Raw genomic sequence first — 72,089 nt, 5'->3', positions numbered from 1 at the left:
GAATCATGTTGTATGTCATTATATTAAAACGTGTTTTTACTCTCATAGGTATATGACATATTTGAACAAAAATAGTAAATGTTGTACGTGCATACATTTTTTTTAAATTTGCCTAATTCCATGGCAACCGTTGTGTCAGTACATGTAAATCAAACGTCTAATCTCGATGGTTTGTACTGCAAAACGTGTTCGCCACAGACTCAAACTATTGTAATTACGTCACTGATATTAGGCAACGTATAGGTTAATAACAGGTGTTATATGCCTTGCTAAAATGTATTCATAGCGCGTACTAATCTATCACTTCGCACAACTATTCTGACTGACATATTTGTGCAACCTTTGAAAAACAATTAGATAATTGTTACTTACCGCATTATATGTAACAGATCCAGATATTACGCCCAAATCATAATTTCAAACAGTGATCAATTCAGACCATGTAGTGAACAGTCTTCTGAAAGTAAGAAAACCAGATTTATATGATGTTTACAATACATTTCTATGAGGGTGTTGGGAAATCGTGTGGTACCATGCTTTTCCTAAATATATTTACAAATACGTTTTCCAAGGATTGTAACTATGGATGTTAAATATCTCTGTTGATATCTACGACGATTTTAGCAATTCTATTGAATAACAAAATAACACTGAATTTAAAATACGAAATCGTGTCTCGTATTTCAGGCGCTGGCAAAAGAAAGACGTATAGAATGAATGGTAATTGCATAGATAGACAACATTTATGTATTGTAATACAAAACACGGGATTGTAACTCGCGTTTTGTGTGCACCCCACTACATTTCAAGTGGGAGCCCTATTCAGCACGCGCTACCTACTGTTTTAAAGAACAGTTCCTATATATTGTTATTAATCATTCACAGGAAAATAAAATCAAAGCACAAAAAAATGTATGACAGACACACAATGTAACACGCAGTACATTACTTAATCATATCATGAATACTTTGTCCAAAATTTAGAACAATAAAACTTAGTGCCATATGTTTAATCGAGTTATATTTTTTAAATATTTAAATATTTAAAAATAGTGTCTATATCAGGAAATTTACATTGATAGATTCACCAGACGGGCTAAATATGTCCATTGACTGAATCGACGACTGAGATTTCGAGTACACTCAGTAATTATCAAATGAATCCATTAGACATGAAGATGTGTATTGCAAAGGACGTTCATAACATGTCCATAAAATATAATGAGAATGATATTCCACTGTAATAGAATTAATGCTTTGCTCTTTTAAAACTATAATCATTGTACATGTTCCATTATCATCTTGTTATATGTAATGTTCTTTCAAGCAGGGTTACCAACACAGCCTTTCGCTATACATTTGAATAATTTAAATGTGAAATGTGCAGAGAGGTCATGTTATAAAAGCCAACACTGCCTATTTTGATTCAGAAAATTTATTATCACACAGACTGATGTCTGAATATTGCAACATGCACCATAGCTAAATGTACCTGGTACTGAAATTATCTATTTAATAACTAAATAGAGAAAGAGACAGTGATGTTGAATATATATATATCTATATATCTGTAATTTCTGTTGTGAGCTTAATAATTCACGATTGTCGATGCGACGAGTTTATATTTGAATACTAACTGGTTATTTGATCACACAAACAAATAGTTGAGATTTGTCTACATCAAATCTAAGAGCTTAAAGTTTTAGTTTTTTCATAATAATAATGATAATAATAATAAATAATACAATCATACATGATAACGTACAAGTGCGCGGAAACATTACATCTCTTTTGTAAGTCGTGACCACTATCGGCGAAACGCTTCGTGGCGTAATAAATGACGTAGATGGTGAAAGGCCATATGCAACGGTGTTTCTCACATTACATAATTTCGAGAACGTCTGCAATTTATACCGTTTCAAGAAACGTGTACAGCTGAAATTGGATTGTCATATATACATCATTTAATTATTTCGATGTTTTGATGGGAATAATCTCGTTCATACATGTTATACTTATTCATGTCTTGTTTAAGACATGGATTTAAACATTTTTGTTAGACTAGTAAGTATACTACGTATGTGTCAATATGCGTCAATCATTAAGGAATTGTGTATTTCGAATATAACTTGCATGATGTGGAACATTACCGGTTTATAATCACCATCAGCTATGCATAATTACACAGTCATCATACGAAACATACAGCATTATCATCATTGATGATGTGTTACTATGGTTACACACATATATATTTATCTCATTTAAATCACATGTGGAATGATCAAACACATAGTGTTTATATATTTACATTTATTCCAATATTTCCTATGGGTTGGGTAATGGTAACAAATGATAATTAAATAGAAAAGGCACAATTAAAAATACATTGTAATTTAATCACTGATACCGCACTCAAAATTTGACATTGAAGTATTATATGGTTACGATGGATATTATTTACACGTGTGACTTTTAGTGTGACATATAACGCATGACATGTAAAATAAGATGTGTAGATTGTATACTAATTGTAAAGGTAAAAAAAAATATATTCGAACTCGCGTTCTTTGCACGCGCCTCTCGATTGTAATACAAGGAACAGTTCCTGTTATAGTGTTATTAACCCTTTACAAGATACAACAATCGAAACACAAAAATGATAGCACACTACTTATTCCGGTGGTTTCAAGTGTTCGACCTATCTCAAATGTGGTGTTCATAGTGTATCAATCAGAAATTTATTTCATATCTAGTATTATTACAAATAGTGGTCTGCATCAGACCATTGATAAATAGACCATATGTATATTCAATATGTCCATTTAACTGAACCAACTACTGTGACTACGAGAACACACAAGTGATTATTCCAGGGAATCCATCAGATAGCATCATGTCTATTCATTTTGTTTTTTTTCATAACATGTCCATTACAAATAATGCGAATGACATTTCACTATAACGAAATGACTTTTTTGCTCGTTCAAAACTATAAACAATATACATGTAATTATGAATATAATTTATGAGACGGATGTAATTCAATTACATTAAATGCAATATTTTGCTATCCGCATGAACACAAAAACAGCAAGAGCGTTTTGTGATCCTACTTAGTGTAATTGCTAATGTTCTTTCCAGTAGGATTCCTAACATGAACTATGTGTATTCCACCGTACAGTTGAATAATTTTGATTTGAAATGGATGGGTGAATGTGCAGACATTACCTGTTTGAAAACCGAACGCTTTATGTTTTGCATGATTCATAAAGGATATCCCTCAATTGAATCTGCTGCATTGATAACAATAATCAATCTTTGTAATTTATCGATTTATAAGGAGCTTATTAATACCTTTTGTTGTAAAAGTGAAAATCACATTACAATTTCACGATAAAATTTGTCTTATAAATTACCATATTGGTTCATTTGACAAAGTAAAATGAACGGACAAGATACATATATAACTTATAGTTGTAAAATAGATCATTATTAAAGCCCCACTGGGCACAATAAAATTGTACACAATAATCAACTATATTGAGCACTGATCATAAACGTTAGGTATCATATGGATTTCATCTTCTTAAAAATAATTCCCTGAAGAGTAAATTATACTAAATAGATATAATTCTGACATACTAATGAGTTGCGCAGATGTAATATGAATGATTCGATAAATTACAAGAATCCTTAATGTCTGCGACTGCCTGCAGGGTCGATAAATATTGTTTTGCCTCAATATTGAAATATATCGTAAGATATTGTTCGGATAATTCCGACTGGAATAAAAAAAAAATTCTTAGCGCTATTTAATATTACACACATTTTCCCTGTGTAAAGAGATTGACACCTAGTCAAACCAACTTTTTCAACAAGGTTTTGATCAGCTCACGGACTGTATAGAATAGTTCTATAAAACCGAATTGCAGTCATCGGTAATAGGTAATAATTGAAACACGTAAATTATTACGTCATGTATTAGCTAAAATTATACTACGTTTTATATGACAGAAACACGAATTTAAATGCGATGGGTTGGAAGTTGTGTCGAGGTAATACAATATTGAGACACTATATATATATCGAAGATAATTAGACATTAATAATACTACTTGTATTATCAGATTATATTTTTCGAATCTCACAATCTCTTGTGTGTAAGCGTGAACATATCGTTTTACCGACTTAGTATGTATTTCTAAATCATTTTATGCGCAGAATTTTATTACATAAATGCATGAAAATCTGTAGTGGATTGATACAACGTGCATGACTAACGTGGACAGAGATATTAAGACACGACTACATGAGTAAAGTTCACTCTACAGTACTGTTTCGTAAGGTACATGAAGTACCTCACTCATCAGGAGTTAAGACTTTATTAAATAAACCACCGAAACAGACTACGTTATAAGCGCTACAGATTTGCATAACAATGGAGTGTGTTTACGATATTAAAATTAGTTGTTTCATAGCAACGATTTGGCTCTGTGTCTACAGGAAGAAAAAAGCTACAGTAATGTGGTTGGAAAATTATAATATATTTCTCTCTAATACATAAGTTGCAACGTTTACTTGAAGTATTGTATGGTACAGCGCGCGATAACACTCTCCATTTGATGTCGTAATCGATGTTATTGTCTTTTAATGACCAAGCGTATTTATTGAGCTCTGTTGCGTTTCTCAATGATTGGTTGCGTAGCGATGCAGTGTGGTGTCTGTACCGGGGTTTAAATTCATTTCCTGTTAGTCCCACATATGTTTCACACTTGTTGTTGTCTTGCCGTCTAATATTAGCTTGGTAAACCAAGGCCGATTGTAAACAATTTCCGTCTAAGGGGCATTTAGATTTCTTACGGCAGTTACATAATCTGTTGATCTCGGTACTGGGTGTATTGGTGTTGGCCGCTGTAAGTTGTTGTTTGTTTTGATTGCAGATTATTTGCTTCACGTTATTCGTACAACTGTAGCTCAATTTGTTGCTGTTACGGCTGAAAATTTTCCTGAGTTTGTTTCCCTGTTGGAAACACTTATCAACCAGGGTGAAGAATCTTCTCCTGATGTAATGAAGTTGTTCAACTCTGCTCTTATGCAGTAATTTCATTACAATACAATCACATATTGAAAGCGTCATGCAAAGAATATACTAACAATATTGTGGGTGGCACTCCAAATTAACATTTTTATTTTAGATTTAGCGAAGGATATTATACTTCTCAAAACAATCTCTGTAAAGCGTCATATAAAGGTTTCTATTTCAAATCTTGAACCAATGTTTACATTTTAATGTTAGAGACGGTATATTGTAGAAGATGAAACGAACAATAGTAGTAATAATTTTACCGCTATGTTGTCCAAAATACATTATGCAAAGAGCAAATCATGATCACGCAAAACCGATATAAATAATTTGTTAATATGAGATTAACAGCTCAAGGATATAGCCAGTGAGCTGAGAGAGCAGCGCATTTCTAACATCTACATGCTCGCAAATATACCTTTTGTTGTTATATAACCCACGGTACTCCTATAATCGATAATGCGCATGCATCTGAGTTTTATATACGATAAAACCCTATTCAGAATTAAATGTCGAAAACGTATGCGATACATTTCGTACGATACGATATTTATCACACAAATAAATGTGTGAGAGCATTATAGAATTTAATATATACCTCCCATGGCCGAACATTAAATTTCAATTTTTAGGCAGGCAGTCAGTCTGTCAACTCTTATCGTTAGCTGTCATATGTTGGTAACATTGTGCCTATTGTGTTTGAATTTTGTCAATCAGAGGTAATCATGCCTATTATAAACTATATTGACAACATACAATATGTTACTAAATACTTAGCATTCCCTGTACATAATAACAATATACAGTACCATGTATGTACATTGGCAATATCCATGGTAACATCTTCAGATAACAGCCCGAGTAACACATGTTTTATTGAATTAATTAATTCATCGTGTATTTGTTTTATACATGTGATCAGCCTGTTTCTGTCTCCTTGGAAAAAGATTTTATCCAGAAAAGCTGATTTAATATCTCTAAAAAAAAGTGGTTCCACCAATGCGTGACAGTCGTCTGTAATTTTGAGATTTATTCTAACGAATTTATACCATGTCAAAATTCAGAAAATGCGTCGTGTGCATGTAAAAACGTCATTTTTACTCATTTTTTATTCTCGTTGTAGTTCTTTGTTTTTACCATAGATTCATGTGGCAATAAAGTGACGTACCTTGCAACTTTTAACCGAAATTTTTCGGCATTTATTTTTCACCGAACACTTTTCAAGTAAAATACGTTTAATTAATATCGACAGAGTCGTGTTATTACTAACAGGAAAGCAATCATAAAGAATGTCTTCAATTATGTTTGCGATATATTACCTACTTGCTTGACATCGTGCAATGATTTGAATACAGCATAGACTATTGATTATGCACGGTATAGATTAGTGACTCCTGAATCCTGTCCCATTATCCTTAACACTGGATTGTTTACATGTACAAAGTGAAAAGGGGTTCATTTTTTTACTTAACCCCGTCATGGCTGATGCAAATGGGTTCCTGTCATGCAAAGCTTTTAAATTCGAAATCCTGTGTAAAGGTTAATTTGTCTGGATTTCCGGGTTGTATATATATGGCTGGAATACAGTAGTGATTAAGGCGAATGTCGATATGAAAGTTTAGCTAATTAATGATATGCCGTTACTATATCACTGGCATTTTCAAACGCCGAATAACAAAATGTTCATATTTATTAGTGTTCTTCAAATATCTCGCATCACGAACTTTTTTAAGGTTAACGTTTGGCGCTGGACACGTTCTTCGCGATTCATCGCGGTATATTTTGAAGATGATAATTGAGGAGACACTATATAACAAAATGTCAAGTGAAAATTATCTACTAAATTCCATTAGATAGGCGTACAATTCTAAGAATGTTGAATGATATTGTTTTTAAGTTTAACTATCGTGACATGTTTCTCATTAAATGTACTTAACATTTGATGCACTGCGATTTTAACAGAGAAAATGAAAACTCGTTCGTTCATCACATATGCAGTTAACTTACAGCCCTGTGGTTAAACAGTATCATTAAGGCAGATATATAAATGCTCTATCACATTACATAGCATTCAATCTAAAAGTAGTACATAGGCGACAAATGTCGGCAAAGAAATTACAATAACAACTTAAAATGTCAAATTAATTCAAGTAGTATAATGATATTAACGGCACTACTCAACAATCATACTGACACTTAGAAGAATGACTCAATCGTTTAAACAACATACTTTGGCACAAAGAAAATGTAAGTAAGTACTTTATGTAACTACCTAGTATGAAACCCAACTCACACGATGAAGTCATTCAATACATCATCACTGGTGCAGTTGTAAATTTCCATGTCACATCATTTTGAACTTTAATATTTTTTCAGTTATAAGTTGCAACTAGTGAATTCCGCATACCGAAACAGTATGTCAAGAAATGGAACGAACACAAAAGTGTTTATTCTGTTGAAATAAGGTTGGTAGTCCTTTTGATAAAATTAATCAACAATTTAATGGCAGACGCGATTTGTCAATATAGACATGTGAATTAACATTCGTATTGTCTACATTTGATATGCAAATGAGTAGTTCGGCATTCGTTGTGTACCTTCTACTCTCAAGGAAAAAATCTGGCTTATTTTAATTATTGTTGAAAGTTATGGTTTTGTGATTTACAAAAATAAAGTAAAAAAGAACTATGCAAACTAGTAATTCTGAAAATGAGGCGTTCGCATAATCAGCACCAAGTAAAAAAACACAGTTAACGCCAGGATTATGTGCCTCTGTTATGCTATTTTTTTGTTTTTCGACTCAAGAAGTTGGGCAAAGAATCGAAATGTCGTTTCTATGTGGGTAAACACATTGAAAACAAATCGTATCAAGAAGTATCAAGAGCCCACATCTACGATGACTGAAAATCGCCGCGGAACTGAAGCTATCTGGATGCCGAATCACGGGGAGAGGGGGATCAGTGTCATTAAAAGTCACTTTTTTATACTCTACATATTATAATTCATTCTGCATGAATGGCAATGTAAATTGTATTTCTATATTTTGTGCAAATTTGAGAGCAATAGAGTACTTGGAATTTAGATGTCTGGGGGATTATAACACTCTGTAACTAGATAAACCGACGCATATCTATTTTGAGTGCAATCGATTAGATAAAAAGCCTCTATAATGAAATAAGAAGAGGAATTCCCTTTAGTTGGAATACTACTTACGTAATGACTTTTGTTTTTGACACATTCGTTCAAAACCCTTTGATAAGGCTGCGTAAACATCATGACATTTAATTTTGCGTGCGTTCAAATATTTGCCGCTAATACCTAATATGCAAAATTTTACTTCGTATGACATGATTATATTCATCCACGCGAGAAATTCCGGTGCATAATCACGCCATGGCATATGGACATTTCTGTGCATACACGTTTTACTTTACTATTGCCATATATAGGTAAGCAGTGCAGGTCAAATTAATTTAAAAATTTAAATAATTTGAAAGATTTGACTTTCTTCAAGTGCATTGATTAGTAGGTGATATTACTCGTCACATCGTCATGACGTCGAAGTCCAATATTAATTAATTTCAAAATATAGCGCTTCATTAACTGTTTAGAAAAATTGTTGCAATATTGAAATCTGTTGTAAGAAAACATTTTCATTTCATGATTTCAAAAATAGAGACTGTTATCAAATCACAAAAGTTTCAACAAATGATTGCATTGTTCAATTTTAATACAAATACACCACCGCATGTTACTTCCGCTATAGAATGACATCCGGTGCCGCTGGCGTGCTACATGAGTAATTACTGATTATTTAACCAACAAGCAATGCCTGAAGGCAATCGCTTAGGAATGTATATCACACCTGTCAATCTTACAAATAATAAAAATGACATATGTTTAATTTAATTCTCCAGGTTATTTTTCCACAGTGATACGAAACCATGATAGAGCTTGTAACATAACGTAAATTAGCGATTAACGAATATTTACAAATCACGCTGTTTCAAGTTTCATATATGAATACCGTACATTTACGGAGCTTGCTGGTGTACCATATTATAGTATTATGGTTAAAAATATCAGCTTTGGATTATACATATAAATGGAATATTGCAGGATAGATATATAGATAAAATGCACCATGGAGTTCAAAAACATTATATATGCACATACTATAATTTTTCACAAGGGTGTCACGCCTGTGAATGCACGATTTTGATTGGATGCACGGACGTTTTTGATTCATGCAAGTGGGTCTAAAATAAATGATATACCACGGGTGAAGTGAATAAAACCCAGCAGTTAAATCGTTATGTTAACTGAAGTCGACACAATCTCAGAAATAGGTTAAAGTGAGGCTCATATAATATAATAGTGCTATCGGTCGTGTGCATATGTCGTAAAACAGGACCAGATTTCGTGGTAAAAACGCATCTTCGGGTGATTATTCGATAATTATATTACCATTACAGGCAAGACAATAACATAGATTTATGTAATTTTAGTGATACTACATCATTCAATAATGAATAGTGATTACACCCATGATACACGTAATTGCTATTTATAGGATTTTGAAATAATGCTAACAACTACAAACATCTCACGCAACAACACACCACACGACTTATGCCTATGTTAAATCAATATATATAATTGTACGGTATATTAGCAGTACATCATCCTGTTCATGTGATGCAGTTTAAGTCGGCAGAATTACTTGCCAAGAGATTGGCATAGTGTGAGAAATCACGTATTGTAATTATATGAATGTTATAAATGTGAGATTGCTTGTAATCGGTATGTGTATCACTACACTTGAAATGGTTATAAAATATTCACCAAATGCACACATACTACTTACAGCATAGCCCATTCATTCTAAGAAGCCGGAAACGAACATATATTTCGAAAATTAAAACATACTCACACGTTGTCGACATTCAGCTGTGTATTCAAACAGTTCAGCAACGCCACTCTCTTTTCCTATTGAGGGCGCTGTGAAAAATTTAAAAGTAAAAACTGGTGTATTCTTTTCAACATTTTGTTCACAAATGACACAATTTGAGTGTCTCGCTACACATATAATTAAGCTATATTAAAACCCATGTTTGAGTTAAAACCCATGTTTTCGTGTGCCAATATTCGTCAAATAAATGTTGGTCTATATTGTCACATTTGTCCTATATCAAACAGAAAACATGACGAAATTGGTCTAAAATTGGTCTGCAATGACACTGGTTTGATCACGCAATGACATCATTCATATGTACACATAATTTGTTTAAATCCCTATATTAGTTTATACGTATTACTTTATTACAGAACATTGATTTTCTGATTACATTATCATATGAATACGCAACATTCGCAATTTTTTCACCACAATCGTTCTAACGTCTAAATAGAGGTTAGGAAGTGGTTGCACAGTGCGATTACACAAATCGTAGAGAGATTCGCATCTATTAGTCATCTACGTCACCGCGTACGTGGATGAACTACAAGTTGTAATTGTAGTTGTATATTGGTGAGCTAAATTGAAAAATTATTAACGTGTTATAAAATCAGTGTTGCGCAATATCTTTCACTGAACGTGGACAAGGACCATATTTTGTTTTCACAATTATAGAGGTACCGAGCTTGGGAAAATACGCCTGGCTAACAAAGGCGACTCCATCGTTATATGGGGCGTAGAAAATGCAGTAAAATAACCTGATGTTTAAATTGCCTGAAGGTCGAGGAATCATTGACTAAGAGGTTGGATCGTCAAGCTCATCTGTTAAGTAGAATTTAATAATTTAATTTAATGCGTGGCATATGGCATTGATTATGGTGGTTGCTGATTTATTTCTACCATAAAGCCAGTTATAATGTGAATAATGTTGAGATGTAAACATATATGTTTTCTTTGTACAGAAAACAAGCACAGTTGCTATAATAATTATGAATTGTTTTTGTATTTAAATTAATATACTGTTTCCAACTTGTTAAGTCATAATCCTAGGCTATGTAACAATTTTCACAGTTGTTTTGAACGGCATCAGACCTTGGGGAAGATGACACATGAGTGAGTTGTTTTAGCGAGATCAGCGGCCTGGGGAATAACATATTGAGCTCAGAAGATTAGACGCATCGTAGACTGAACCCAATTGTTTGATTACATGACAGATGCGATACATCGATGCTTTTCACTAATATTCGTTCAGTTTATTAATGCAGGATCATATTACTCTGTCAATTTCAATTATCCTATCGCCCAAAACACTGACAGAACCGACAATAAATTAATAAACTAGTAGATAATGACGAATATGCAATTCCTATTTTTAGTCAATTGAAATGTTAGGAGGTTCTTAACGTAATAACCATGCTTTAGTGAATATGGCATACGTGGAAGCTTATGCAATATTTAAACATACGTCACAAATTAAAAAGTAATTACCACTCAGTACAAAGTTATTAATAAAGTCATCAGACATTTTTTAGCAATATTAGCGAGAATGCACTCATTAGCGCTATACAAAGTTATACTTGCTACGACAAAACCATGTCTTTCTTGTTTGAAATAGCTTGCAAAATTAATTTTCGTTAATTTTGTCACTACTTTGACTGTGTGCATATTAATTTTGTGTCCACATTAGATATTGTTTTCTTGCTGGAAAACCCCCATAAAAGGATGAAATAACAAAAGTTTACATTTCTCCGGTTGTCGTTGTAACTTTAGGCCTGCCCTAAGATTGTGGTATTCTGCTCCTCGCTTTATTAGAAATTAAGTAAATACGGGCATTTGTGTCGAAAGAAGGGCCATAGCGAGAACTATCCTTTATTTATCGCAGCGAAATATTATGCGCGACTGAACAGAGAAGTATATTTATAAGGGTACTTTGAAGTTGCCTCTAATATGGTAAATAGACAACATACTCCTGTTCCCGCAGTATTATATCATGATATGCAACTTATCGTTGCTGTGCAACACTACGAGCATATACTAAGCTCTGATGTGGAGGTCAACATTACATTATAACGTATATAATACTTGCTTGATCATTCACTGTACTCTGTCTAACAACGTATGCGTAAACATGGACTACTCGATGAAGCTGACTGCCAACTAACGACCATTGACGTGTAAATAGTTCAAATTCGATCTTATGGTTGCAAGGTGTTTGCTAGGGAAAATTCATTTACGTATATATTATGTAGCTATTACGATGATATCGACCTACGCAACCGCATGCTTTCAAAAGTAATATCAGTAAATACTATTATCGCTAGACATCTTTCCGATCAAATTGAGTTGTGTATAAGGTCATACAGAGTATTGAGGTGAGACAAGACGTCTGTAAAACAGTGGAGAAGGTTATGAAACGTCCGCCATCTTGGTAATATCACTGCGTCTTTGAAATATGCATTCATTTCTTAGTTAAAGCATGGGTGTCCTCACTTGCGCATCCGTCAAATGGCCATGGCGTGTCATTGTTTACAAACAAGCGTCTACCCATGAGATTTTTTTAAAAGAATAACAAATAGCAATTCAATATTTCTTAATAGTATAATCAAATCACTATCCAAATTCAAATTGCTGTGAATGAAACATCTTCATTGGAAAATCAAGGACACAGTATTTTTAGATGGACCAATATTCAGAACATGCTTTTTTCAATAAAGACGGTAATGTATGGTAAGAACACGAATAGCTATAGATGACATCTTGTGAATGTTTAGATACGAGAAACGAGTTGAGATAAAAAAAGAACTGATGAAAACACTTTCGTTCAACTTTATCGATTTCATCACTATAAGTAATTTATATAAATATAATATCTGACAATTTTCATTTGAAATTCTAAATTATACACTTATTTAACTTTGTATTTACTCATTTGTTTATTCATCAATTTTATTTGTATATCATTATCTGTATGTATGTTTTTTAGTGAAAAATAAATTTCAAAAAACTTCAAATCCAATACCTTTCCAATAACACACCAACAAAGCGCCATATTAAATGCGACAATGTACACATTGTATTTTGTGGTTATATCTCTTAGAATAACAATGAGTGCAGCGCTAAATATGGCGTTCTTTTTCAACAGTTAATGACTTAATGTTCACGTAATGAAAAGTAGTGTTAATTACAAATGTACAAATTCAATTTAAGCACTTTGAAAAATAATAGTCAGCCCATGCTTACAATGGTTATTAAAACAGCTGTGACGATAGTTTTGTATTGAATGAATAATTTTAACAAAAATGATCGCAATCGTATTATTACTGTATTTTTGGATAAAAGACTAAATGTGTGTTTAGCAGGTTACACAATTCGCGTTATATTGAAATTGACACATATATGAATCAATCGCGCATTCGTGTACATTATTTAATAATATATCATTATATAATATATATCAAGTATGGATCAATTGTCAATATAAATGAATTTCTTTGGGTCTATAGGCAAACACATTTCGATGTAAACACTTAATTGACATTGTGTTTTAATATTAACAAACTGACATATTCAAAAGTAACGATGGATCAACACTGTCGAGAAATATGAACATAAACGTTGCATATGTGTATGTGATGAGATTAAATTAAAATGCCGATCGCGTCTGATTTTCCCAGGCAACGCTAGCATAATTTTCTTACATAAATTGACATATGAGACCAGGAATCAAGATTTCAAGTATATAGACGACAAGTACCTAGAGACGAAGTTTATAATGTTATCTTATTTTTTCATCAGTATTACACAGGTAAACTAATCTGATTTTTCCTTCACGCCTGTATACAAGACATGGGTAATCGTTACTGGCGTTACTTTATACTCCGCTGCGCAGTTGCATTTTGGGTAAATACTCCAGTTTGCAAACAGAGTATACCTTCCTGCTCTTAGTAATTTCAAGAGTGAAATTCGCTCTCATGTTTCGAGACATGGCTCTTTTTGCAAAGACCAGACGCAAACAAAACTCTTTCCGCTGATTGTATTAAGGTGCATTTTACGTTATATGCGTATAACATATTTGTCTAGTTGTCGTCGAACTAATATGTTTTACTTACTTGAATTCCCTTGGTACAACATTCCCAGAAAACAATCACGCCGACCAGCTGTACGTTAAGCATTCATATTGCCAAACATATTATTATCAGTAATTATCTAACTAGCGACGTTTGACATTCGAATTATTGTTGATTTGCAAAATAATAATCGATTAGTGATAAATCGATCAGTAAATTCATTTCGAAATGTTTTGATTTGGCAATATTAAGCGAGCCCGGGTTATTAATTCAGACGCACATTGTCGGTTTGCGTATCCTGCGAGCACTTGATGTAACATGCTTTGACGAATTACAAGCCCGACTGCGTTACAGTGTCGCCGCAAGTTCTCTTGTTTTAAGGTTCTCAGTACGGGATGATCTACGTCATCAACTCTGAAACATTCAGAAATTAATACCTTTATCCAGTAGAGACTGATTTCCTGATCATGATGATATGATGAATATGTGCTACAAAAGCGTTAGGACAGGGATCCATGTGCGTGTCGAAAACTTTATCAACGCACATAGTATGAACTCATGTGTTAATTTATTTGTATATTATATATATATATATATTTCATATATAACTAGCTTGATGTTCCTTTATTTCAAAAATGATTGTTATTATTTTCCTAAGAATTACATTGTTTCATTTGCACTAAATTATATTTTCGAATAAGAATATTTATTTGTTCTACACAATTCATTAAGCTAGAATTTATTGTTATGCGCAACTAATTACCATATGTGAAAATGACTTTTAAATTAAATGTTGTCAATAATGGATGCCTGAATGCTTCGTGATGAAATTACACGACATTGTATTTTTATCACTAAATTACTATACATTGAATTGTTTTAGTCAATTCGTTACGTAAGATTATTTATTTCTATTCATAACCAATTATTACATGTAAAGATGGTTTTTCAAATTAAACATTGGCAATAATGGCGCCTGAATTCTCCGTGATGCATTTTCAAAAAGCTGGTTGATTAATCTCAGAGACTTTTTCACTACGTTACAGAGAATTTAATCATTATACAATGCCCTATAATACGATAAAGAATACATATTTATTAATATATAAATCACTAACGTTAATTATGGAAAGTAAAATAAACTCATGAATTGAATTATAATTTCAAGCAATGTTGGCAGTTTTGTCCGTGTTAGAAAACTAATTTGAACATATCTAGTGATTTCCCCATCCTTAATTTATTTCGATTGCTTCCGATGTTATTGAACTTTAATGAAAAATATTCATACGCCCAGTAAGTAAATTCATTCCGACGCAGTGGGTTGTCGCAGGGCACCATTTAATTCATTCTCAATAAAACATAAATAGCATCAACAATGTTGAATTGAAATACGTAATATGCCTGTCTTGATAATTACACCACTGCAGGCGATTATTATTGTGAACTGAAATGCCTAGGACAATAACGTAATTAAGAAACAAATGTAAGATGTTTCTGGAATTGATAGATATGTTGGTACGCATTGAATCGGCAATTTAATCAAAGATAACCCGGGATGAAGTATTGAAGCTGCGTGCACTAAATCTTAGATCAATCCATGTATTTTACATTGTGTATGTAGTACACTATTGGCCATAATCATCAGAAAAGTTTTTGCATGACTTTTAAGGTAAGTATTCATGTATACGTCATTTCATGTGCACATCCACGCTAAACACCACTTGCAATTGTATTTACATCACCCCGTGCTACGTCAATTGCCAATTTGTTCTTATTTCATAATATGGGCATCACTGGCCCTAGCCATTGTGATAGCAAACTAGGAATGAAATTGTCAGTCAAATAACAGGGGAATTGATAAATTCAATATTCAATAAGTGATTTTCTCTTTAACTACGAAATCTTGCGTATTGCGTCAGAGGCGCGGAACGAAGTTCTGCCGCAAATTTCTTTAACAAAATAAAACTACATCAAATGCATATAGCAAATTATTAAGAATGGAAATGCACCAGAAAAATACTTTTGTGATTGTCGAATCTCACGCGTTGTTTTGACGCCTTTGTTTCTTCTCTTCTTGCCTCGAGTTGATCTCGCAGTGAATAGAAAATCATATATTGTCTAGGAGCTGCATATCTAATACTTGGACATCGTATCATACTTTTCGATTTGCATTCACTTTGCGCCCCAAATGTTAACATGTCATAGTATTACGTAGAATGAAATATGAGAACCAGTGACTATAAAACGAATATTTTGTTGGAACAGTAATATGTTAATATGTTTGATATTTATTCTTAAATAATTATGACATTTACATCTCAGTGTGAACTACTATACAACACAAAGTTTCCCTATTCATTTTGTTTTGTGTAAACCACTTCCTTCATGCTACTTTATTTAAAAAAAATCGGGAAGGGTGAAGCATTTGTTTTTCCAGATTAGAGCCGTACTGGAAAGATTTGAACGGCTAACAGTTATTTTTTTCTTTTTAAACAATTTACCCCGTCATGGTTTGCTTCCCGGAAGATGTTTAATGTATACCGGAAGATGTGTGCAACTATGAAAAAAAGCGGATTCAGAAATAATTATATCACTTTCATATGAATTCTGTAATTCATCTCCGCGTTGAAGCGTATAAATTCCAAGATGTGTTCTGAAAATAAAAACTTGAAAACGTCTGAAGTTTTATATTTTAAAAAGTTTTAAAATGAACTAATTTATTGTATTCATTCAAGACACGTGTGTTGGTAATATGAGTCTTAGTCAGTATGCGGTCGCATCGATTCACTGCAGCCTGTCGATCGATACCGTCTCTGAGTTGCTTTTGTGCTTTTGGGGTATCTACGTAAGAACATTATATTATAGAAAAAAACAGGATGTTACATTCCAGAGTCAGAAGAATCCTGGCTTGTGATACTGTTTATGACATGCTGTGTTGTACTATGTCCGACAACATGCGCAAGCCTACGACTGTAACAATGACGTATATAATCAATCTATACAGTCGCAATACTGTAAATATTGGGCTCAAGCTACGTATAAAACACGTGCAAATAGAATGTTTACGCGAAATTCGATTTTGGGCTGTTGAGTTCGCGTTCATCGGGTTATTTCAAAGCCTAATTAGGTCAAAGATGTTTTTAGTTAAGCAAATATAATGTACAGTAATTCTTATATCATATATTCCCATTCAATTGTTTGTTATATTACTTCTTATTTGATAGTTGTATTATGGCCTTTACCAGGGCATACTGTAGCGACACTTAGTGCTTTTATTATGTCATTAGAGTTCAATTGTGTAACTGGTTGTTTTGTACTGATGGGCTTCCATAATGTGTACATGCCAGTTCAGCGATGATATCGGATTTACATAATTAGTAAAGTGTTTGTTCAGCGATATACGAATTTACATTCGTTGACTCGATAACACCGATCTATCCGCATTTCACATATAAAACCACTATGTACTATTATCCCCCTCTTAAGCAATTATAACAAATTTTTGAAATTGTTATTTCACTGTTTAGTCATGTCAATTCAACAGTATAGCTTTCCGCTAAAGTCGTTATTTTGTCCTAATATGTATATAATTTAATATCCTCGTTAATCTTAGATGTTGATTGAGGAAGGCTTAATTTGCAATTTCTCATTATTGCTGAGCAGAAATGATGATTACTAACATTATTACTAATGAAAACACGTCAAGCCATGCATTCAATAACCGTGCATCGTCTGCGAGAAACCTCATCCATATTTAATATGGAATGTCTTTTACCTTTCGTTATAACAAGTGAAATAACCGTCTTTTGAATCATTCAAGTACGAGTGTTAACGTTCGTTTATTTGTGGAAATGTTTTGCCTAATTTATAATGTTTATATCCAAATTAGATAGTTTATAGACGAATATACGTAGTATAATATTTTGAAACGAGAACCTAATATTTTATCAATTAAAGTTAATTACTAATGATATTCTAGCCTTTGTTCGATATCAATAAATATCATAGCATAAGTCTACTTACCCGTTTTTTTGAGTTAAGGTTTTCTAATGCTCAATCGTTTGTCAACTCTACGGTGCGGCGCGTTACAATGGAGCGTTCTGAATGACTCGCATTCCTTTGTATAAACTAACACGATAAGTAAGTGGTTGCCGAGGAAACGGAATGTATAAAGCTACATGCCTGATTGGTTCACACCTTCAGTCACACGATGACGTCAGCGTGTACTGTTGTCATTTAGCATATATACTATAATCAGACACGCGCGTCAATTCTGAAAAAAAAACAAAAAAAAAACATTTCACTTACAAAACATAGATAAAAAAATTAAAACAAATGCACTAAATTGTCATTCGACTAAAAAGTTGACTCACGCATACAGACAACTTAAAGTAAACCGATATATTTATTATAAGTATAATAAAAGTACATGGCGTAGTTAAAATGTAAATTATAACACCGCAATATTAAGTTTGTTCTCAACATCAACACCCATGATAAATAATTATACAGCAATACGTGACCTCAACCAGATTAACTTTTAGCATACATATAAACAATCATTGTGAGTTATTAAAATAACATTATTTCTGTTGAATAACACATATTTTTTTAGTCATGCGGAGGTACACAATCACGCCAAACAACTGACGACATCAATATAAAGTAAACGTTGATAACACCTCAAGCAATGAAATACGTAGTTACGCGTAACTTGTGCTGTAAACTACTCACAAGCCCCCCCCCCCCAAGACCACGTCTCTCTCTCTCTCTCTCTCTCTCTCTCTTCTCTCTCTCTCTCTCTCTCTCTCTCTCTCTCTCTCTCTCTCTCTCTCTCTCTCTCTCTCTCTCTCTCTCTCTCTCTCTCTCTCTCTCTCTCTCTCTCTCTCTCTCTCTCTCTCTCTCTCTCTCTCTCTCTCTCTCTCTCTCTCTCTCTCTCTCTCTCTTTAATTACAATACTTTTACATGGGATCACTCGGGTGGAGAGCAGTAAACGACGACAATGTACACATATTCGTATGTTTTGTCTTTTTTCCTTGCTTTGCGAAGCTCTTAGCTGCTTCAAAACTGCTGGCAGCTATGCTGTAACCCGTTTAATATTGAATACATACATAATGACAGAAACAACACAAACTATTCAAATTCGACAAACAATTTATTAAATTGACTAACATTATGGATTATATTTATTTAAATGTTTGTGTTAGCAAATTTCCGCAATTCAATTTGAAAACTCTGTATTGACACATTTAGTCCTAAACGACAATATATGTGTACTGGAGAAATCGGACCATTGGACCCAAGAGTCAATACATAGTTAGTATTGAACTAGTTTGTACTAACACAAGCGGCAATAACGTTAGTGTCGTTGCTGAAATAAAATTTCCCGTAACCGGTGTTATAAAGAACAACATAATCCATGTCAATTAAGATCTAAAACCTTAATAGATTAGTATATTAAGTAAACGCGATGTATTGATCTCGAACCAATGTCTGGTCTTCATGACACTAGACATATCGCATATAACTACAAAACACACAAAAGTGATCATAATTTCTTAGCAATAAGGATAGTATTGTATTCACGTATTGCCGCAGCGATAAAATACTTTTGATTTTAATAAATATGAAATGAAAAAAAGTGAATTCACCTAGTGCGGGATTTGCACTTGTTACCATCAGATTGCAGGACCGATATGTTTATTATATTCACCAACCAGTCGACCAACTGGCAGCGAAGCAGCAAACCTTGATGCTAGGGATAACTTGCTATGGTACTATAACGATGAATTGTTAAACTGAAACATTTTTATCATTTTCGGCAATATTATGTATGCCATTAATGCCGTATTCCTGTAACTGTTATAACATATACGCCTAGCATATATAGTAAAACTGAAGTTATCGATGAAAACAAGAAATGTCGTTGTAATGTCGATGAAATTTGAGCACAGACATAACAGATCAACCAAGCAAACAACGTATGTCACATAGACCTATAAAATATATCTAACTTGCACGTAATCACAAATCGATGTGTAATCTCTGGATACCATTATCCTATTAACCTAAATCTATTTTTAATTTGAAAAACGTTTGTGAGGTCACGTAACGTATCCTTCACTAATCGCTAACATTCTATAAGATGAATTAAACAGTAAACGTCGTCCCTCGTTAATATTTTATCAATGGAAAACTTTATTCTTAATTCATGGATTGACGTGTAATTTACGCCCGTTTAAGGATCATAAATTTGTGATGTCATCGATGCCTTAGTTCTGACGTTAAGTTAGTTAAGTTCTCCGTCGCTACCCAATGGTTAAACAAATGACGTCAGGTCTTTGATAGCGTCTACGTTACTTGATTGATGGTTTTAGGATATTTCATGTTGCCAATGGAAAACAGTTATTATGACTGTAACCTTACTAAAGAGCATTGACTCGTACAAAACGCGTTCTTTACATGAACACAACAAACCATTCAATAAATAAATAAAACGTTGTATGTCAGCCTGTCGTTGGAATGCTCCTGACTGACGCGTGCAATGGTTCAGTCACATGTAACTACTTGGATATGTCGTATCACTGCAATAAAGACATAAATATATTAACATTTTGGATTGTACGACTAAAGCTCGAGCTAAAGGTTGAGATACAGTAAATTGAGTGAATTGATTAAATTGACTGACAAAAAAAACAAGAAAAAATACGTGTGTGAAATATTTTTCCAGTATTGGTCATACAGCATATACTCGTACATATACATGTAAAAATAAGTAATTATAAATGTAACAACACACATGTAGCAAAATGTACTCACAGTTTACCCACTACAGTAGTTGACAGTATGTATGAAAGGTCAACTCGGACGCGTGAATGTACACACGAACAAAACAAATTAAAGCTTCGGCAGTGAAACGAAAACAATAGTCGACAGAACAGCACTATGGGGGAAATGCCAACCTGCGCACGGTTTCCTATGTAGTTTTGTGCTGAAACATTGTTGGCGAATCTGTGACACTTTATTTGGCATTAAACTAAATGTGTGTAAATTTTATAGGCAGTATTTATTTTTTCTTCAAGATACATAGCAAAACTTTTTTTTTCTTTTGACCTACTAGTATTTCCCAAAAACATTGAATGAGTTTTGTTGACCACATGCATCTTTAGATTCAAAACTATATTTTTGTCATACATACGAGATTAATATTACGTTGTATGTTCACCAATTTTCTCTAAATTCTGGATGGGTCACATGATTATACAGTTGGAGGCAATAGTTTTTTTCGTTTTGAAACTATATTACGAACATGCATATACATTTACTGTGCCCTATGTATTTGTCTTTCCTATAAAATGTGTAACAAGTTTGAAACCACTGGCTATTCTCCTTGTCAACCAATACTGAACATACATAACCACGCCCTTATAGCTAAACCTTTGCCTTTATCTTCCGTAATTGTACCCAGGTTTTACGAATCGTACCTAAAATCAGGTCAGAGTTTGCAACGTTTTACCTGAGCGCTTGCTTGTCTTTACACAGGTAGTTGAGGGAATATAATGTAAATGTTAGCATTGCATAAACCTTGTAGAAGTTGTTCTACATTATACCCGGATAATAAAAAAACATTACTTACAGCTTACTGGCATATACTGTTTGGAAATCAACTATAAATAACATGTACAGTATGAAATAGAGGGAACCTGGCACGCACTTTTATAAATTCAATAATATATTTTTTCAATTATTCCATGTACATTATGAATGCTCGCTATTGTACGTGACGAGATAGATAACAAATTAATAAATAAATATGTTTTTTTGTATTTTTAGTAATCTAGGAATTAATAAATTAAATAATTACTTGAATTGTTAATTGCGAGTAAATTACCTATTTTATGGTCGATTTTCAGTAAGAAGTGTGAATCCCACATTTATCATCTGAGTGTATATGTCAGTTTCTTTCTATTTTATTCAGTTTATTGCTAATAACAAATATAATGACACTGATTTATGATCTAAATATAAGTGATTGACCCAAAAGTAACTTTATTAAACCTAGTTTTAATTAATATTAAAGTCATAAGATATTTTGTTATTTTTTTTTTCAAATACAAAAGTGGACATAAGTCATAATTTAGAAAAGAAGATTAGAGTACTTGTCAACATAATAACGCTTAGTGGCATTCAAATATGGAAAACGGTATATGCTTGGTAGTTTGAATAAAGAGACGGTTTAATAATACGACCATAGTATTATAACAATGGTGATTTATTATGCAGAAACTTAAAACCGTGATAATAAATATCTTACACTTTCCCTTTACATTCTGTTGTTGGGATTTAAAGGTTGATCGATATTGTAATTTATTGTTGTGCTGTCTTTAGACAGACAGGCATGAGTAATAATAAATAAAATTTACTACATTTTGGATTTATGTTAATCATACATATCGCGCGACAAAACACATTTCCTGTTAATCGAGCCTTCAAGTATAGAAGCGCTGTAATGGCCAAGTTCAATTGGATTGGTGACACAAAGGCCGTTTAAATGGTCGATATTTTTAAAATCTGTATTCATTTCACAATGAAGATTGTATATAGAGTAAGATTTTTAAGACACCGCCTTCTCACATATCACTGAAGGTCACATTTTGTTAGAAATGCTAACTTTACTCATGTGATAATCACAGGATTAAATGCCGTATTGCCTGTCCTCGGTGAATAAACCGAGTTCCCGTGTGTGTGCTATTTAACATCAACTTATTTGATCAATTTTTACTCATATGTTGAAAGTATCTCAAAAGTTTCTACGTCGGAATATTTAAATCCAACACTTTGCTGGTCAGGAGCAAATTACGCACTGGCTACTTCAACTAAAGAGACCGTATTACATATTGAACTATGGCATACTCGTGTTCTCAAAATGTTATAACCTCATCGCTATTTATCTCATTCTAGTCACAGTTTCCATTACGATCCTGTGATTTTTAGACTCATTGATGGACCGGATACGATCGACGCTAACGAACTCACTGAGCATGAGTGCACAGATGCATACGAATACACTCTCTGTAGGTACAACTAACAGATGGGTCTGTTTTCAGTATCCATTAAACCATTATACGCGGACTAACCTATTTAATGCCATTTGTGTTCGCATTTGTAGGATCACGTTTCGCATTTGACTGTCCATACGAGGCTCAAAATAACCGTATTTACGGTTAGTGCTTTTGTGTATATGCCTGTCTGTGTGTGTCTTTTCCATTGATATTTCAAGAGCCAATTATCAGATTTTGATGAAAGTTGGCACATAGATATTCTAGGATAATGCTAAGACCTGATAATTTGTTTGTTGATAATTTTTTTCAGTTGAAATTCGTGCATATTAATTACATATTTTGCATATTAATTAATTGAAATCCACGCATAATAATTTTACGTGTTTTTCATAGTATCCATAACTCTAATGCTGCAGAAAGTGACATGCAACCAGTGCTATAATGAAGGCATCATTATTAAACAGAATTATGTGGACACAAAAGAAAGCACTACCAATAACATTATATTTGATATCACTGTACCGTCATACACAAACATGTTAATTTTGACTTTTTTCATACAAACAGTCTAGCCATGGTTGTACACACTGTCATTGTAACTCGCTGTGTGTACATTCGTGATTGCAATGCGTACAGGATAATGAGGAAATTTACACTGTATGAGCGCTCACAAAGAGTGCCGTAGATCGATTCATCTGTCGTAAAATACGTTTCTATGTGCATCCGATATAATTGAATAGTATGAATAGACACATACTGTGTACTAAAAGAAATGGCGGCTTCGTCTTGTTGCATAGCAGATAATTGTGCATATGTTTATTTATTTTGCATAGGCAAATGCCTTCCAGATTTATATTTGCTAGTCAACCAATTTAGAAAATAATTTACATGCGTCGGCAATCGGATTTCTTGTATTAGAAAACAGTGAGTCATCAAAGATATTGAAATCTAGTATTCACATCTTCAATTTGGAAACAATAAATAGCATACGTGTCTAGTTCTATGTTATTACGATTCCGAACATTCTAGTGGCAGACCAATTGATAAGTGGTTCCGCTAGAATATCTAATATTTATCATATGTCACGGAATCGAGAATAAAGGATACTTTATCGCGGCTTCACAAACAGATTGATGTTATTATGTACGGTTCATTGCAGTTGCCAGACGTGATCGAAAACCTCTGTCTGGAAATTGATTAGAATAAATATTGGTAGTTATCGGTGAACCAATCAATACATTTCTGATTTATGTGATTTATGAACGTAATTATATGGCATACTCAATTATCAAGTATTTTAGATCATCAAGTATATTTTTGTTATTGATTTATTGAGTGATTAATTTATTGATATGGAATTTGTCTAGTATCATGCTACGAACGTGATGTTTGAAGTATTTAATGTCACTGACATATTTAATGTAATTCGTGTCAAACAGCGATCGTGTCGTTTCACTGGCGCCACGCATAATTCCTTAACACTTCATCAACTGACTATTTTCTGTAATGAACATATTCATGTACTAATCAGTACGTACTCACATTATTAAGCTGAACACTGAATACTAATAGTCGCATACAATAGCATTGCCATTGGCCCAAATAATCATCGTAATAAACAACAGTCTTGTTGCGGCGAATGCTATTACCAAACAGAATGCACAAGTACTCAAGAAAAACATGTTTGTTTTTTTTCACAGTAGCTTGTAAGCCAGTGAGCGCATCGCTGATATACATTGACAGTTGACCATGTAGATTATATTAAAATTTAAGCTACTTGAACTTATGATGGAGGGTGTTTCTTGTTTCACATCGACGTGATTTAACTACTCAATTTGAGCTCTCGTCATACATCCAAAGCTAATTGGTTAAATGTTGTCATGACGTTTACTCATAAATATGCAAATTATAGTTTCCAATATACGCTCCCCGACGTATTTTCAAATATTGTTAACATTGATGAGTGATGTAGTCTAGGTAAAAATAAAGTGAATTGAATGTTTGTAGAATTGTTTGTTAAGGCTAGAATCACTGGAAACGATAATATGTGCATTCATAGTCATCTGACAAACTTGGAAATTCATTGGTTTGTGCTGTTCAAGGCAAAGTAATGAAACATGGAATGGTGCTAACCGTGTAGTGTGGCATGTCGAGTTTCTTAATCGTGAGTGGAGAACTAATATGGTTAGTAGAATAGAAGTTGACGTTTGTCAAGCAAATAAAATCGCTCCATGAAAGCTGATATTTGCAATGTATGGTAGGAACTACGGTAACCTGCACAGACTACGCTCGAGGTTTCCTGTACGAAAAACGGCTATATTTTTATTCATTTTCAAATTATCATGAAATATAATAGTATATCATATTACACAATAAAATGCCAATGTACATTTCTTACAAACATTAATCGGATGTTTGTCCTGGTGCGAAAAATAAGTACATATTTTTGAACGTTGCTGGATCACCGTAACGGAAAAATAGTTTAACACCACGGGTCGCGGTGATGAATTACGATCATGATGAACATCCGCTTACAAAGACTTTCTTAGTACTCAGACAATCTGTACTGCAATTCCACTATATTTCGTTTGCGAATTGTATACACAGAATAGACACTGCTATTTGATTGATAACATAAATCTATCGCAGCAAATCGTCCAGGGTTCGGTTCGTCCAGAGTATGACATGATAAGCAAATATTAGTTTGAGGCTGCTTGTGTTTCGGCCAAGATTAGATTTCATATCGACATATGTATTGCCTTATCTCTAAAGTTTTAGCGAGATTAAACTCTTGTTCACCGGATATACTTATATTGCGAGAATATTAAGTGAAATTTGATTATCATACCTACATTATTATGCGATGAGATGGCACGATTTATTAACTCGGGAAACCTTTTAAAAATGTTCCATGAAGTAATATTCCCTGAATTATGATTTTCAAATTAAATGTAAGATTAATAAATGGGGTTGCGTGATTTAAATGTAATATATTAAGAATGACAATTGTGTTAGGGAGTCAGTAGTTCATTGTAGTATGCAATATATTATTAATGACAATTGTGCTAGGGAGTCTGTAGATTTTGGGAGTACGGGCAGTCCGGAATAAAGCTTGGACGTGGTCACACGTGTTGCAACAGTGTCTGTCTTTATTGACTAACAAATATTACAATGGCGTAGTCGGCAGGATGTCATAAACCTGGTAGACGTAATTGAAATTTGAATGGTTGAATGAAGAAACCAGCATGGCTTTACAGGGGAAAATAGAAGAGTTTACAGAAGGCAATAATTGGGTTTTGTATACAGAAAGACTAGACCAATACTTCAAAGCAAATGAAGTTACTGACGAGGGTAAGCAAGACGCCATATTTCTTACCGTCATTGGTCCTAAGACGTACGATACTCTCAGAAATGTGTTAGCTCCAGTGAAACCCTCAACTAAACCGTTCAGTGAACTCGTGGAAATATTGAATACTTATTTTAACCAAAGGCCTTTAACAATTGCGGAGCGATTTAAATTCCATGGTCGCAACCAACTGGTCGGAGAATCTGTTGCTAAATTTTTAGCCGAGCTCAGACACCTTGCTGAAAAATGTGAATTCCGAACTTTTTTGAATGAAGCTCTGCGTGACAGGTTTGTGTGTGGAATGCAGGATTCTGTTACACAAAAGAAACGTGCGTTTGAACTTGCTCAGAGTTATGAAACTACAAATATCAAGCCAGTGAGTTGCAAGCCAATACAAAAGAGCATGAAGTATGTGCAGTGTATTCCAAAACAAAGAGCTATGCTAAAAAACCCTGTTTTCGTTGTGGCAAGACAAACCATTTTCCAGACAAGAGTTATTACAAAGAGAAGTTGTGTAGGAAGTGTAACAAAAGAGGTCACATAGCCATTGTTTGCCGTGCCACTCAATCACGTACATCAGTGAACAAGAGGAATTCGCGTATAAAATGTGTTTGGCAAGATAATTCACTTTCGTCAGACAGTGATACTGAGGGGGACGATATTCCTGAATATTATATTGGTTGTGTTCATAATACTAATAATTCTACAGCTAATATAGTTTTACATCCAGAAGTGAATGGTGTTAAACTTGGAATGGAATTGGACACTGATGCTTCCGTCTCTTGTATTTCTGAAGAAACATGGAAACACAGGTTGGGCAGTGTCAAATTAAACAAACCCACAGTGTTGCTTAAAACGTATACTGGAGAGCCATTGAAAATACTTGGTCAGATGACAGCGAAAGTACAGTATAATGAACAGCAAGTATATTTACCACTTACCGTAATTCGGGGTTCTGGTCCTTCTTTGTTCGGCAGAGACTGGTTGTCAAAATTAAAGGTAGATTGGTCAAGTGTTAATTGCGTATCAAGCGATATTGGAATTGTGTTAGATCAGTACCAAGAATTGTTTCAGGATGAATTAGGTACACTGAAGGGTATTAAAGCTGAATTGGTCGTACAGCCAGATGCTACGCCTAAATTTTTTAAACCTAGACATGTCCCATATGCATTGCGTATGGCAATTGAAAACGACTTGAATAGGTTGGAAAGAATGAAAGTAATTGAAAAAGTTGATTATAGTGATTGGGCAGCACCGATAGTCCCTGTGCCAAAACACAATGGTGCCATTAGAATATGCAGCAACTATAAAGTAACAATCAACCCTGTATTATGTATCGACCAATATCCACTACCTAGCCCAGATGATATGTTTGCAACCTTGAATGGCGGAAAGAAATTTACTAAATTAGATTTAACCCATGCATATCAACAAATACCACTTGATGATAAATTCAAACGCATATGTAACCATAAACACTCATAAAGGACTTTATAGCTATACAAGGTTGCCGTTTTGGAGTTGCTTATGCCCCAGCGTTGTTTCAGAAAACGATGGAAAAAATACTACAAGGGTTAACTGGAGTGGTGTGTCGAATTGATGATTTGTTAATAACTGGAAAGGATGACGCGGAACACATAGACAACCTGAAGAAAGTTCTACAACGACTGCAAGATTATGGTTTGCGACATAACAAAAGTGTCAATTTATGAAAGATAATGTTGAATTTATGGGGTATATGGTTGATGCTGAAGGTATTCACACTACGAGGAAGAAAGTCGAGGCGATAAACAACGCACCTAAACCACAGAATTTACACCAATTGAAATCCTTTCTAGGAATTTTAAACTATTATGGCAAATTCATTCCAAATTTGGCAATGTTAGCCCATCTACTCAACCATCTACTGGAGAAAAATGTGCCCTGGAAATGGACAGATGAGTGCGATGCTTCCTTTCGATCACTGAAAGATAAACTGAGTTCAGCCCATGTCTTAGTCCAATACAGTGAAAAACTGCCATTGAAATTAGCTTGTGATGCCTCACCATATGGTGTGGGGCTGTTATATCGCATGTCATAAATGGCGAAGATAGAGCCATCGCTTTTGCATCTAGAACACTTTCACAGTCGGAGAAAAATTATTCTCAAATAGAAAAAGAAGCACTCGCATTATGTTTGGAGTTAAGAAATTTCACCAATATCTTTATGGTAGATAATTTGTACTAATTACAGATCATCAACCATTAATTAAAATTCTTGGGCCAATTCCCGCGTTAGCCGCCGCTAGATTACAACGGTGGGCTATTCATTTTTCGGCCTATAATTACACCATTGAATACAAACCAACTGCGAAAAATACAAATGTAGATGCATTATCACGGTTACCACTAAATATGTACTGCAACTCAAAATTGTCAGTCAAGCATGTTGAACATTCAGCAATTTGAATTGTTACCAGTTACTGAAAAACAAATACAACAGTCTACCAGATCAGATCCAATTTTGTCTAAAGTACGGCATTTTACACAGAATGGTTGGCCAAATAGAGTTAGTGAAAAATTGCAACCATATTTTAGAAGGAAATACGACTGCGAAATTGACTGCGGAAACTAATTGTTTGTTCTGGGGTATTCGGGTAGTAATCCCAGCAAAATTTCGTCATCGTGTGTTAGAAGAACTCCATCAAGGTCACCTTGGAATTGTAAAGATGAAATCGCTTGCAAGAATACATGTTTGGTGGCCAGGTATTGATAAAGACATTGAAGCGTTAGTAAAAAGGTGTCCTGCTTGTCAAGTTGTCAGAAACAATCCAACGGCACAACCTTTGCATCCATAGAATTGGCCTACTAAAGTGTGGAAAAGAATTCACGTTGATTTTGCTGGGCCATTCATGGGAATGATGTATTTGATAGTGGTTGATGCGTCTTCAAAATGGCCAGAAGTAATTCCAATGACAACAACAACATCGACAAAAACTATACAAGTTTTAAGACAATTGTTTGCGACTTATGGGTTACCTGAGCAATTGGTTTCTGACAATGGTCCACAATATACTTTTCTCATTTTATAAAAATAAATGGAATTAAACACATCTTTCCACCACCTTACCACCCTGCAACTAATGGTGAAGCCGAACGATTTGTACAAACGTTTAAATCTGCAATGAAATCAGGAAGAAAGAAAGGATAACAAAGACAATTTCTTGTTGTTTTACCGTTGTGCAGTACATAGTACAACTGGAACCAGTCCATCAGAATTATTTTTACAAAGACAACTGAGGACCAGGTTAGATTTATTAAAACCAAATATACAAGGTCATGTAGTACAACGTCAAACCAATCAGAAATACTATCACGATAAACAAAGAAAGCATAAAGAATTCGACATTCGTGAAACCGTAATGATACGAAATTTTAGAGAAGGGTAAAAATGGATACCCGGACAAATTGTAGAAAGGAGTGGCCCTGTATATTATAAGGTGAAGACCCCGGACACGATGATGAGGCGACATGGCGACCAAATTATTTCATACAAGAAAAATATCGGAAATATGGTAATGGTAAACATAATGGTAATGGTAAACATAATGGTGCAAAGTTTGAGCCTGTGCAAATGACCAAACTGTCATATATCGTTCTAAATGATCACACAGTGACACCTGGTTATGCTAATTCACCAGAGAGTAGTTGACGCCACATTCATTAATAAAAAAAATTGAAAAAAACATAATATAATCACAGAGCAATCGACTCACTGACTTGACATGATTTTAGTCCTGTTAGTGGTTACAGTGTTTCGTTTGTATCTGCGGACCAAACAAATTAATTTCTAGTGCATAATGAAAATAAAGTCGCATGTGTGAGAAACACGTACGTCTTCTCATTGTGGTTAGATAATAACTATATCAACACTTTTTTTCAAAACCGGGAAAAGAGCGGGCGATTTGTTCTTAGCAAAATGTCAATAGCACATACGATTATAATATACATATTCTTTGTGGCATATTTACGTGATGTTGGAATAACAAAAAAAAAACATGAGAAAAAAACGTTGAAATAATGACGTCAACATTAATAAATAATTACCAAATAATAGTGAAATATAATGTAACTATGACGTAATAATAATGATTTCATAAATATGACATAATAATGTTAATATAAACTACATATGATCTAATACAAATGAGATAATGACACGTATTAAAATAAAGTAAACATTTTATATTAAAATACCTTAATTAACTTTTAATGATCAAATAATATAAACATGACAGAACAACAAGGAAATAATGATTTATGCAAAATGAGTAATTGAACTTATTCCAAAGCTAGGTGACTCTTTCTGAGGTACGTCGGTATGATTAACACATTTTGGAAAATATTTCAAACCTTTCGAGCTTATTTCTACAAGTGATTTAGTATCATATCGTATTTTGAACGTGCTACAGTGACGTCATTCATCCATCTAAACTGTTATGCAAACCTAGGCCAACATTTGATTTGTATGAGATTTGTTGTTTTTCTTATGCAATGGTTAACGAACTATGACCTCTAATTCGCGATATATGCACGCGATCATGTCAATACTGAATGTAAACATCCATTGAAACGGATATTTAGTAAGCGCAAATAATCATTGTGATCATAGTAAAAGTAATCAAGTAAAGGTCAAAGCAATTCCTACTGACGACCCTGATTTCTTTCGTAAATTACTCGTACGCAATCTCATTATTCTGTTCGATTTCCATGCATTTGTAGTTTCCCGTGAAGGTATTTGTGTTTAAGAAGTACAATATAACTGACAATAGTGTCTGACGTAGACGACAGGTTTCTTGATTATGTTTTCAAAAGATCTAAAATTACTTCTTGACTGGGAACTCCAATTGCATATAAGTGTTACACACTGTTTTGATTACGATGTAAGCCGTAGTTGTAGTTGTTATGGTTATTTTTGTTTAGTTACGTGTATATTTTGGCACTTTATACTGCCATTCCTAGGCTTGTGTAATGAAAGTTGAATTGAGTGAAATTTTATTTATACTTTCGGTTTGGGTTTAAAGGAATCAAGGTGATATTGGTCTCAAGAAGTATTTTGGTGAGTGTTATTGTTTCATGAAAATCTAAAATTTGTGCAACTATTCCTACATCTTTTTTGTGTGCGTTTCCTCATGTATGTAATTTCGCATTCAAAGTGGCAGTGATCAACGTAATAATCTAGTATACGTGTCGGGTCATAACATATTAGTCGTTGGAAAACAATCGACAATGAGTTGTATGGATCGTTAAAACAAATCGCCCAAGGTCGTGGCAGATGGTGCGAAAAGAAACGTAACAGCTCTTCAGAGAATTTAATTAGCATTAATCGATTATCACTGACTGTTTTATAATAGCATTTCCCAGATGTTTTTGATCATGTTATTAGACAAACTGTTAAACAATTGCATGATAGGCATGGCAAACAGGTCGAGTAATGTTACTAGTTTCGAAGGTATTTGGTATGCATACCTGCCGTGACTTTACCCGTAGTCCGGGCTACGAGACAAACATGCCCTGATATTTGATAGAAAGTCCTAATTCGCCAAAAACTATATTTTATGTCGCTGGATGAACCGTTTATTTTATGTGAGACCAGCATCTGTCGATAAACAAACTTTTTCGACAATAATTAGAAATTGATTAGATATATTATTCTTTGAACAAAGTCAATCGCCACACGCTTAGCAAACATAGCATGTATAATATTGGTACACTAGCATCAGCGACAAACAATTATTAACAATGCGATCCCAGAACATAGTTCGTGTCATTATAATTACAAAAGTAAATAGCCGGCAGAAAACCTAATGCTGCATATGAGTAAGTGAAATCGTCTAGCTGCACGCCCAGCGTGTCTCCCAATCGGCCATTGACATCCTCCATCAAAAAAGTGTCTATAACCGAGCGTATTCCACACTGAGAACGAGAACAACCACAAGACCTGTCCAGTTGAATGCATGCAGCATACCAAATGATGCTGATACTTCCCTCATCCGATAGTTGTACAATTAATGATGGTGGAATAGAAATAGAAGTGAGCAGTTATTCATACTACTTGTGTTGATACATGACAAATAAGATGAACCGTGACTCCATGCAACAACTGGCATGCGTCCGGTGAATTTGGAGTACGATAACACTTACCCCACCTTTCGAGTACGCCTGTCACTTTGAAACTTACAGCACGTCTCCATCAACGCATTAGTGAGGACATCATGTTGGCATACGTTTATGGATAACTCATGTGTCAGCAGGGTCGAGGACAATAGCTGGACACTTCTGTATTTCAATGTTATCATACAACATATACACTGTGTCACGTGCTGTTATAGGTCTGCAAGGCGGGAACATTTCATTAAGCATTGTTTTGTCATTATCGAAATCGACCCGACCATCCTACTGTATATTATAGTCCATAGATGCATCACAATATAACATGTCAAGGACAACACTATAAAACTGTGAACAAAGCATATGTCATCAAAGACTTTGCTCACTAACCTACACCACGTATTTATCACACATGAATCGTTCCCATTCTCCTGCGGTTCCCTTGATCCCACACTGTGTATAATACCTCGATGATTTAACTGTGTGTCCGGAACTATTATATTTAGTATCACTGCACACGCTGTACATTATATGGTTTTGAAATGTTTATCTAATATGTGGCTACTGACAGACTTTATGCCGGTGTACCTCAATCTAGTGAGCCACATTTTTCTACCATTTCATTCATCTTGGATGCAAATGACAGCTAAGATCTTGCTGGGAACGGGAGTGTCATAATACGTGACTTCCACCGAGTTAGTGTTACATTCATTGTCGTCATTGCGTTCACAGATTTCATGAATTGCATAAGCATGATATTTTGTACAGTCGATGACGGGATATTATAGAAAAGAATATGAGGATTGTAATAAATTCTCGCAGATCGCTTGATCTCAACAAGACATCGATTGTACATGTCAAATGACGTGCGTGCAGCATTATTTCAGACATATACAAAACTTAAATCGTGACATGTGTTACTAAACTATCATAATTAGAAGAAATAACGGCAGTCACTGTTGAAAGTGTATAATATTGCGTTTTTTTTTTTATTTTCCCCAAAGTTTCAGTTTCTCCATAGCAAAATTAAATCAGTGAAACCAAATGCGATAATAGGGTCGTTATGTCCATTTCCTTTTAATTTCGTCAAGTTGTGAAGCGATGGCATGTAATTACGGCGACGTAACAACTGGTATGATAAATATATCTTAACATCATCGCCAATGGTGTGCAATGAGTAATATAATCTTCTAAAACTAATTATACTCATAGTAATATTTATTAAATATTTATAAAGCTATGTTGCTTAGACAATCTCGCAAATAGTCAGCCATTTTTTTATGAGCCATGAGCTCGTCACAAATCTTGGCTACTGATAAGTGAACAAATAAAATATCTAGAGAGTAGCAGTGTATGTCATCCAATAAGAAATAGGGCAAGTGACTATATTGCGCATGCCCAGGGCATGTACCTAGACACAACAACCGACGACTATTGACGTATATGTAAGTAAACTCGTAGAAAATTCCGTATTCATCTTCCCCTTCCTAAATACTAAATAACTGATCTGTTTCAATGAAAAAACTATATTGTTAATGATTTTTTTCTAGCTCATAAAAAATATACATGGGTAAATCTTCAGGACCTTTTAACGAGCAACACAGCGTGTCGAAAATAATGATACTGACTATAACTAAACAACATGCTACAACCATCGCTGACATATTTATTCAATTAAACATTTTTTGTTTAACTTCTAACGACAAAACATGATTGCAACTCATTAACGTCGAAATCAACTTTTGAGTTTTTCAAAATCGTCGAAATCAAATTTGAGTTTTTGACATGAAATTATCTGCATCTGGCGACTATACGATATTTAAAAAAAATGGCACAAACGAAGAAAAAAAAGAAAATAGCTCACCAATAAAAATGTAATCAGTAAAACTGAGACCTTAATATATATTTTTACCAAGCATGTCTATTTAAAGAAAAAAGGTTTATGTACTTCACAATTTCTTACATCGAACACTGTCAACAAAATTTAACAAATTCAACTCCCAGGCATTAAAAGATTTGAAAATGACGATGAAAGAATGTGGCTTTCGCAATTGTCATTTAAACTGAAAGCCAGAAGAGTTTGAAAAGGTTTACAATATATTTAGCAGGGTTCAATTTGGCAATTTACGGAAAGACATACAAACGCATATTTTATGTGGACCACCAAGCGATAACGATAAACATGTTACTCAGTTTAACTGCATGAGGTTTATACAAACGTGCTGAGATGCACGAACAACAACGCTGAACATTATTAATTGTTAACACGTGGTATTGAAATCATCGACTGTTGTGAAGTATACGCCGAAAACCAGGAATCACCTAATACAAAAACAGCTACCTATCACACCATAGGCTCGTTTTAATGCAATATCATCCACAAGGATATTAGTTGGACACATATTGATCAGCAAGTCGTTACACACAGTTTTACATGGTCGTACACTTAATGTTGACGAATGCATACTGATTATAATTTGCTAACTTATATATGACATATCCTTTACTTTAGGTTGTCCATTGCTACGTCGACGCAGCTTCTACAAACCTGAAGTCGCGTCAGATGTTATCATTGTATTTACATTACCTGCGTTTGAGTCGAATACACTTATTTCCTATCCAATGACGAGAAATGACGCATAGTAAGGAGACTTGCAAGACAGACAGTTATGTCTTTAAAGCTGGCAGTCACACATGGATTACACCGTGTATATATTTGTTGATGATTAATTGCCACCTATTACAGTACAGAGTCATTCTTATTTTACGAACAGGAAATCGTGCTGTTTCAGAACATAAAAGATTGGCGTTCATTCAGCATAGTAAATTACTGATTTCGTAATACGATGTCTCTATTAACCCGTTCTTTTACAATAGAAATCTAATATTACCTGACATAAGAACAATATCTTGCAGACAAATTAAGTACCTCTGAAAATCATAATGGAAACTAGAATGATTGTGTCGTCAACGGTATTATATTACATTTTATAAATCGACACATTTCTTATTAATAAATAAATTATTGCTAGAGAGATATGCTTTGTTCCGGGAACTTAAACGGTAGTGAGCCATCAACGACGCTGATGTGTGTGGGGTGACGTCACTCCTCTCCAAAGTAGAATTCAATTACACGAGTACGAAACTTTTGCATTTATTTTTGGGGAGTGTTGATCCTAATTCAGTTAGAGTTTCTGATTTTATACATAACATGATCGAGCCATCTTGTTAGTGTGGGAAAGGGTGCTTTTAATTGTTAATCTGTATTCCGTCCAGGTTTCATGAAGGTGAAGTTATATTTTAATTCGCAGTCAGTTTAGTCGTCATTTTGCTAAATATGGGCGGGGTTTCTGTTTTGTTTTTTTACGTTATATTTTACAAAATGGAATCATTTTAATCAGTCTCTGTGCATTCTTGTACTTGGAGTCTATTCCAACGTTATGTCAACAGTAATGATATTGTTTACTCACTTCATCATAGACCACGGCACCAACACCGAAGCGTAAAGTAGAGGAAAGGGTGGTGTCGCACAATCAAAAATCATGACATAGAAACCATGACAAGAACAAAAAACGACAAACGGTTCTCGAGAAAACAACAGGTGTAACTGATATTGGTGTGGCAGCACTATTACCACAGTATGCGACTACACAACCTTCCCCACCAGGGAATCAATCCAGTACATTATAATAATGTACGTACATTACACCTCTTATTCAACAGTCTACATCGACATTACTTATTATTGTTATTATTATATTATAACTTCCCAACTGCTGGCTAAAATTCATTATACAACTCCGTACCGGCACCATAATTACCGGGCGTTTTATTTGTGGGTTAACAGGTGAGCGTAGTATAACTCTCGTTCAAGAAAAAATAACCTTCACATGAAACCCCGTTAAGTTTTGGAATTATATGACCAATTTCAAATGTATTTGGACGACTGTTTTCAATTTGCTATTTAATAATTCCAGTCAGGGGATAATTCGCTAAATCAATGTCTAAATTATATAGTTTGTTTTTAACATTTTTCACTGTAGGGCATTTCATTTCACATATTTGAATTCCTAAATCGTCATTACAATCGCTATATTTATCGACCTAGAAGGCATGGTGTTGATTAAGTCATTGTAATCATTCTCATCTGTCAATGGATCGTATTTTTTCGACCATTTTTAACACTAGGACCGATATTTACACTAGAGACTGAGGCAAATTAATACAACGGAAATCCCAGGTTCCATCTACTTTACCATGTATATAAGCAAGGGAATGTATTTATATGTGAATTATGCTTGACATGTACAGACTCACGTTTTGTATTCCCGTGAATGCATTATATATAACACTCTTAAAACTTGACATATGATTTGCATTAGTGAATAAAAAACAGTTCTACTCAATGTTCGCATTTTCCTTATATTTTACAACCATGATCGTACGTAAACCATTCATGTAGTTTACATGCGAAATGAGTGAACTAGTCATATGCCAAAAAAAAAAACGAATATTTTCAACAAAATGAATTCACGTAGTTGGTAATATTGTCATTCGGTTTAGCCACATAAGACCACAGTTGTTTGCTCACTTCAGATTTTTTCCTACTGATGAAAGCTAATCGTGGGAATTATGCCAGGTCAGGTACTTGTATATCACATTTTTCTTGGTTTCGTCAGTTCAACAAGCATTTATAGCGTGACCTAGTTTTAAATATGTTTAACAATGAGTAAACATGGTTTATGAATGGATTGTATTTTCAAGATTATGATGGTTTCACATTATGTAACTAGCATTTAAACGGTTGAATATATAAATAGGTTACAAGGTGGCATAGAACAAATTTACAAATTAATTAAATTAATATAATTATAATTATGTTACTAATTATTGTGTCTGTTTTTTTCTAATATTGTAGGGGTTGCAGTCTAGGAATGGGAAATGTTGACAAAGGGAAGAATGATAATTTCATGTAAGACGCAGGCATGCGCAGCGAGCGTCATTTCTCAAAATGGCAACCACGCCACAAAACTACTCCTGATATCTTATATGGAGATACGCTAATAATCAGCGATTTAAAACTAATAAAATGCAAATATTTTGGTGACATTACCCTAATAATTCATATATTATCTATATTTACGCAGTGATTATTTATCAGATTGAAAATGCACATCACCCACTCATACCATTATTTCATATTACCAGAGCACGCATAATTCAAAGAAGGAACCGTTATATACATATATATATATTGAATATAAGAATAAGAGTAAGTCACTTGTTCTATGAGAAACCGCTATTCTTTGCTACAAAAAACAATCGGATCATTTATGTGCACTGAGAGCAAGGCACACTATTCAATAATTACTAAGATAATAGCCAGATAATAAAAGGTGGACGCATGTATGTTTTTGATGGCTACATCTGTGGTTTATTTTAGGTTATGCATTTTAGATAATTTATGTCGACGATAGTTAAATGACGGTCATTGTTTCACGCTTAACGCGCGGACACTCGTGTACGTGTTCACACGTGAGTTCTGCATATATTTGATTTTTCTTCAGTTTCAATCATTGTGTGATTGGGGAAAATTTCCTGAAATAGAGGATTGAACTTTAATTGCCTTTATACAGTGTGACGAATTCAACACGAAATATTCAGTGATGTTTTGCCGGCAATATAAGATTCTACAATCAAACATCGAACAGTATATATATGAATGAGTGAATTTTTTAATCATTCAAGGACTTGATAAATCATATTAATCGCGTAATTCGTCTAAATTGAAATGAATTAGTTCCTAATAGAGCATTTAATTTCCTTTATTGACGCAGCGAAAATATTCCCAGGCGGCCATTGCATGACATATACATAGTGAGGATTATGGCGGTATATTTACCATACATAGTTAATCAGTGGAATATATTCACAATTTATGAAATATAAAAACACAGTACAACATCGATAGATGTCATTCTGTATATATAATAATCATTATATATCACAAAAGCTGGGTTTAATAATGTGTCAACGATAATTTTTACAATATGAAAGAAAACTCATCCTATGCTCTGTGTTATAAAGAAATAAAACCCGTGTACTGAAGGCATTGAAAGCTAGATTAAATATGAAATATTTACAATTAATTAACAATTCAAGATTTATCTATTTAAAACAGCCTGTTATCAGTAGATTGCTCCGAAGTATAGTGAGAGAGCAGTCTGAGCCACTGTATTGCAGCTGAAAAACAACATATGTTCAATATAACAATTTTATTTTTATTTGTGGTTGCTATGCCGGTGAGTTCGTATATTGGGGTTGATCGTACCAACTTGCAATAAAATAATATCGTCAGTTGTTAGTTTTCGCTATTCGTACATAAAATGCAATTCATATTTCCTATAAAAAACCATAGTCAATTCCTAACAATTGATATGTATTGAAGAAACTCTTACATTTTCAAGATTATATGACTATTGTGTATTAGTTTTGTTCAAGTTATTTTGTTGCACGATAAATGCTGTTATATTTTAGTCAATTGGATATTATCATCACATGAACTGGGTTATACTTGCCATGAAATTCGTGTTGTATATGTTTAATATGGTTTTGTAGTTCTTTAATTTACCATATGTACCCTATTTGTTTCTAGTACCATTCATACATGAAGTTGATTTGAGTTACTGTTATCCATACTATTGTCTGAAAATGTTGTTTTATGTGGTAACCCTGTTCCATGCCACGATTGTCGTTGAAGAAGAGTATGGCACAGTATTACAATTATAAACAGTATCTTCAAAAATTTATATGCAGCGTTTTAGTCAGATTGACTACGTATGCATTACCAGACAATGAATGGTAGTTTTGATAGTCGCACATTTGTATATAATATGAATGAACTCAGTGTCTACTGTACATGTCAATTAATCAATTATTATATAACAACATCAAACACACGATTGCCATTCTATGTGTCATGGAGACATCTGTTGAACAGCTACATATTAGTCAATATTTTAGATAGCACAGATATCAGTAAACATACCTCAATATTAATCCAGATGCATATGTAGCAAGTCCAATGGAAATCAGATTAGCGGATTTTAGGAACAATTTTCCAATTTATGAATATGGTAATAATATGAAATTAGTAAATAATATTTTAATTCTAATTATAATTCTAAATATAACTAATTAGACATGCGCACTAGACCATTACTATTTGATATATAGCATTGATGGTATTTGGTGAAGGGATAATTTTTACTATTTTATACAAATTAGATGTTTAGAATTCACTTATTTCTATCGTAAACTAGCCAAGTTGGTGGCTTACTTTGAATGTTTTTGAAAGGTTATACAATAACAGTGGAAAGTTAAAACTGTCATGATCATTGACATCAATAGCCTAATTGACTGCAAGTCAGAAAAGGCTAAATACAAATGTCACCAGATTTATAACAACACTCAGGTCAACCCAGACCTGAATTTGTATTATGAGATCCAGCTACAATTCTGTTAATGATTGGTATACACAATTATCATGCTGATACTTTTACTATCTTAGACAGAATATTAAACATTAGAAAGACCCTATTTTAAACTATATTTTACAACCCACTATCAGCTAAGTAGTCGACAAACATTATCTCCTTTTTATGTCTTGAGGGTGATACGAAAGACAGATTTTCATAAAGCTGTGTGAATGTTAGCTAAATGCACGATACACTATATATATATATATATATATATATATATATATATATATATATATATATATATATATATATATATATATATATATATATATATATATATATATGGCCTTTGCGTGTGGAATGATACATATATCAACCACAAAAATAGACAAAGAAAATGTTATTAGTGAATTAAAATATGAGCCGTAACCATTATTATATATAATGTGAAACGTCACTTGTTGTTATCGCTGTATTACCCTGCACTTTGTATTTTAACGAATAATGAACGTAATTAAATTCATCAATTATACAAAGAAATTCGAATAATTCTTGTCAACACATTTGTTGTTGCTAATGACCAAGTTAAAACATATAAAATATAGTGAAATAATCGATATCGATTACAGAAACTTAGTGATGGCACATAAACAACTACAAGAACATCGCAAACATGTTGAATTCAAGGTTCGGATATGCTAGTACATGGTTTTACTCACCGGATTTCAATGTCACCAACGCGTAGACCCTCCACGTCCGTCAACATTGCGTCAAACTTTAAATACTAGCCTCAAAATTATACAGTTTATTGCGTTAAACGTTAATTGGTTTACAACACACGTACATTCATCACCCAAATACTTATCCAGTGAAGACTAGTATGCCATTAGGGACGACATCTGGGGCATCTGGGCCACTTTCAGACATTTGTACGTGTTGTTTTAAATACCTTTGTGTGTGGGTTATTATCGGTTTATGGTATGGTAATAATTAAATAAATCTCTTGTGTACAACACGTAATTTGATATAATAAATAATTACATCGCTTGTGTACAAAATGCGTTTTTTTATAATTATAATCCAGATACTTCGTGACACCTATAATTGTTAAAAACTAAATAAATTCCCAAATGTGACAAACAATTTGCCATTTAATACATGCGGCTATTGTCACAATGTTTTGAAACATGTTTCAAAACGTTCAAAATACACATTCGTTAAGCACGGTCATGATCACGCGATAAGCAGAATCACAAAATAAATACATACGTTTTTTTCAGTAGTATGCTGTAGTCGATCCTGTTTTCATTGCATATCAATTAAACACACTTGCATACACAGAAATGCACCATGCATTCAATGTAACAGAGACGAATTGTAAATCCACTAAGACCCAATTGACCATATGACTGATTTAAAAGGTTGTATATTACTGCTATATTTAATCTGAGAATATTTATTCTCTTTCTGTTCGTGAACATATGTGTGACACATTAGTAATTAGAATTGTTTTCCAAACTACACCATTCGTTAAAATACAGCGATACAGGATAATACAGCGATAACAGCAAAAGATGTTTCACTAACATATAATTATTATTACAGCTCATATTTTGATTCCTTCATTTACATTCCTTTGTAGAAATGTTTCTTTTTGGGGGTCACATATGTATCATTTCACAAGCAATGGCCATTATTAAAAAGAGAAGAGTATCATGTATACATATAATATTATTACATATAATATTGAATTATGACTGAAAGAAGCTGAATGAAATTACAAACCAATTAGTGTGTTCATGTATGATCAATAATTTTGATAAATATGATTTTACTAGGTAAAAGACTTGAGCACAGTTTATGCAACTAAAACACAACATATAAATGGCGAGCACGAGTGTATTCACCAGTCGATATAATATCATATTTATCTACCATACATAAATGGGTTAATCTACACTTTTCACACGCTTATGCACATTAGGACAAGGCTCCAATTAATCCGTCTTAACATAAAAGAGTTTGAATTTTAGTGCTGTTTACCTACTGTGTTCATGTCGCTGCTGAATGGAACATAACATTCACCACATCCTCGCCATGCATGGAATGAGCTGATTTCAATTTATATGACATGGGATGAAATCATGTCAAATCGTATCATGCATTCCTTCTTTTGTTGATAAGTACACGTGTTTATTCGTTTGGATTATACACCATACTATAAAATGCTTTCACAAAATTCCACCCGTAGGGAAGTTATAAAATTCATCCATTCATAGGGAGTGCAAACGAATGCCAATGTCTGTATAACGCCAACGTATTATAGTATATTAATTACGGTCATTACGAGAATACCTCAAAATATGCACGAATCGACCGACGCGCAGCGAGCAAGTCACATTTGCCGCAAAGAAATTGCATCAAATTGGGCCGCAGTCCTCTTTGAATCAGCTGAAACTGATGAGGAAATCACAACTTATGTAATTAAAAATCACCGTTGAGATAGAGACCTAATCATACAATTTGAGAAATTTGGTGAATTGTAACATAAAACAGTATTTCATAGAACTTATTGTTAAATAGTATTTTTCTAACTTTTTGAAACCAAGATTTTTCAAAATACCATGATAGTAGAAAATACCCCCTCCTTCAAGATATACAATATGTTCATACTATGTCTCCAGCCTACAAGATTATTTCTATACCATAAAAAAACAATGATAGAAGTGACATTGAAATTCAGACAAAATAACTACCGTTAACTAAAAGGACTAACATCATTTTCTCGGCTGGTGTCTTCAATTTTTAAATCCAAATTTTCTGCACTGACTCAGTATTATTTCGTGCAAAATAAATAAATTCCATATTTTTATCTATAAGTAGACATCAATTTCAACCCTGAACTCAGTTTTAGTTTTTTTTCTGATTTTATTTATATTTGTATTGTCAAATGTTTCAATACATTTATTTGTTTTTAATATTATGTGTGTTGAATTTCATTATAAAGGATACCTTGGTTGTACAGTGTTAAATCTGGTAAAAATACTCCAAACAACCTGCTATGGAAATGTATGAGTATACATTATACATAATTTACAGCTAGGGTGAACACTATAAGAAGCAAATTATTTCATTACTTCATCAAATGATGAAGCATGTTGAAACCTGGAATTTCATCTTTATCACACACACTTCCCACCATGGTGAGAATATAGTTTTTTTGTTTGCTGTGAGCTATGTCATATAACGTTTATGTTGCTCGGGCGTGCAGCATATGCTGAACTACCATATTTATATACGAGTTTTAATGTTACGCTGGTCAGGGGAGATTCATCAAATGAAGAATTTCCGGCTTTTGTTTTGATCTGATATAGTTGCCAGGCGGTGACAATGTATAGATGTCTGCCCCAAAAGTATGGATGATCTCAACACACTCGACACATTCGAGCATGCCAGTAAAAGCTTTTGCTGACAGCTGGTGCGGTGTATTATATTATTTATACATAGTGGGAAAAGCAGCTATATATATATACTTGGTATCTAAGGGCTATAGTACCTTGTATTTAATAAAACGTAGAACGAGAAATAACATGCTACGGATCAAATTGAAGAATAAATTAATTACCTCTCGTTGATACCCATAGTACTGAAGGTATGTATATCGAAATGCGCATTACTTAGAAAGACCCAATATAACACATATTTAGCCAGACGTAAACCTACCTATGAATCTAGGGCATAATATAACTCTCGGTCAGTGAACGTGGTTTTTGAAATTAGTAAATTTCCCAATACTAATAGAAGCACGAGTACCTTACAAATGTATGTTGCAGTATTTAAGTGCATTCCCCATTATGCTTCATATACACTATAACACATTTGGCATTTTAATTTATTATACAGGAAACACGTGGTATCTCCAACTATACTGTAATGTGTTTTATTCTGGCAACTAATCAGTACACCACTGTGTAGTTTGTTATTCTTTAGCTGGCGTTCCACGGTTAATTGAAGATAGTAACAAACTAAAAAACATAACACATTTTAAACGTTTTGCTATAATAGTACCCATCATTACATTACATTACATTACATTACAATACATTAGAGTAATTCGAACCACCCTTGACATTTCGACATACTCTGTTACTGTAGGTTCCACTCCAAAACTGTAGAACTGTGCGAAACTAGAACAGTTATATATGACTCACCTAATCTGATCGGGATTCAATTTACAGAATTTAATGAGAAAGCATATCTGGTAGAAGCTTTGCCATAGAGTTGAGCCAATCTTCATAACTGGCAACTACATTACTGTATTACAGTACTTGGTGAAGCATGTACATGATTCCTCATGCTTTACATTATAATAAATGTATACGAGCGAGCACATACTATGCACCACATGTAGCGCCTATACTATATTGATTCGAGTTTCATGTACATGTACAAGCTGCGAGCTATAATTTACATTAATATATCCTCTCGTAAAGGCATATTGTACGATGTATCCATTCATTTTCTGTTCCTGTGGTGATGCTTTTAATTCCACAATGGTCGCCAATCAGTCACGGTAATTGTGCACATAAATTTGTTAAGCAGTTTATTATCATCATTGAAACGACAAACATCATATGTATATATATAATGTTTTTATCAAATACTATAACACTACTCGTCAGATCTCAGTACCGTTCTGATCTCAGTCATCTTGTTAGCATAATTCTACCTGTATTTATAAATTGAATATACCAGTCTTTCACTGGTTTGGCATATGGTTGATTTTAGCTTCTGTGTCTTTCTCTACCTACCATCAAAATACAACCATGTTACCAATAAATAAGTGTCCTAGCTTTAAGTTTGTGTTAAGGTTGTACATATTACATCTGCCTACTCCTTCCCTTTAACTTAATTCCAATTTCATTATCTCAAAATATTTTTAAATTAAGTTTAAAAAAACAATTTAAATAGACTGATTTATATTAATCGTGTTGAATTGACTTAATTACGTATCTAGGATTACAATTTATTAATAAATTTAAAATTAAATAGAACTTAGTTATGTAACTTTTCATTTTCAACATGGATGCGAATGACGTGCTTGTTTCGGTATAGGTATGTCTGTAGGTATATGTTTATACCATATCATGAGACAAATAGTTAACAGTCGAACTATGCACACATTATTTTTTTTTTCAATTGACCAGGAAGTCCTAGTTAGATTTTAGAGAGAATGGTTGAAGTTTTGGTCACAGTTAGTGTGTATGTATGTTCGCAATGTACTTCAAAGAGAGAAATAAGCTGATAAAATTACCTACATGTTGGCATGTGACCCGCAAGTCATTTGTTTATTTAAAGCTCAGTGTCGATAACCACTCTTAACCACGCAGCCAGATAGTATAACGTATAACCCCGAGCGCTGGTAATTGTTGAAGCGCTGCATTCTCATTGGTTGATTTGAACCACGTGCCTTATAAGCATTGATTTTTTCTTCCACATTTGTATTGATCCATTAAATAATAAACTCAGTGTATTGTTTGGTAAAAATAGCATCTTCTTTCACAAATTTTCCTATTTGCATGAGTTGAAATAACTACACTCTCTATTTCTTTTTACCCTGTCAACCACTGTACGTATATATCGTTATTTTGTTATTACTGGGTATTATTATCTAATAACCGATATCTGATAGGGTATAGAGTAGTATATAACGTTTGAATATCATTTATCTGTTCATAGTTGCATTCTGTTTGAACGTGTACATCATACACACCGTGCAGTGTAAATAACACCGACATTATAAAAAAATCAAGTAAGGTAACTTAAATTCCTTTGGTCAACCTTATTAACATAATTAATGAATTTGAGAAATAATTTGAGGGGGGACTAAAGGAATTAAGTTGTTTATCCTACATTGAAAATTTGGTGTTGTCCATAAATGAATTTAATCCATTTGTACACTAAATGACGATGAAATCCGGCCTGTGTCCCAATATAAGATGCATTATTTTATACCAATTTAATGTTCAGTTCGTTATATAAATGTTATGTTTGTTAAGACAAATATCATCACATGTATTAAAGAAATCATATACAATGGAACATCAAGAAGTACTCCAAAATACTGTTCATCGAAGATAAAAATGACTGAGAATAATGTACAAGAATACAGGGAAATCAGCAATATATGAACACAAACTACGGAATGTCGTAAAGTTTTTTTCAGAAGAAAATGAAGGCGACTCTTTTGCAGAAGTTTAATTATTAACTATTACCGTTAAATTATGTTACTGCTTGACATTCCACAACAGCAACAGGACATACATTGCAAGCATTAATGCTCTTAAGACAATGAATGAATGTACCTGGCGCAGCTGGACTAATTACCCAATTAACCATCAGCTCGTCAGAAAATCTACTTTTCAACTTGTTCAAAAGAAACTACTGCTCAAAATTCTATGTTATTTTTAGATCGGTGCAAAGTAGTTCGGAAGTGTCCTAATGAAGCCATCTAGTAGGCCGGAAGATAGAAAATGTGCACAGCTGGCTAATCAATGTTCATTACAGTTACACTTGAGTCGTTAACGGGTTCGTATTTTACTCACAATGTACCACTTGTATTTATATACACAGGATTATCCTCAAGATCATGTCTATAAAATTTTAATCATGCCAATCAGTAATGATTTCACAATTGACACATGAAGTAAGTATTTCTGTCTTCGTACATTCTCGCGACATCGCAATCTTTGTCTGTGTTTCAGTATATTGTATAGACGAGTCTGAATGTATCTCTGGTCTTGTGTCCTTGGTGTGTAGAAAAGATAATGATGTAAGCTAACACCTTTCATTATACAATGCACAAATCTTCAAATTAAAAACAATATTTTGTTTTACAAAAAGAAACATCTGGAAATATACATTCATCATCAGTAAATCTTTATCTGTAACTCTGATTTATTGTTATATATAGTGAATATTTATCATTGCCAATGTAATCTGAAAGTTTTTTTTTATATTGTGAATATTAGCGAGTACTAATGGTCTGCCAGCATGATCATGATAGACATGGATATTGTGACTTATTGATATTATTCGACTTTGTTTGTCTACTACCATGGCAACCAATACAAAAGACAAGGCAGTCGCTTCATCTTGGTCTACATCTCCGTAATATGTGATAACATCACACTTATTATTTTTATAATATGGTCATGTTTGTGTGTCATGTGATGATAGTATACAAGGAAGCGGTAACTGTTGGCTAAGTGTGAATACGCGCACTGGACATATCAGTCAATCAATCAAATTCAAACGATTACTAGCATTTTCGCTATTTTCTACAATAAATTGTATTCAGCATCATATTGTACATCGTCAGTTTTTCATTCAAATTGCTAACAAGTATTACGTGCATAAACCTGTATCTTGTGTATTTTCATGGCATCTATTATGGCGCCCGGATATGTCTTAGCTACTTACTGTGAAAAATGGTCGCCTTCAAAACAAAGTATAATAACTGCATTGATGACAAGTGTTATATATCATGCTGACATTAAGACATCATGCATATCAATCTATCACTTCACACATATGGTCTGTAACGATAACTATCAAACAACACATATTATTTGGGAAAAACACAGTCTTGCATGATTAAGTAAGTAAGTGTTTCCTACCGCACACATCAGATCCAACACATTACGATCAAATCACTTCTTTGAAATAGTAACCACTTTAAGCTGTATATTCGACAATCTGAAATGAGAATGACAGTTGTGTTTACTGCTTACAATAGGTACCCTTTTTCTCATCTGAGGGCGCTGTAAAATTGTTTCGTTTAGCTTATTATCTCGACCAAGGAATGAAAAATGATAACGAACAAAATAAGTCATTATTTTTAAAAATAATGGTTGTCTACCGTACATAAACCTAGTGTAGTGCTTAGGATGTTTTTTCGAATGGTTTTTCACCCTTTCCAGATAAGGTCATCCTCATTTCAAAAAAATAAATTGGAAGCTTATTCATGTGAGTATGATAAATGCATACAATCAGGTAGATGTATTAGTAAACATACGTGATATGCATTTACTGCGAAGGCTTGCATGTTTTTTTTTTGTGACAATCTGATTTTGACTGAGGAATGTTCGTAGTCCACACAAATGGAACTAACCATCTAATTATAAAAATAGCGGAGACAATAATTATTTTAACACAATCAGAAGATATTAGTGAAATTTGAATATAAATAAACCACCGGATGTTTAACACCTTATTTTTTTCCATTAGAATGCATCAACGAAAGAGATTGCGAGCACATTCATGCAATTATCCTACTAAATATATTAGGATGTATCTTACATATTAGAGAGAATACTTCATAACATGCTAATAAAGAAATAGTGAGAATGATATTCCACTATAATGGAATTAATGCTTTGCTCTTTAAAAACTATATATTCTATTCATTATCATCTGGTTTTATGTCCTCGGCTACGATTGCATATACAATTCCCCTGTTCATAAACATAACTTGTTAAAAAACGAACCCTATTTGACGAATTTAACACCAACATTGAATCCATTGCGTTTATTTCAGTGTAAAATATCTGTAACTTGTCAATTTATAAGGAGCAGAAAAACTAAAGCTGTTAATTATAAAAAAAATACATCGCAATTTCATAAAACAACTATCAAAAATGTTATATTAATTCATTTGAGATAAGAAAAAAGAACATGATATATTAACTCATGAAAATAAGAAAGAGGTCGTTATTGAAGCCCCACTGGGCAGACTAATCAACTACATTAAGCAATTATCATGAACAATAAATATCACTAAACGGAAATAGTTGAGGCATACTAATGAGTCGCGCCGAAATGGGGATTTGGTTGCCAGAAAAAGCATCAATTATTTATAAATCAGAAAAACTATAGAGGGATTTTCTGGAGAGGATATCAATCGACATGGTCGATTCAGATCTGAAAAATGATAATGAACAAAATTAGTAATTATTTTTAACTAATGGTTGTCTATCATACATAAACCGGGTGTAGTAGCTTATGATGTGATTTTCAAATGGTTTTCCACCAATCCCAGATAAGATCATCTTTTTTTCAAAAAAATAAATTGGAAGCTTATTCATGTGAATATGATAAATGTATACAATCAGGTAGAGGTATTAGTGGGTACAATAATCAACTACATTAAGCATTTATCATGAACAATAAATGTCATATGGTTTTTGTCTTCTTAAACACAAATACCCGGAGAGTTAACTATTCTAAATGGAACTAATTGAAGTAACATAACTGAGCCGATAAATCAAAATTTAAACAAAAACATATCCATGCTGCGACTACTTGCATGGGCGATGAATATTAACCAAACTTTATATTAAATATTAAATTAGTCAAATCAACACGTAGCTACATCAGCTCATGTGACGATTTGCGTTATATTGTGCTCATTGAAGTTAACAAAATGAAAACTGTCAAGCATAAGGGTAAACCTTTGTCAATCATTTTGGCAATCTACCATCTGTTCCCACCATGGTTTCCTTTGTGATGGGAATATATCTTTCACGTAATAAAATCGTATGTTATTGTTGCAGAGTCACCGAAATGGCTGAATATAGAATATAGCGTGATTGCTATATACGCAATTGCGTAACTCTACTTCAAAAGACTCGTTAACTGGTTACAGTATTCACTCATGCACTGGTTACAGTATTACTAATGTAAAGTCAGTTCTTATTTGATACATTCATCAATTTGTATTACAATAGACTCGCACAAAATTGTATTCAAACGAGATTTTATTGATTTAGTCAGTAATTGTAAAATATTATATAAAATATATGCAAATCGTATTGCTAGAGATATAAATATGTTCAGTAAAATAATTGCTTTGTTGTTTTCAATTATAACAGTAAATATAAAATACATGAATTCCAAACCATATTTCTATATATATTCGCACTTGGTTAGTAATGACGCAAAGCGCATGTAATGTCTCAGAGCAGGTTTTGCAGTATCTTTGTAATAACCATATAATTATACATTTTTTTCTTCGAAGGAGACATAATGAAAATAACGAAATTCAAAAATGTTCATAGCATGCGATTTTTCGTGACTGAAATGCGCGCGTAATCGTTCCATATTTGGTATTCGCATTTCCTAATATGCTAGGATCTTTCACATTTATTCAAGGAACAATGTGAAAAGAAACTCATTCAAACAGTACTTATAAATATTAAAATGTAAAATATTTAAATCACTCCAAAATTATTTTCAATAATTTTCTATTTGCATGTATGTTTCAAACATTAGCTCTTCTATCAGACTATGAGTTTTTCTCATCTATACTAAAGATTTGCACTATTTTGTCTCATGCAAAAAGTAAATTCAGGCTGTGCAATAGCACTACAACAACGTAGATGCAAGGGCACGCACCAAACTTGGTGAATGGCAAATGATTTAAGACGTATTCTATATATAGGGTAGTCTACAGTATCGCACAATACACATGAACATTACATAGCTTGTCAGTCTACATAAAACAGGATATAAGATCGTCATTATTTAGATGTATATCTAAACAAATGACACGTAAATTGAATGTACAACCTGGGTAAGAGGTTCTCAGACATGTCGACAACGTTTTTCTTGTATACTGAACGTGGTCAATGTCGTATATAGTGAACTATTCACCTCTCCAGTGAAATGATATTATTACTGAACCTCAACAACAAAAATATTGCCTACACTTCACGCATTGACGTGGTGAAAATAGCTGTTAACACAAGTCATTGTTTTGAACGGGTACGTGACTGAAATGAACAATCACCAATCAACTGGTCACTCATGTGATTTCCAGTTCTACTTTAACGTGTTATTAGATGTCGAATTATCTCAGTAGGCAAGTGAGATGACAATACACTGAACTGGCAAAACATTGTTCATGACATTCTACTGAATATGCACTGCTCATTAGAAGACCATATACGACTTGATATGTGTTGAATTACAATAATATCAAACACTACAATATTTGAAAGATGACATTACTTTTTCAGTGCACCATTTCTGATTTCAGTTATTTTGTTATCATACTCATACATTCAAAAATGTTGTTGCACCGAGTTTAAAAAGAATGGTCTTATCATTTATTGTACGAATTGTGCAAGCTCGCCACTAGTGTGTACCATTTCTACAACTTCAACAATTCTGAACTCGCTTGACTTGTTTACCTTTACCGTGGAATTGTTTTCCGCATCAGCAACAAGAAGTATATTGCACGCATTGGTGCTCTTAAGACAATGAAATACAGCGTAAGTGTACCTGGCACAGCTGGACAATTACTCAATTAACCATCAGCTCGTCAGAAAAACTACTTTCCAGCTTGTTCAAAAGTAACTATTACTCAAAATTATTTTTAAATCAGTGCAAAGTGGTTCGGAAGTGTCCTAATGAAGCCATATAGTAGGCCGATAGATATAAAATGTGAACAGCTGGCTATTCAATGTTCATTACAACTAAACTTGAGTCGCTAACGGGTTCGAATATTTTCATAATACAATGCAGAAATCTTCAAATTAAAAACAATATTCTGTTTTACCAAAGAAACATCTGGAAATATATATTCATCATCAGTAAATCTTTATCTGTAATGCTGACTTATTGTTATATATAGTGCATATTTATTATTGCCAATGTAATCTGAAAGTTGTTTCTCTTTTATATTGTGAATATTAGTGAGTACTAATGGTTTGCCAGCATGACAGACATGGATATTGTGACATATTGATATTATTCGACCTTGTCTGTCTACTACCATGGCAACCAATACAAAAGACAAGGCAGTCGCTTCATCATGGTCTGCATTTCCATAATATGTAACATCATCGCACTTATTATTTTTATAATATGGTCATGTTTGTTTGTCATGTGATAATGGTATACAAGGAAACGGTAACTGTTGGCGAAGTGTGAATACGCGCACTGTGCTTATCAATCAATCAATCAATCAATCAAATTCAAACGATCACTAGTATTTTCAATATTTTCTACAATGAATTGCATTTAGCATCATATTGTACATCGTCAGTTTTTCTATTCAGCTATAGCTATATGATATGTTTTCATTCAAATTGCTAACAAGTATTACGTGCATAAACCTGTATCTTGTGTATTTTCATGGCATCTATTATGGAGCACGGATATGTCTTAGCTACTTACTGTGAAAAATGGTCGCCTTCAAAACAAAGTATAATAACTGTATTGATGTCAAGTGTTATATATCATGCTGACATTGAGACATCATGCATATCAATCTATCACTTCACACATATGGTCTGTACCGATAACTATCAAACAACACATATTATTTGGGAAAAACACAGTCTTGCATGATTAAGTAAGTAAGTGTTTCCTACCGCATATATCAGATCCAACACACTACGATCAAATCACTTCTTTGAAATAGTAACCACTTTAAGCTGTATAGTCGACAATCTGAAATGAGAATGACAGTTGTGTTTACTGCTTGAAATAGGTACCTTTTTTTCTCATCTGAGGGCGCTGCAAAATTGTTTCGTTTAGCTTATTATCTCCACCAAGGAATGTATTTCTAGATTTGTTTATTTAATGTTTCTCTGTTAGCAGGATAATTCAAAAAGTATTGTTTTTTTGGAAGGAGTTGTTCCCGACGCAAGAACGTATGCATTGAGTTTTGCTGCTGGTATGTGCAATTTAGTGAATGAATTTTATTCAATAAGGAGAGGGTTGTTGACCCTAATACAGACAAATAGGTGTAGATTTGGTTGGCATGGAAACAATGAAAATTATTGGTGTAGTGATGTAGATCAGGTAACCATGAAAACGGTATATATTTTCAAACTACAAATCAAAAAAATCATTGCTTGAATCTCAATGTATATGTTCAGGAGAGGTATTTTTTGAAAAACAAAATTCAATCAACTATATTATGGAAGAAATGAGGATTTGGTTGCCAAAAAAAATCATCAATTATTCATCAATCAGAAAAATTATAGAGTGATTTTCTGGTGAGGAGAACAATCGACATAGTTGATCTGAAAAATGACAACGAACAAAATAAGTCATTATTTAAAAAAAAAATTGTTGTCTATCATACATAAACCGAATGTAGTGCTTAGGATGTTATTTTCGAATGGTTTTCCACACTTTCCAGATAAGATCATCCTCATTAAAAAAAAATTATAAGCTTATTCATGTGAGTATGATAAATGCATACAATCAGGTAGAGGTAATAGTAAACATATGTGATATGCATCTACTGCGAAGGCTTGCATGTTTTTTGTTGTTGTGACAATCTGATTTTGGCTGAGGAATTTTCGTAGTCCACACAAATGGAACTAACCATCTAATTCATCTCTCCAGTGATTTGATATTATTGCTGAACTTCAAAAACAAAAATGTTGCCTACACTTCACGCATTGGCGCGGTGAAAATATCTCTTAACACAAGTGTTTGTTTTGAACGGGTACGTGACTGAAATGAACAATTACCAATCAATTTATCACTCACGTGCTTTCCAGTTCTACTTGAACGTATTATTAGATGTGTAATTATCTCATTAGGCGAGTGAGATGACAATACACTGAATTGGCAAAACATTGTTCATGACATTCGACTGAATATGCACTACTCATTAGAAGTCCATATATGACTTAATATTCATTAAATTACAATAATATCAATCATTACAATATTTGAAAAATTGCATTATTTTTTTAGCACACCATTTATAATTTGATTAAATTATTGAAAATATCACACAGAGTATAAGGTCATTACACGAGTGGGTCATTTCAAATTACATACATATATTTATTTTATATCCAGAAAAACATATATGATTTAATGCGTTGGGCACGAGCACATCTCCCATCTTTGGTGTCCACATGTAACCTCATTTGTGAGCGAGATAAATATTGCTTGATCAGCCAATTTCTGTAAAAATGGGTCAGATTTTTACTGCAAAACGTCATTTGATATTTTATAATCGTTTTTGTTGAAGAATGGATTTTATAATAAACGATATATGAATAAAGTATATAGAATATTCTTGACAAAAATGTATGAATGTATTCTGAGGAAAAGCTACAGTGTGACGTTGATTACCAACAACGTGTGTTCGGAAATAGCTGAGTAGGGCGTTACGAAATGTCAGTTAGGCCACATCTTGGTGTAGATTTTACTCAAATGTATAAGCGTGTGTTATTGCAGTACAGCAGAATACGAATAATTTATTATTTGTGTATGAATCTTTCAAACAATATAATTATAATAAATTTAAGTTTTTGTTAGTATCAAAATATGTTTGCTGGCTGTATGTACAACTAAAATAATATAAGGATATTACGAGGATACCTCAAAGTATGCACAAAGGCAGTACAGCAGATGAATTGACCGACGTGCAACATACTTTGTGGTGTTCTCGTATTAACGTTATTATTATAAATCTGCCAAGGACACGTCATGGATATGCCGAAATCCAAATATTTTAGAACGGAATCCCCGAACTTCTTTGTGTGGAGTCTGGTCAAACCCCGGTGGCAGCCATGTTTGTTTGTATTATTAAGCAGATCCGTGATCAGGGCTAAACGAAAAAACAAATGTTCTCATGTTAATAAAATTACACCAAAATTATTCCAATGAAAAAGTCTTTGGTTACAGCCCCAAAACATGATTACCTCGGTGAAATGCAATATATACGATCATAACATATAAATTAGTCATCTGAAAGTGTGATCAGTGAAGTTGTTTCAAATGACATAACATGGCTAATGGCTTAAACAAATACAAATGCCCTTAATGCGCTGGCTTCAAATTGCACAATACATTCGATAATTGGTAACCAGTAACGTCACCTGCAAATTGTAGCCTGACCTAAAGTCATATTTCGACTCTGAAGCAACCAACAATTGCCTTGAACTTGGCAGACACTCTTTGCTAATTGCATCTATATTTTGTTTTGTTATCCAATAGTGTAGACTGTGAAGCATTACCCTCGTGCTGAACAAATCATCTAAGATATACACAGCCATTAATATCAATGAGTATTATGTTCTCCCAAGCTGTTCTGTTCTGGTTGTTAATTGTCACTCATTTCTTTGTGGAAGTATTTATAAAGTTATATTAGTTTGCAACAGTCTCACGAAGTCAACTAAATGTCTTTCAGACATAGCTCGTCGCGGATAAATACACATGTCACATAATTAGATAACATAAAACTGAACTGAAGGAATTTCTTCAAATCAAGACAAAGAATGTGAACGAAAGGACGAAAAAATACTACATCTGCTTAATCATAGGATTTGTGTTATTCATTTTATTTAATTTTTTCGTTCATTTAGCAACTTCGCTACCACAATTTTCCGTCTTGGAACGGTTTATTCGAAATTTTCCCGACAGTAAAAGAGAGGTACGACTACTACGCGGATGACGTTTATTTAACACGTTTGTTATTTTAATTTAACATATATGAAACATGTAGACTTAATACTGTACTATACTGTAAAATTGGTCCCATATTCGATGACTTCAATATATTTAAATATATTTTTACAAATTTAGTAGTTTGCGTACTCGACATTTTCTAGCTGGCAACGGTCGACTGAGAGCGAATAATCAAATATAAAATATCGCATGATAAAAGAGTGTATCAACTTTCACTTAGATATGCATTATTAACGAATATATATACATTCAAATTCCAGTCGACTCATGGACTCATAGCTGTCTGCTGAAATGACTTTCGCTTTCGAACTATCTGTGATAGGGACAATTCCTGACATATAACGTACTTATTGTACATAACAGCGGACGATTGTCAAAACTGAAATTATGGATTAAAAACGTTTATACTTCATTGGTATAATACAAAGAATACTTTACCTGATTGAGCTTAACTGTAATGGTCATTGGATCATCTGAATGTTATCATAATCGGTGGCTTGTTAATGTTCTGAAATGTTTTAAAATTAATACCGATCACATTTGTATCTGTTGTGAGTTACCTTATGACCTCTATATGCTTTGGTAGGCAGTACAGAAATATAATGGGCATTCACTTCTTCGAACGTTTCATTAATTGAACTATGCTGAGCTGAGTAGAAATGAACAATTATTGACGCAAACATGTCTCTCTATAACAAGTGAAATCGTTGATAATTCCTGTTCATAGGAGCTCATGTAATTATTCCCAAATAATTGTTTATTTTACAAGTATTTCTTGAAATACAATGATCAAAAATTATGTTCATGTTAAATAAACTGTTTTTTTGTAATAAATCTGTAAATCAGTGATATCTCCTGTTGTTATTAGTGTGTGTAGTGCATATCTCCTATTGTCAATTTTGAAAGTGTTTATTTTTTTTATTATTGTTCCAGTACCAATGGTATGTCAGCCAATTGATATGGATATTGTTACCTTTTGATATTTCTATTTGTTTTTGTCTACTGCCATGACAACCAACACAAATGATACCAAAGACAGTCGCTTCATAACCGTTCGATCTTCCTAATACGAAACATCGTCGCACTTGATATTATATTAATATAGACATGTATATCTCTTCTTTGACGGACGCACACTAAATGCTGGTGAAGTGCGGTCACGCAACACACATATCCATTAGTTATTAATTCAAAGCAAATAACAGTTATATATGCTGTATTGTCACCATTCTATGATAACCTTGCATCCAGAATTATATTGAATGTCAGGATCAAATAAGTTTTCTATTTACATGGATATATTACTTAATTTGATCTACATTATGTTGTACGTGTATAGAACAATAGTTTGCATAATCTGTCTTATTCAATGGTAATCCTTCTGGTGTACGTGTAAATCGTACATATAAATACTCATCCTGATGATTTGTTCTGTAAAACATGGTCAAATTCAGAATGAAATAAAAAGTATGTAATTACATCGTTGATATTAGGTGACTTATATTAACAGGTTTTATACATCATGCTAAAACCTAGACATAGTGTGCACCAATCTATCACTTCACATAACTAGTTTGTACATATTTATGCAACTTCGACGACAAACTAAGTATTTAAACAAATATTTTTTGAAAAATGCACTGTTTTGCATGATGAAGACAGTGTTACTTACCGCTGTCGCTAGAAATAGCTTACGACCAAATTACTTTATTAAACAGTGGCCACTACAGACTCTGTAGTCGACATTATTCTGAAAATGAAAATAACAGTTGTATATACTTCTTAGAATATGCTATGTATATATCTTTATTATATATGAGCGCACTGCATAATTGCGTCTTTTTCTTGTAACCCCAAACATCTAAGACTTGAAGTACCCAGCATACCAAATACATTTGTTTGCCACCAAGTAATTATAAGTGTTACATATCACTGTTGTTTTAACAGACAAATTTATCATAACTTTCGAATATGTTGTATGACGTACAACTTTTATTAGGGGGTTAGTTTCCAAATTACACTGTAATTACACGACAAAATCATGTCTCTTGTTTCAATCGCATACGAAATGAAAGATGCGTAGGCTGTGTGACAATTTTACATGTAAACGCAATTCATATATTACAACACGAGTGCTTGACCTTAAATATGCAACAATAAGACATGCTTCCAGGTGTTCAATCTAGCTCAAATGTGGCGAACGCATATCAATCAAAGATATAGTTAATATTTGTTGCAATTGCAAATATTGGTCTGAATCGACAAAGTGGTAAATACACCGTTCATATGTTCAACAGATTAAATGTGTCAATTTGGTTAAGTCAACGACTGGGATTATGAGCATTATATATATTTCAAAGGTTTCTCATGGAATATCAACAATTTAGAATTTTATTTTACTATAATGAAAGGAATTCATTGCTCTTTCTAAACTACAATCTCTGTACAATTTCATCATCAGCTTTTTTATATGTGTTGTTTAGAGTTAAAATGTCAATCCTTTCATCAATATGATTTTAGTAGTGGTTTTATGAACTATGAGAGTATACAAGTGAAACGAGTTGCAATGAACATATGGATAGAATTACTTTCAATGTAATGCTTTCGTTTCTGCATGAACACAACAACAGCTTCTGTTTTGGTGATCCCAGTTAGTGTATTTGATAATGGTCATTCAAGCAAGTTTTGCAACACAGACTTTGTGTATTCCACCGTACAGTTGAAAGATTTAGATTTTGAAACCGATCGGTGAATGTGCAGATAAGACCATTTGTTGAATCTGTTGCATGCATGTTGATTATAAGAGTGAACATTTCACTGTAATTTTACAATAAATATCTCAAATAAATTGTTATATTGATTCATTTGACAATCAAGTAGAAAAAACGAATGAGCAAGATATAACACGTCACAACTATAATTTTAGAGTTATACTTTGAAAGTGTTCGTTAGTGACGCCCAACTGGGAACAATACTATTCAATACAATAATCAACTATATTGAGCACTGATCATGGACAATAAAAAACATATGGGTTTTGACTTCTTAAAAATAACTTCCTGGAGAGTAAATCATGCGGAATAGATATATTTCAGGCAGATTAATGAGACGCGGAGATATAAATGAGCTGATAACTCAAAATTATTCTCCCGCATATTGAAGTACATCAAGGGTCATTTCCCGGTTTTACGGGGCAGTAAAAACAACATTGCTTTCATCATTTGAAATTTAAATCAAATCATACAATTTATGATTCAGACATATATTTCGTGATATTATTAAAAAAAGTATGTGAAAAAATGATAAGTAAAAGCAACCTGACATTAAATACCTAATCAGTCAAATCGACAAGCAGCCATGTCGGCAAAAATGGCTATTTGCCTTTCATTGTGCTCATTGACGTTAAATCAGACTTGAAAACTAGCCAGCGTAAGGGTGAGGAAACCTTTGTCAATCAGTTTGGTAATCTACTATCTATTCCAATCATAGCTTACTTTGTGATTGGAACATACCTATCACACAGTGAAATTGTCTGTTTTTGTTTTGCAAAATCTGCGTAATGACGGAACTGATCGCATAGGTAACGTTTGATTGCTATATACTCAATTTCAATTTAAAACAACGGGTCACTTCCTATTATTACTGTTTTTGGCGAACAATTTGCTATCTTGTAGTTTACATTCAACACATGTGAACTATAAAACAGTGATGTGAATTCGATACTATTAGGTCAGACAGATCTAATCATGCAAAACACGTGATGGTCATGCATGAATGAAATATCACTTACTCGAGTTGTACAATCTATTTACGACTACAATTTTACGCAATTGAAAATATATCGGAAGGATCTACTCAAATGAAAAGCATAGCGCAAGTGAATAGTGTCTATTAGGATAGTACGTGCAGTGCATGGTGTAGTCTAGTGGGTGTACCTTGTAGTCCATGATAAAATAAAACATAGTGTAGTTCTTGAGTGGGTTCACGTTCGTTCCATGAAAGATTAGAGCTCGTTTGTGTAAGTGAAATGAACAAGTCTCAAAACTATAAAAAATTTATATAATTAAACACGAAACAAGATTTAGTTTGTTGTATATACATTACAATGATATACCATATGATGTATAACTTGTAAACATAGCAAACATTAACCATGTCCATAATAACAGTTTGTGCCATTTGAATCAGTTTAAAACAATGAGGTACAGGCACATAAAAACATATAATATAACTGATATCCAATGTTAGTACAGTTTTTTTAAACACTGATTGACATTCAGTAGAAACTTTTCCACCAAATATCAACTTTACAAAACACTCTTTATATACGTGAACAAATCCTTTCATCACGATTTGTACTAGCCTGTACAATAATTCCATGGAAGAAAAGTTCAAACTCATGAAAAACAGTCCTTTCCGAATAAATTGCTAAAAGTAACTATTAAAATGATACAGTTTAGAAGAAAGAAAGTATAATTTATTAGTACATGCTTAACATTAATCGAATATTAGCAGACTGGTACAAAAATAGCAACGAACCAATGTGGTTAACATGAATACATGTCGTGTTGGACAATATATTACTTTGAACGAGATTGATTAAAGCAATAACAAAATGTGTACAAAACAATAGTGTAATCAATTGAAGTTGAGTAGTGCTCAAAATATTTGTTTTGCTCACTGTTGTTTTTTAGGATTATAACAGATAAGTGTTTAATTATGTTGCAGCCCACCATTATATGTTTACCACAAATAGTTTAAACTTAGTTTGAATTGTTTGAAGAGAGAGGGGCATGACAGATGGTTGCATAGACTTCTTAGTAATAATTCAAGAAATAATGCAAACCACCTCTTAATTTTTGGGCGTTTCATAAACGGTTTTACAGTCGCTTGGCAACAAATAATAAATTGAAAAAATGTTTTCATGATAACAAATATACCGCCGATTTGTACCAATTTTGCAAATTTCATTAGAATCGTCTATTGAATAGAAATATGATCATTTCCAAACTAGCTTTTACCATAGAAACAAAATTGCCATGTGTACCAACATCTAATCCGTTGATTCATATGTTCAGTGCATTCTTAACTGATAATATCATAAAATTTATAAATATTTGTTTGAGTGAAATATCATTATCCTATTTTTTCTCAGGCAAACAGTAAATCCAGGTTCTGTAATAACTGCCTAATGAATTGTATTAACACAAGACTACTACGTAGATGCAATGACATGTGTGTCAAATAACTTATGACTTATTTTATATATGGACATTACAGTGGACATTATTGCACAATACAACATAACATGGCTTGAAATCACAACTACGGAGAATATATGATTGGCATTAATGTTATGTATCTTATGACACAAGTAACAAATGACACGTACATTTAATGTATAATTTGATAAGTGGTTTATAGAGATATCTTTAACGGTGTACATCTATATTTAATGATTCAAAAAAGCATGGCACGAACGTATGTACTGAACATGGTATCTGTAACATATAGTAAACTCTTAAGTGGGATGATATTATTGCATAACTAAATATTACTTCCAATTTAAATATTGGCGCGTTGAAATAAATATCTTAACACAATTAATTGGTACGATCACGCAAGTGACACAAAGAAAAACTAAATATCAACTTGTCGCGCGTCTGCTACTCGCTGCCACTTGAACTTGTTATTAAAATATCGTCACAACGTCGATCAACATAGTCTCATTGTCTCAGGGGTCGAGTGAAATACGTATTACAATGAGCTGACAAAACATTGTCTATGACATTCTACTAACTCTGTACTTCGTCTAATTTCCACTTAATATTGATTAAATTACATCAATGTCAATCATCCTAGTATTAGAAAGATGACATTATAATTTCAGCACACCATTATTACTGTAATATCTTTCCTTAGACACCAGTGATATAGTATTTAGAGAAATGCGTGTTTATTATGAATATGCTGACCAATTTATGTGCACGAATTTACAAGCTCTAGTGTGCCGTTTGTATTGTGATCCGAGGCTTTACTAACCGATATCTACGCTGTTTAACATTGAATATTGAGGGCATAGTTTAGATATGCATATGTACATTGTAATTTTATAGTATACGATTTATATGTCACAACATTACATATAACGCACGTCCCAGTTATATGTGTATTGCCACATGAGCGTTTTATTCTCAATGATATGTATTTCTACTATAGATGAAATTTTAACATAAGGTAGACTGCATAGAATATAAATTGTATGACTGGGCATAATTACATTTCCAGATCCTTTTCCACAACGTCTACAATTCTTATCCTTCCTATTCAATGTGTATGTCACGAAACCTTAACAGTGCAAAATTACGGCTCGTAGTATTGAAATGAAGTCGGCCAATTCTGCTCTTATGCAAGGATTTAATTACAAATTGAAGCACATATAGAAAATGTCACACAGAGTATATACTTATTACGCAACAGAGCCATTTCAAATTGGCATGGATACATTTATTTTATATTCAACGAAGCATATATCATTTAGGTGTGAGAATCAGTGATGTGCTCACAAAGGTTGGTATGGTGAAAATAAAAACACAATTATGTAGATGGTTGTTAATAACGTTTGCAATTAATTTGAACACGTGTACATCTATTTTTCCTCAGGTAAAAAGTATATCCAGGGTGAGTAATAACTGCTTAATTAATTGTGTTGGCACAAAACTACTACGAAGATGCTAGGGCACAAAACTACTACGAAGATGCTAGGGCACAAAACTACTACGAAGATGCTAGGGCACAAAACTAATACGAAGATGCTAGGGCACAAAACTACTACGAAGATGCTAGGGCACAAAACTACTACGAAGATGCTAGGGCACAAAACTACTACGAAGATGCTAGGGCACAAAACAACTACGAAGATGCTAGGGCACAAAACTACTACGAAGATGCTAGGGCACAAAACTACTACAAAGATGCTAGGGCACAAAATTACTACGAAGATGCTAGGGCACAAAACTACTACGAAGATGCTAGGGCACAAAACTACTACGAAGATGCTAGGGCACAAAACTACTACGAAGATGCTAGGGCACAAAACTACTACGAAGATGCTAGGGCACGCACCAAACACGATATGTTTCAAATGACTTGTGACTTGTTTTATATATGGTCAGTCGATATTGTTGCACAGTACACATGAACATTACATGGCTTGGAAATCTCAATAAAGGAGAATGTATGATTGGCATTAATTTGATGTACCTCTTAAAACAATTGACACGGAATTTTAATGTATAACTTGTGTAAGTGATTTACAGAGATGTCTTCAACGGTGGTGATGTATATTGATTGAATGTATGTACTGAACATGATATCTGTAACATTTAGTAAACTCTTAAGAGGGTGATATTATTGCTCCCAATTCACATACTGGTGCGACGAAAAAAGCACACAATTCATTGATTTGAGCTCACAATTGACACAAGGGAATAATTATATAGCAGCTTGTCACTCGTTTTGTACTCGCTGTCACTTGAACATGTTATTAAAATATCGTCACAACGTCGATCAACATAGTTTCATTATCTTAAGGGTCGAGTGAAATACACATTATACTGAGCTGACAAAACATTGTCTATGACATTCTAGTAATTCTGTTCTTCTTATAAATTCTCCTCAATATTAATTAAATTACAACAATGTCACTCTTTATAGTATTAGAAAGATGACATTATTATTTCAGCGCACAATTATTAGTGTAATTTATTTCCTTATACATTGGTAATACATAATATGTGTAGACATGCGTGTTTATTGCATGAATATGCTGACCAATTTATACTGCACGATTTTTACAAGCCATAGCGTGTCATTTGTATGATGCTTTACTAACCGATGTCTACGCTGATACAAATTGAATATAGGGCATGGTTTAGCCATGTATATGTACACTGTCATGTTATATGTCACAAGATGAGCTCCGACACGTACCAGTTATGTAATTGTACGAAATTCTAACGTAATGTAAACTACATAGATATAAATTGTATGACTGGATATAATTACATTTCCATAGCGTCAATAATTCTTAACTTCCCTATTCAATGTGTATTCTATGAAACCTTAACAGTGTAAGCGTACGGCTCATAGTACTGAAATGAAGTCGGTCAACTCTGCTTTCATGCTGAGATTTAATTACAAATTGAAGCGCATATTGGAAATGTCACACATAGTATATACTTATTACGCAAGAGAGACATTTCAAATTAGCATGTATGTATTTAATTTATATTCAACGAAGCATATGTCATTTAGGTGTAAGAATCCGTGATGTTGTGAAAATAAAAACACATTTATGTGAATGGCTGTTAATGAGCATTGGTAATTAATTAACACACGTGTACATCTAATGTATCTTGTGTATATAAATATCTGTAATCTTGAGCGAGATAGATATTGCTTATTCAAACGATTTAGATGGATTTTTATCCAAAACAGGTCAATTAATATGTTCTAATTCTTCGCGTTACTGCATGTTCAAAAAATGATTTCATACAAAAATAAAGATACATGAATAAAAAATATGGGAATACTGTCTGGGTTTCTATATTATTTTACTTCTTTTCCTTTCTTTCCTTTCAATGATATATCATGGGAATGCCGAAATCCAAGAAAAAGTTTAGAACGAAATCAGTGAACTTCTTTGTGTGGAGTCCGGCCAACCCATGGTGGCAGCCATTTTTATTATTATTATTATAGGACGCTTACGTGCGTAATCCTTTCTATATTTGGAATTCGCATTGCCTAGTGTGGTCGCATCAAAATACCCCGTGAAATATCGAAAAAATAAGGCACGATGTTATTAATGGCATTACGGCAATGTATAGTAGTAGTACTATACATTTAACAACATCCAACGCAAATTAGTCAAATGATAAATGTTTTAGTTTAAGTTTTTAGTATAAAACACTAGCACTTCACGGCAACATGCTTTTATTGTACTGTAATACTTATGACGGCGTGAGTGCATCCACTAGGTAGGATTTCAAAAATACCTAATAGGGTATATAATATTGAATGACTATAATCAAGGGACCACGATATAACAATATATGAGGTGAAATCTACTATTTTATTACTTTACAACGAAATAAGGTAATTGATTCCATCAGACGGGTGTACCATGCTAGGAAATATCTATTGTTAATAATTGCATTTAATATGGGTATTTTGATGCACTGATATCTTTTAATTAAGACTAGGAGATTATACTTGATATTTTAAATCATTTATGCAGCTATTCGCAACCTTATAAAATAAAATCTTAAAGGAATATATATATGTACCATCATAAACGCATGTTCGTTGAACGTCTAACCCATCACCTTTACAATATAAGAATGCAGACAAAGCGAGCAAAATATACACTTAAGATGTCAAAATAATTTTGATTAATATAATGATATATATGTACTATTCAGCACTTATGAGGGCACTTGGAAGAAGTATTTTTCTTTGGGAGAAGTATTTTGTTCAAACAACATGCACTGGCTTCAGACTGCATAATGCATGAAGTGGTGTTTTCTAAATTTAGCAAGAATAAAATGTTACGACTGTACAATAGTGCGATGAACAAATTGTTTTCACAGTTCTAATCCAGATTTTGTTTTACACGTGGTGACAGTTAATTAAAATACACAACTTTTGGTTACAAAATATGTTCATCAAAAAGGTATTCCGACTGTGTCACCACTGAATAATAATACTATGATTCAGTAAATTACTAGTGTCAGATCATGACTGAGATTTTAATATACATGTAACATTGGGAAGTGTTTAATAATTGACAACCAGTAACACGACCTGTAGCTTATAACCTGCATTTGGACTATGTAGTAACCAACAACGTCCTATAATTTGGTACACCTACTTTGCTGCTTGCAGCTATATTTTGTTTTTGTTCTAATAGTCCAAACAAAAGAGTAATCAGAAATAAGTAAAAACTTCATGTGATTCTACAAGCAATTCGATATTATCCTCACCGCTGTCTTCGAGATTCGACTAATCTACTACCCAAGTAACAGCTTCGATACTTGTGATGTGAGACTGTGGTTTTCAAAATTGTCGCGTGCTCAATTGCACCCAAGCTATGGATGTTTCAGTGGTTATGGAATAATTAAACCGAAGGTACATTTAAATAAAGAACAATCAATAATAACGTGTTATAACGTAAAGTGGATTATTACATATGTACTGCAGTTTATTTTGATTCGTCCCTGAAATCAAAATCGGTATTTCCACAACCCATATGCAAATGAGGTCTGCGAGCAAACAAAGTAGTCCCTTCAGGAGTACAGTTTTTTCGAAATAAACAATATTTAGAAGTATGATATTTTCCCCTTGGCGTACATGAATATACTTGCCGAGTGAATTGAAATTTAAACAACAGTAATGGTACTTTCAGGCAGTCACTTATTTTGGCCCAAACTAATTTGCATATCACCCATGCAATAATGTTTTCGGTATTTTCACGGTCGATATGCAAATGAACATGGTATTTTCATTGGCTACCGAACTATTTTTATTTTGTAAACTCATTTTCGTCTGCTATTTTTATCCAGTTCAAATCGTTCAACAACATTTTTGGCATGTCAGGTGTACATCACATGGAATACTACGATTGGGAGAACTTAATGTATGTTGACCACCTGGAAACTGAGTTTTATAAACCTTGAAGGGCTTTCAGAAGATCCACCAGCAGTAAAATCATCGATTACTATCCAGCCGCAACCGTCAGCATCGAGATACCAGGTTTCTGCTGGCGACGTTGCGGCGTTACTCAGTTCCAAATAAAAAATACCAACGCCAAAAAAGCAACATTTTAACCGGTAATCAAGACTCAGTCAATCCACGACCAGCAAGCAACATCACACACGAAGTTGTAGCGTGCAGCTCAGCGACAACCGCTGTCGACGACGGGATGTCAGTGGAGTACCGCAGTTGCACGGCATGTTTGTCAATGCACAATTCTGTGGCGGAACTTTTAACTTCAACATAAACTGTGTATCATAGTCGTCCAGTTCAAGTTCTGGTTCTGCCGTGGTCCCAACTAAACGTCAACGAGTTATTTATTCGAACAGTGACTCAGATTAGACGTCTGATTATTTTAATTTCAAGCAAACAGTGACACGCGTTCTCCGGGCGCGTTCTACACTGACACGCGCTGCTAGGGCGTAACACTTATATTGGAACATATTAATGGGCAATGGGGTTCCCCGACCTAAATTCCATCCCGGTTTGCACGTTCTTTCTTTAATACGAAATAATCAAGTATGGAACATATGTAATAATAACAGAACCCCACACCCTCCCCGTGGCTTTCGTTGCGTATGGAAGTTATTTTCACTCGAGATGCGGTGTATTCTGCTGTACTTTCACTCGCTTCGCTCGTGAAAGTACGGCCGCAGGATACACCGCATCACTCGTGAAAATAACTTCCATACGCAAGGAAAGCCACGGGGAGGGTGTGGGGTTCTGTCATACTACCCAGCGAAAATCGCAAAGACGATAGTTCAACTGTTTGACGTACATACACACATGTTCACATACATATAAACAATATATATTGTTGACACATGAAACTGAAATCCTGTAAAGTATTAGTCAGCGGTAATTTTACCGAGCAACGGTGTGTACAAACAAAAACGTCGGTTGAAATAATTCACAACTTATGTTGTTCTCATTCGACCTTAAAAGTAGCCGTTGAAGTTTTACAGTCGCCTAATGCATATTAAACTGTCAAGGTATATTCTAGTTTTAATAAAACATCATCTAAAAGACAATGACATGTAGAATATATAATTCAGAAAGTAATCACAGTTAATTTCACGTGATTGTACCTTTTATGTTCGAATCCATAAGGTTTACATTATGTAACATACATATACATATGGCAGATGTAAAATCGGTTTAAAAGGTCATACTTGTAAGTTTCCAATCATGGGCTTTCATACTGACGACGCTCGGGTAGAATAAACACTTTGCGTATTATAATATTACGAAATGCTTCACAATCAGAAAACTCGCTATCGTTAAAATTGATAGTCACACGTAAATTTCGAAGTTAATATCATGTTTTATGTTATTAATTTCTAAGTATTAAAGTATATGATGCTATTTTAGAACATGAACACTGGCGTTCACTCAGCATCCTGAAATCCTTATTTTATAACACAACATCAGATCTATTTAACCTAATATTAAAAAAGTAATAATAGCTATGGCAGTTATCTGGCAAAAAAATATTTATTAAAATTGGAAACTAAGAAAATTGATATCAAAAACTTGAATTATGTGGTTATTAAATTGACACATGTTCCATTAAAACTTAAATTTTTTTTGAGAGTATGTGTCATTGAATTAAATTGTTTCCGGAACAGGGTAACGTGTATTTCGATGTAAATAGTTGTATGATATGTACAGAATAACTGCGGTTAAATGTTAGTATAACGTTTATAACCAAAAATTTAATATAAATAACAATCGCGCAACGTGACATTTGGTTTGCATCATCTTTAGAGTTCCCACCTGCTCCTTTCTCTTAATTTTAATTTCCAATTTTAAAAAAATAAGTTTTAGTTTACTGAATTAAATAATAGCAAATTAAATTCAATGCAATTAAACTGTAATTTTAGTTACTTGCGTTTAATAATTTGTAATTGTAATTAATTGCATTCCTATATGTGATTATAATGTAATTCAAGCAATTAAATTAAAATGAATCAATGCTTTATAACCTAATTCGAAATAGTTGCTTCACTGTTAATGTTAATCATAGCTGCATGCAACTTGTGTCTAGTGAGAGTGTGTGTCTGTATAACCACAAATACAATTTCCTAATACCTTGGGGTATTACCCATACCATGTGTTTCCGCAACGTATTTAAAAAGAAGAAAAGCGTATACAATTACTGACATATTTCCCATGTGATCCACAAAACCTTGCTGTATTTAAAGGTCGAATAACACTTTTAAGTACAATACAATAAAATATAATTTAACGTAAGACATCCTACTTATTTCATCCACAAATTTACCTATTTGCGTATTTACGCATGTCAATTGAATGTGAACTTATAAGCGTATCCGAAATAAAAGCGTCTAAGGAGCGATAATTACAGTGTCCTTTTCTTTTTAAAGCTAACACTGCATGTCTATTCATTTTTTTTTTGGCAGTCCAGTTATATAGTAACTGGTTTCTTATCAATTAGCACGTTGAAAACTGGATAAATATATTTTCGGACAATACAGTTACCCTACAACTGTTATGCCAGATTGTTTAACGCCGCGCAGCAGGACTTGCCACTGACAACACGGGCATTCAAGTTATTGAACGATTAATACAACTAAAAGCCTGTATTCTTGATAACAAAACAATTGTGAACTGTAAGCCTCGGGGTATATCAAGATTTCCGGTGGTATCCCCCGATGTGACAATCATTCAACTGTGTCATCGGGGAGACATATCAACATATACTCCTATGTTGCAGTTAATATTTGTTTATTACATCATTATCCGAGTTCCACATGATAGACATAGCTTAGAATTGATCTACGCTTATTAAAAAACTAAAAACACATTTGTCCACTGTGATAAAAATGTAATAAATTGTGATGTGAATGCTTGATATTCGTATCACCATACCTATGCAAACGATTTGATCATTTATTATTATAAGAACGATTAACCTTTCAACATGTGCACCTTGAATTTAATTGACCTGTTTTTTGTCGATGTTTTTTTAAGCTGTACGGTTATTAACACATGCACATCAGAGACTATGAAGGCGCCTTGTTTGAAGAATTTGCCATAAACATACAAAGATTTACTACATAGACACGTGACTAATTTACGTACTTAATAGACAGTTTTTGAAAATCTTGTTTGTTTGAGTTTATATTTGGACGTCTTATATTTAAAATTATACTGTGACATGGAAGTCAAAATATACTTTTGCAGTTCAAGTTATCAAATGCCAACTTTAGAAAACACTATTATATTTCATTTGCACATTTTTGTAGAAAACACGTTATTCACGACACATGATTATCCAATATCCAATACAAATAATATCCAGTATTTTTAAATTTGAAGTTTAAAAGTGATCACATTATGTCGCTCTTGGTTATGTGTGTTAACTTCAGAATTCATGACAGATTGTCAACATGGACTAAACCATATTTATTGACTTTTTAACCTCCGATATGTTACGATCAGATCCCTTGACATTTCGCAACATAACATATAATGAATGCATCACAGCAAAGAGAGGTCACTGTGAAGTGGCCGGAAGCACTCAATACAATAAAATAGTTTGAATGTCTTACACAGTTAACCACCAACTTGTCAAAACATCTACTTTTCAGCTTGTTCAAAAGTACCTACTGCTCTTAATTGTTATTTCAGATCGGAGAAAAGTGTCTTAATGAAGACACCAAGTAGGCAGGAAGACACAAAACGTGCGTAGCTGGCTACTCACTGTTCATTACAGTTACACTTGAATCGTGAACATGTTCGTATTATTATATTTATATACACAGGATTATATTCAAGGTGATATATATGAAATTACAATTATACCAATCAATAATGCATTCACAATTAACACTCAATATATGTATGTATGTATGCATTTCTACTACTTCGCGCCTTGACAAACTGGTTGAACTTTCAACAACCTTTAGTGTAATCCAAAAGGTTGATTGTAATTATCTTTTTTCTCTATGAATGACAATATTAGAATATGAATTGTGTATCGGACTACAATCGCTCTAATGAACCTAATGTATTTCATTTTCACGCTATCGAAAACAAAATGATATACATTATATTGTTATATCATTATTTTTGAAAATTACATACCAAATTTATATGTGGTGTACAATAAGATGAACTCTGCCGAGCCAAGTAGAAATGAATAATTAAATGATGACCTTAGCAAACAAAATGACTCTATATAACAAGTGGAATCATAAACAATTCCTGTTTAGCACTCAATAACAAATTCAAATTCACCAAAAAAGCACTTTGAGTCGTTCCATCTATGAGTAACTCGGAATGAAGCTGGAATAAACATAATAATGTACAACCCCATGTATATATCTTCGAGATGTTTATTTATTCGCTTTTACAGATTTGTTGGAAAAAGTCTAAATTGTAAACACTTTATTCGGTTTAAAGTAATGATAATTTATATCACATAAAGTCACGTATTACGTTGTACATTTGGGCACCGTATTTGACAATTGGGAAAATAAAATATGTTTTCTATGTCGCGCCCTCAAATCAAATATATTTCCCCCAATGCAATTATGTGGATATTGGATACGCGAACAAAATTAGCATTTAACGACACTACTATGAGTAATACGTCTAACTGATGATGACATGCAATTAATGTTAAAGTGCTTTCCCAGCTCAATAATTTTAGCAGTTATTGCAGCTGTACTAATACGATTTTAGACTTTTATTCATTTTGGCAAATATGGAAATGTTAATCAACAAAGTCTTTTAACACAACACGATGTGTGACGTCGTGTTATAATTAACTTGGCGTATTTGCATTTATGCCCGTTTTAGCTTTACATTTAATGTATATTTTATATTTTACTATGGCATGTCTCTTTGCTGTATATTCATTTATTTTTTACTCAAATATATAATTATATTACGGATTATAATAAAATGGGTCGATAAGCCAAGTGCGATGATGATAATTAAAATTAAATTCATAATATAGAGTAATTTGTCTTTGCTACTGCAGTAAAAGCCATACATTGTTTTAATATATGAATACAGTGGACATTATTGACAGTTGTATCATTTACTGTTAAATATCACGTACAATATAGAATAATAATCGTCATGAAATTGACGAACATTTGATTTGTCTAATGAATGGTAGAAATGAACTCTAAATGTACCTCTTGTCCTGTATCACGATCCCACAGATAATGATGAAATAATGGCGTCATCGTGGCATAGAGATATAATCTGTACAGTACACCAGTAATCACACAATAAACCATAGCTTAACAAATAATATTGCAGTTTTAATAACATTTAAATGTTCAACAAAAGCAGTGTTCGTATTCAAAAAATAATCAATCACAAAAACAACAAATAATACACAAGGGCAAAGTAATAAAATAAAATACCATTACACCACAAGAAAGACATACGCACCTGATGGAAACATGATGTAATGCATTGTGTTTTGAAAAGATAATAATGAAAGTTAACGGAAACATAATATGATGAACACAACAAATTAAAAAAAAAAAATTTACACAAGGAACATCTTAAAATATTCATATCAGTGAAAACTCTGTGTCGTTACCTCTGACTTATTATTATATAGAGACCATATCTCTTATT

The 72,089-nt window shown here is 33.3% G+C and overlaps 1 long non-coding RNA gene across 1 annotated transcript; it reads right to left on the bottom strand.

Annotated features, from left to right (window-relative positions):
- Positions 1–46,872: 46,872 nt before the first annotated feature.
- On the bottom strand, positions 46,873–56,158 carry LOC144358776 (uncharacterized). The gene is made up of 4 exons (XR_013421895.2): positions 56,091–56,158; positions 52,586–52,664; positions 47,828–47,906; positions 46,873–46,955 (listed from the first exon to the last, which is right to left on the bottom strand). It is a non-coding gene; the product is annotated as an uncharacterized LOC144358776 (long non-coding RNA).
- Positions 56,159–72,089: the final 15,931 nt, after the last annotated feature.

This window comes from Saccoglossus kowalevskii, chromosome 5, assembly GCF_978046115.1.
Source record: "Saccoglossus kowalevskii chromosome 5, keSacKowa6.1, whole genome shotgun sequence".
NCBI lineage: Eukaryota > Metazoa > Hemichordata > Enteropneusta > Harrimaniidae > Saccoglossus > Saccoglossus kowalevskii.
Note: the sequence above shows the minus strand (reverse complement) of the source record. Positions and strands in the feature narration are given on the sequence as shown.